Genomic DNA, 72,089 nt, shown 5'->3' on the forward strand with positions numbered 1-72,089 from the left:
GAAAATGTTGGTTTGCTAAAATCAAGAAGCCTTCAGTTTGAATCCAAATACAGCAATCTTGTTTCTGCAAGCACACAAAACAGACTTGTCTTGTCTGCTTTGAACTCATCTGCTTGTCCATAGACATGCTTGGCAAAGATAATTCCTTTGCAAAGTGAACTGGCCATACTGACAACAATAAAAAAACAATTAATTGTTGTGTTCATTGACATAATGCCCTGACCCCTTACACATTCGTCATTTTATCATCCCTCAAGAGTAGGAAGTATCTTTGGTAATAATAAGTGCTTTCACAAGAACAGCACCATGACCCTTCCCCCTTTTTGAAAACAAACCTCACATTTTCATTCTAGCCTCTCCCTTTCTCTGGACATTTGCACAGTTTGGAAGTCCTCAGGGCTGCTTTCTATTGTTGATTTTATTTTCATACTTCAGAGGTTGCCTGGCAGCATTCATAGCCTGCTATATGCTCTTCAAAAGCATGTGTAAAAATATATGTGTTGATGTTTACTTCTCTCTCCCCAAGGTGGAGGACCATTTAGAGAAGCTTCATGGTAACTAATAGTAAATCAGGTCACACACGCTATGCCTGAACTTACATGCCTCATGTCCTCTCTACATTCAAACCATGAAAATAATCAGCCAAATCAGTTCAAATCAGGATTATACTGGACCATACATTGAGCAAACAAAAAACACTGTGGCAACTTGCAAGTCAAAGAATTGTGAGATATACAGCTGAAGTCAGAAGATTACATACATTTAGAGTCATTATAACTCATTTTCAACCATTCCACAAATTCCTTGTTAACAAACTATAGTTTGGCACGTTAGTTAGGACATCTACTTCGTGCATGACACAAGTCTTTTTTCCAACATTTGTTTACGGACAGATTATTTCACTTAATCACAATTCCAGTGGGTCAGAAGTTTACATCCACTAAGTTGACTGTGCCTTTAAACAGCTTGGAAAATCCCAGAAGATTGTGTCATGGCTTTAGAAGTTTCTGGTAGGCTAATTGACATCATTGAGTCAATTGGAGGTGTATCTGTGGATGTATTTCAAGGCCTACCTTCAAACTCAGTGCCTCTTTGCTTGACATCATGGGAAAATCAAAAGATAATCAGGCAAGACCTCAGATAAAAAAATTGTAGACTTCCACAAGTCTGATTCATCCTTGGAGGGGAAAAAATATATATAACTGTTTGGCCATAATGACCATCATTATGTTTGGAGGAAAAAGGGGGAGGCTTGCATGCCGAAAAACACCATCCCAACCGTGAAGCACGGGGGTGGGGCCGGGGGGCACATGCTTTGCTGCAGGAGGGACTGGTGCACTTCACAAAATAGATGGCATCATGAGGAGGTAAAGTATGTGGATATACTGAAGCAACATCTCAAGACATCAGTCAGGAAGTTAAATCTTGGTTGCAAATGGGTCTTCCAAATGGACAATGACCCCAAGCATGCTTCCAAAGTTGTGGCAAAATGGCTTAAGGACAACAAAGTCAAGGTATTGGAGTGGCCATCACAAAGCCCTGACCTCAATCCTATAGAACATTTGTGGGCAGAACTGAAAAAGCGTGTGCAAGAAAAGAGGCCTACAAACCTGACTCAGTTACACCAGCTCTGTCAGGAGGAATGGGCCAAAATTCACCCAACTTATTGTGGGAAGCTTGTGGAAGGCTACCCGAAACATTTGACACAAGTTAAACAATTTAAAAAGGCAATGCTACCAAATACTAATTGAGTGTATGTAAACTTCTGATCCACTGGGAATGTGATGAAAAAAATAAAAGCTTAAATAAATCTCTACTATTATTCTGACATTTCACATTCTTAACATAAGGTGGTGTTCCTAACTGACCTAAAACAGGGAATTTTTACTCTGATTATTAAGTCTGGAATTGTGAAAAACTGAGATTAAATGCATTTGGCTAAGGTGTATGTAAACTTTCGACTTCAACTGTATCTACATGGCTGTAAATCTGTTTGTTGATGTTTCTTTGCAACCACTACACTTTCAGAAGGCATAGTGAGTTCATACTGAAAAGTAGCTCCTTAGTATGCCTACTCAACCTTAGTCTCATTAAATCAGGCTGTAATACACAATTAATTGCTATATACAGCCTGAAACGAATTCCTGCAAAATCATGTAAATGTACACACCAGAAAGTGTGTACAATTTTTTTGGAGACCCAGCCGGTATATGGTTGGTTTGGCACCAGGTAAAGTTAGATTTGCACTGGATATTCCGTTCTCTCGCCAATAGCTATTGAACCAAGCATGCCATGACAATAAAATTGTAGATTCTGAATCAGGGGAGGATGGAGAACAATCAACCCGTTTTTTGTTTGTTTATTTATTTTTTACATTTAAAAAAGTTAAATAAATTTGCTGAAATTTCTAATAACATGTTTTCACTGTTATTATAGGGTATTGTGTGCATATGGGTGAATTTTTTATTTATTTAATCCATTTTGAAATCCAGTTGTAACAACAAAATGTGGAATAAAGCAAGGGTATGAATACTTTCTGAAGGCACTGTACCATTTTTATGACATGCCTGCTTGGTTGCACTAGCTATTGACGAGCGAAAAACAGAAGTTACAAATGTAACTACGGACCTGGAAGACCGTCAGTACGGTTGAAAGTATGGATTATATCCCTGGCGCGCCGAGCAGGTCGAGTAATAATAACAACAATGTCACGCCGGTGACGTGACAGCGTGGGAGGTCTTGCCTCCGCGTTTCATATAAAACAGTACATCAGACCACGCACTGTCTAAGAGAATGTTCTCATCAAAAGATTCAGAGTGACAGGAAAGTACTGACCGTCTTCCAGGTATCCGTAGAACCATAGTTACATTTGTCCGTGTGGTTGAAAGTACGGATGACTCATACCAACAAGGTCACGAGGAATAGCACTACTAACCTCTGAATTGGCAGATGAGGTAGTGGGTCCCTGACAATTTTCCATCGATGTGTAAATGGTTAGCCGATAGGCCTGAGGCATACACCTTCAAGGTAGAGGCAGAGCGACCGGAGTACAATAGTTGTTGTTTTTTTTACCCCTTTTTCTCCCCAATTTCGTGGTATCCAATTGTTTTTAGTAGCTACTATCTATCTCAGTACAGCGCCCTTAACCACTGCGCCACCCGGGAGGCCCTTGAGTACAATAGTTTCTGAAGGAAGCTCTGCCCTGGTAAAGCACCATTCAATAAACAGCTTCCAGCGACCAGCATACATCTTCCTGGTCGATGGGGCTCTGGCATTCTGTAACGTCTCGATAATAGCAGAGTCGCAGCTGATCAGTAGAGGGTCAAGCTCTTCAAAGGCCACACCCATAGCTGTAGTTGGTCTGGTCAGAGATGCCATATCCTGCCGTCTAACTGTGAGAGCAGGACCTGTCTGAGGGAGCTGCCATGGCTCTCCCTCCAGAAGACTGAGGAGGGTTGGAAACCAGGATCTCGCTGGCTATCTGGGGGCTTCAAGCAGCAGACTGTGCTGAGCCTGAGAGACCCTGTGCAGCATTGCTAAGAACAGGGGGGTTGGAAGGAAAGCATACAGTAGGCCCTCTGGCCATGTGGGATGTTAAGGCATCTACAGTGGGGAGAACAAGTATTTGATAACCTGCAAAATCAGCAGTGTTTCCTACTTACAAAGCTACTTACAAAGTATTTTATCATAGGTACACTTCAACTGTACATTGTATGATTTTTAAGTAATGAATTTGCATTTTATTGCACGACATAAGTATTTGATCACCTACCAACCAGTAAGAATTCCAGCTCTCACATACCTGTTAGTTTTTCTTTAAGAAGCCCTCCTGTTCTCCACTCATTACCTGTATTAACTGCACCTGTCCACACAGTCCATCAAACAGACTCCAACCTCTCCACTATGGCCAAGACCAGAGAGCTCTGTAAGGACATCAGGGACAAAATTGTAGACCTGCACACGGCTGGGATGGGCTACAGGACAATAGGCAAGCAGCTTGATGAGAAGGCAACAACTGTTGGCGCAATAATTAGAAAATGGAAGAAGTTCAAGATGACGGTCAATCACCCTCGGTCTGGGGCTCCATGCAAGATCTCACCTCGTGGGGCATCAATGATCATGAGGAAGGTGAGGGATCAGCCCAGAACTACACGGCAGGACCTGGTCAATGACCTGAAGAGAGCTGGGACCACAGTCTCAAAGAAAATCATTAGTAGCACACTAAGCCGTCATGGATTAAAATCCTGCAGCGCACGCAAGGTCCCCCTGCTCAAGCCAGCGCATGTCCAGGCCCATCTGAAGTTTGCCAATGACCATCTGGATGATCCAGAGGAGGAATGGGAGAAGGTCATGTGGTCCGATGAGACAAAAATAGAGCTTTTTGGTCTAAACTCCACTCGCCGTGTTTGGAGGAAGAAAAAGGATGAGTACAACCCCAAGAACACCATCCCAACTGTGAAGCATGGAGGTGGAAACATCATTCTTTGGGGACAGGATGACTGTACCGTATTGAGGGGAGGATGGATGGGGCCAAGTATCGCGAGATCTTGGCCAACAACCTCCTTCCCTCAGTAAGAGCATTGAAGATGGGTCATGGCTGGGTCTTCCAGCATGACAACGACCCGAAACACACAGCCAGGGCAACTAAGGAGTGGCTCCGTAAAAAGCATCTCAAGGTCCTGGAGTGGCCTAGCCAGTCTCCAGACCTGAACCCAATAGAAAATCTTTGGCGGGAGCTGAAAGTCTGTATTGCCCAGCGACAGCCCCGAAACCTGAAGGATCTGGAGAAGGTCTGTATGGAGGAGTGGGCCAAAATCCCTGCTGCAGTGTGTGCAAACCTAGTCAAGAATTACAGGAAACATATGATCTCTGTAATTGCAAACAAAGGTTTCTGTACCAAATATTAAGTTCTGCTTTTCTGATGTATCAAATACTTATGTCATGCAATAAAACGCAAATTAATTACTTAAAAATCATACAATGTGATTTTCTGGATTTTTGTTTTAGATTCCGTCTCTCACTGTTGAAGTGTAGCTATGATAAAAATTACAGACCTCTACATGCTTTGTAAGTAGGAAAACCTGCAAAATCGGCAGTGTATCAAATACTTGCTCTCCCCACTGTATGCCCAGGGGGCTCTTAGACTCTGCCAGAGAGAACAGGAGGGAGCAGTGGGAAGTTTGCTCTGAGGCAAACAGGTTCACATGTGCTGTTCCATACCACTGACATATCATCTTTAATACTTGTGGGCGAAGTCTCCATTCCCCGGGGGCAGTTTCTGTTGCAACAAGAAGTCTGCCACCTCGTTCACCTTGACTGGGAAATGAATGGTTCGTAGGGAGGCCAGATGTGGTAGGGCCCATATCAAGAGTTGTTGGGCCACATGTAGGGACCCTACAGACCTCATATCACCTTGATGGTTGATGTGGAACACTGTCTATGTATTGTATGATTGAATCAGGTCATGTTTGTGCTTGAGAACCGGCAGAAAGTTATTCAGGGCTAGGTAAACTGTCTGAAGTTCCAGCACGTTGATGTGTGCTTTCCTCCAGCAGGGGCACCACTCTCCACATACAGACCTGTTGTCACACTGCTCCCCAGGAATTGATCAGAGTAGTACACCTGTAGTCAGGCAGGCTCTATTCCTCCAAGGCTGCAGAGTAGAGTAGCACACCCTTGACACCCGTATTTTGGTGTTTATGTTCCGGTTGGGGTCCAAGCAGAGGTAGTTGAACCACACTTGTAGTGAGACAGCAGGCCTTACGGTGTCACCATGGAGGCCACCTTGAGCATGCCCATATGTTGTTGGAACGTTCTTACCTTCACCAACTTATTAAACTGTAATTGTTGAGGAAGAAGAAGAATGCTGGCCACGTGTTGAGGTGTTATACATGCCCTCATAGTGCAGGAGTTCAGAGCCATGACAAAGGTGACCAATTGGCTTGGTATGAAGTTCCTCTTTTCATTGTTCACGGTAAGACCAGGTGTGGTGACGTGGTTCAGTGTCAACCCTGTGCCCTTGGCCACACCCTCACGATTGGGGGGGGGGGGGGCGCAGATGAGCCAGTCGTCGAGATAAATAAGAATCTACCCTGTAGGTGGAGAGAGCTCAGGGCTGCGCTTATGCATCTTCTGAAGATGCGAGGAGCCAGGGAGAGACTTGAAGGGTAATATCACAAACTGGTATACCTGGCCCTGGAAGGCGAACATTTAATCATTTTAAATGCAGAACTGGACGGAACCCTCCATCTTTCTTCGGAACCAGGAAATAGGTTGAGTAAAAGCCATCTTGCTGTTCTGAAGCTTTTACTCGTGATCGCGCCCTACAATCTCCTTGTTGAGGGTGCAAGCTTTCAGAGGGTCTGTGACTGAAGTCATTCTAATCCCTGAGAATGGTGGGAGCCTGTACCCTTGTGAGAGCCTGTACCCAACCGGAGCCTGTACCCTTGTGAGAGGGTCATCACCACCCATGTGTCTGAGGAGTGAGATGCCAACGGCTGACCTCCGCCACTCAGTTTCTGTCCCTACGCCTGTTTGTGGGGTTGCTGACCACGGCTGCGTCGCCATCTGGGGCTGGCGAGAACCTGTGTTAGGATTGAAGCGCGGCTAGCCAGAGTAGAGGGCCTTGTTTTCACAGATAATTTACCAGCGTCTGGCATTGTTCGCCAGGACCCATCCAAGGCCACAAAAAGAGGGAAAGCCCATGAAACCGATGCCCCCCTACCCTTCACCTATAAAAAAATAAGAAGTAAGAGCCTCACTCATAAGATCGATTACTTATCTTCTGAGATAGAGAAGCTAAAAACTATTTTGCATTCATTCAAGCCCCCTGAGTCGGGGCTCTCTAGCACACCCTCCAGCATGGGGGATGCAACAAAGGACACAGATAGCAGTGATGATGATGACCGGCTCTCCACTCGGGCATCTGACCGGCACTTTAGTGACCAGGGTGATGACGCACAACATGGTGGAGGTGCTAACCAGTGTTGTTTACCCATACCGTGAACGCTAAAGATGGGTCAGAGGAGTCATTCCAAGCCTCGGATCACGCAGAGTCAGAAGGAAGCTCTGCCTCACTACGCGCTGTCCTGTGTGCAGCCTTAGCTAGGCTAGAGCTTGATGACCCTCAAGCCACAGCCTCTGCAGCTAACCCTTTATTTAACTAGGCAAGTCAGTTAAGAACAAATTCTTATTTACAATGATGGCCTACCGGGGAACAGTGAGTTAACTGCCTTGTTCAGGGAAGAACAACAGATTTGTACCTTGTCAGCTCAGGGAATCGATCCAGCAACCAACTCGACCTGTGCGGAGCACGAGAAGCACGAGGGATATAATCCATACTTTCAACCATACTGATGGTCTGATAGGTATGAAGTAGAACTGAATAGTCAATATAAAACCTACCAGCTCTCTGAAAAGTCAGGTAAACAATATTGTGAATATTTTGTCTCAAATGGTCGAGACATTTAAGAACAACCCACACAGATAACAGGTAGAGTAAGTTAAAATGTAATTGTATAAAACATTGTGGCTTGTAAGGAACATTTACACGATTTGGCAGGCATTAGTTTCAGGCTGTATCCTATTTAACAATTAATTGTTAATTAATTACAGCCTGATTAAATCAAACTAACTCAACCTTCACAGCAAGGTAACAAACTGAGTCAAATTGACCAGACTGCAACACAGACAATTGCAGGTAGCTAGATCAAGTATGGTGTAACCAGTGATGGGATAAGTACCCAATTGTCATTCCCTATATTAAACAAACCAGATGGCACCATTTTCTATTTTTTTTTCATTTACGGTTAGCCAGGGGCACACTCCAACATAATTTACAAACAAAGCATTTGTGTTTAGTCAGTCCACCAGATCAGAGAATGACCATGGAAGTTCTCTTGATATGCTCGTGAATTGGTTAATTTTCCTGTCCTGCTGAGCATTCAAAGTGTAAGTAATTTTGGGTGTCAGGGAAAACGTATGGATTAAAAAGTATATTTTCTTTAGGAGTAGTTAAGTAAATTGTCAAAAATATAAATAGCGAAGTACAGAAAGTATTTTTACTAAAGTACTTTACCCCACTGAGTGTAACAGAGTTTATGGTGTCCATTTATTTCTTCCAGTCATTGCATGTGTGGCTTAAACTAAGCTGCTAAAAATAGCAAGTTATAGTTTGCTAAAACAAGCTGGCTTTCTTTAGCATGTTAGCTACCAGATATTAAATGGAAATGACAGCCAGCAACAGCTTCCAGTTTAGTCAGAGTTCATTCGCTAAAAGGGCCACAGATTCTTCATTTGACCGAACGGTTGGTGCGTTTGACATCGCGAGCTAGCTAGCTAACTGACAATATCAGGTTAAAGAGATTAAACAGGGGTGTTAGCTAGCTCGAATAACATGTTAGTTAGCTAGTCAGGCAATGCAACAAATCTAGTTAAATAGCTAGCTAGATAAAGAGACAAATTGCAAGCATGACAACTGATACAAAATAGATGGTGTAGCCCGATAATGTATAAATTGTGGTTTCTTGTACTTGCTACTTTGTAACGTCAGCTAGTTGACACTTACCGCATATAACATCACATTGGCGACTTGTAGCTATCAGAGGAATGTGGCGTAGCTATCCGGCGTACATTATTACATGAAAAATATTCTTAATTTCAAAATAAATCGTTTTAGGTTCCCTTTTATTCCGATGGGTAGACGATATAAATGCAACACCGTTGAACGTAACGTTAGTCGGGATGGTTTGGGGTTGTTTTCGTGGGTAGGTGGTTTTGACCTATGTGAAGCTAGCTACAATAACGACTAGCCACAATAGTGGACTTTGCGGTTCGCCTTCAAAATAAAAAGTTCCTCATTGAAAGTGATGCAAACGGATACAAATAACGGAATCATGACATAATTGAACTAGATAATGCTGAACAAGTTTGGAATATTAACAAATGACAATAATTAGTTCATTTGACCTCCGAAAAATATCATCTGTATGAAATCGCACTGTGGATGTATTGATTTAAGAATTGCATTGGGGGCATACTTATATTTCACGTACTTATTGATTGTGGATTCATGAAATGGGTTATCAGTCTACTCAGTGACACCCACAGAACACAACTGCGAATAGTTTACACGCATATTAGTGTAACAGTTGTTAAAGTACTATGTGAAGTTACTAAGTACCTAACGCAGAGTTACAGCGGTGCAGTATAGCACAGGTTACATTAGCATTGTAGCTCTTATTGCGGGACTTTAACAGTGGGAATTCACCTCACTATTCAGCCTATTGTACATATTGACATTCATATGTGACTGTACAGCCTTACCCCATTTTATGGATACAGAATCCATAGGTATCAGCCTACTCGGTGACAGAGGTTTGACTGATACCCCAGAGCATCACTGGGGCGAGCTCCCTGCCACCCAGGACCCCTAAAACGGGCAGTATCAGAGGAAGGCCCTACAAATTTGAGCCCGGCCGATATTAGCCTTATATGGATGTATTTTTATTGGCATTTAATCTACCGAAAAGGACCAATATAAAATGTGGAGAAACGCTAGGGGAAAAAGCCGTTCTTCGTAGAATTTGACTTTATTGTTGCATTTTATTATTTGTCCTGAAGAGGGCACTCTTTGCATGGCTATAAGCCTATCTTGCCTTGGCGGTCTACAGCAAAACTGGACACGATAACCACAGATATTTCACAAAATCTGAAGCATGAGAGGAGGCCCATTGGCCGGCAGTGGGAGAAGATGGAACGAGATGGATTTTGACCGGCATTCTGCACATTCCCATTGGAAACGACAGACTGTAGTGTAGTCTATCTTAGTTATAAAGTGCAAAACATGCGCACTAGCAATATACTGTTTATGTGAAGTGACACGACAAAAAAATTGATGTTATGCCCAAATGTAAAGCAAGTGCCATGCTGAACGTTCAGTGTGTTATATTTGGTTTTGGCGAAGGGTATTCCTCAAGCTCTGTCATTTAAATGTTTCCAGAGACACAAAAAAAAAAATACCAGGTTACAAAGTAGCGCTTCGTAGCTACGTTTTGATGTTTGGGTTGTCACTTGTCAGGGACAAGTCCAAATTCACCTTTCGCTTCAATGGGGGGTAGGGACGTCCCAATGACCCTGTATTGCGATTACTTCAGTGGCTACAGTTTTACAATCTATGAAAACATATCTAAATACCAATACATTGAAAAATGTACATTGAAAAATATGTCGTCATTGTTTTCCAGCTGGCTAGCATGGGGCAGCTCAGTCTTCAGAGCCTAAGTAAAAAAAAAAAATCTGGAATCAGTGCAGTTTATCTAACTTTCAGTACAATCAGTTTTCCCCCATACAAAAACCTTGTCTTCCTGGTGCTCCTAAATGTTATGTGGCGCTTACATTAATGTTCTAGAAATATGCTTTCTGTTTACAACTACCTTTATAGGGCTACACCATTTTGTTTTCATTCCAGCTATAATAATTGAAATATTCAGATATATTGCTCTAAAATCGGATCCAAAAATCCCATATGGTCGGTCGGGCGCTATTAAAATTGTCATACTCCATCCACCCAAGTCATAGACTGTTCTCTCTGCTACCACACGGCAAGCGGTACAGATGCAAAGTCTGGAACCAACAGGACCATGAACAGCTTCTACCATAAACTTCTAAGCCATAAACTGCTAAATAGTTAACCAAATAGCTACTTGGTAGTGGTGTTGCGGGTCAGCTCTTTGTTCACCCGCACCCAATTGCTAATAACCCATCCGCAACCACCAGACAGATGTGTTTATATGTGATAAAGTGAAAAGCTGAGGCCTGCACCCAACCCTAACCCTCTAATATAGAACATGCGGTATAGGCTATGATCAGTTTGCGGAAAGATTTTTGGGCAGATTTAGTCATTTCCGCTTATAATTTCCAACATTTTGTAGGCTATTTGTTAGTCAACTTGTCTATAATTAGTAACTTGCAGCTTCTCTTAAGTAATTATATTTTGAAGACTAAATCAACTCTTGCTCACCAGAATAATTTCATAAATTGATAGAATGAAGTTGAAGTTCTCTGTGATCCAGTAGCGGTGCATGGGTAAAATTACTGGGGAAGCCAAGCCAGAATAAAATCCCACATTACAACCGGTGTAGTGATATTTGCATTGTTTTTTGTTCTTGCGACCGTGATATAGGCTAGAGGACTAAGGCCAAGACAATAAGCCACAGTGGCAAAATAAATTCAACCAAACATTTGCTTCATCACAAAACCGGAACGCAACCTCTGTCCGGTGAAGTCCACAAAGCATATTTCATGTAACAAACAGTTAAATGACCTACAGCATGGTCAAGCAAGTTAATGTTTCTGACATTTTTTTGGATCACTAAACAACTAGCCTATTGATTTAGAACCAGAGAGTTACCGCAAGTCGCAAAGAAAACAGGAGCTGCCTCAACTATAGTAAGTTTTAAGTTCCTCGGCGTACACATCACAGACAAACTGAATTGGTCCACCCACACAGACAGCATCGTGAAGAAGGCGCAGCAGCGCCTCTTCAACCTCAGGAGGCTGAAGAAATTTGGCTTGTCACCAAAAGCACTCACAAACTTCTACAGATGCACAATCGAGAGCATCCTGTCGGGCTGTATCACCGCCTGGTACGGCAACTGCTCCGCTCACAACCGTAAGGCTCTCCAGAGGGTAGTGAGGTCTGCACAACGCATCACCGGGGGCAAACTACCTGCCCTCCAGGACACCTACACCACCCGATGTCACAGGAAGGCCATAAAGATCATCAAGGACAACAACCACCTGAGCCACTGCCTGTTCACCCCGCTATCATCCAGAAGGCGAGGTCAGTACAGGTGCATCAAAGCTGGGACCGAGAGACTGAAAAACAGCTTCTATCTCAAGGCCATCAGACTGTTAAACAGCCACCACTAACATTGAGTGGCTGCTGCCAACACACTGACTCAACTCCAGCCACTTTAATAATGGGAATTGATGGGAAATTATGTAAAATATATCACTAGCCACTTTAAACAATGCTACCTAATATAATGTTTACATACCCTACATTATTCATCTCATATGTATACGTATATACTGTACTCTATATCATCTACTGCATCCTTATGTAATACATGTATCACTAGCCACTTTAACTATGCCACTTTGTTTACATACTCATCTCATATGTATATACTGCACTCAATACCATCTACTGTATCTTGCCTATGCCGCTCTGTACCATCACTCATTCATATATCTTTATGTACATATTCTTTATCCCCTTATACTTGTGTCTGTCTATAAGGTAGTAGTTTTGGAATTGTTAGCTAGATTACTTGTTGGTTATTACTGCATTGTCGGAACTAGAAGCACAAGCATTTCGCTACACTCGCACTAACATCTGCTAACCATGTGTATGTGACAAATACAATTTGATTTGATTTGAACTATTCCAGCACCATTTCAACATCATGAAATCACCTACATTTAGTTTAATACAGACCACTAAAAGATATCAAAAACAATTTAGTCCAATCAACTTAAGCTAAATATGATGTGGCTGTCCATGTTTATGATTTCTCTGTGTGTGTGAGAGACTCACCCTACTTGTAGAGAAACGCCAATGTCATCTTCCTCTCTTTCATGTTGAATAAATGGTCTATCACTCTGTCATACATTACACACTAATTTTTTGTCTTAGGCTACCTGGCTAAAAAGCTTGCTCCCTAGGCTAACTTCCTTTCATGGGCAACGTTAGCTAGTTAACATTAGCCTTCTAGATCTAGCTACATATTGAACTTCCATTCTCTCAGAACAGGGGCACAACAATGTATGAATTAATGTTTGGATCAGAATCGCCGTTGGCCAACACGGAGAATAATTGGCCAACACGGAGAATCAAGTAAAACCCCTATCTCCATCCCTGGCTAATTTAGGAAAGGGACAATTTTAGCTAGCTAGCTAGCTAGCCACCAGAGGACAACAACACAATGAGATGCATAACGAGTTTCTGTTAGAATATTTTATTTTAAAAGAAACAGCTATTAATGTTAATTTGAAAGACTCTGATATTATGTTTTATTTTGAAACAAATGATATGGACCCTGATTTAACTTTCATTGTTAATTTGTTTATCTTTAATGGAAGATTCTTTGTCCATAAAATTAAGTGGATAGAAAACAAACCCCTTTTCATATTATTTAAGATAGAATTGAAATATTATTTTGAAATGATCAGTAAATGTAAAAACAAAAAAGCAATATGCACCATAAAAGTTCTTAACAAATTGACAATGAATCTTGATATGTAATACCCCTGTCTGTTAGGTTTATGTACTCTTGTTTGTATATTTCAGTTTTTTTTGTATTTGTGTTCATAATAAAAAATAATTTGAAAACAATAACGAGTTTCTGTCAGTGACATGCTCTCGATGTGATTGGAATGAAGCCATATCCAAACTGTCTTTGGTTCGCCAAGACCATTCACAGTTGAGCTCAACGCTGATTGGCTGTATTTTTTATTTATTTTTATCAACGGATGCCAAATGATCGCTGGCTTCCCTTGCATTCAATTTTTGTTTACATTTTTTTGGGGAAGCCTGGCCTTCCTTGGCATCCATGAACACAAGCCACTGCTGTGATCTCTGCTTCTTTTGTGGAGCAAAGACATTTAGGGACCGAGGGGAAAATGCAATAACTCTAAAGAAATGGGCAAGATTTTCAAAGCAAAATTTCCAAATTACATCAGTTTGACTGGTTGTAAGTAAATAGAAAGCTGTGTAAACGACCTAATGTGTTTTGATAAGATTTATGTTCGGCTTGGATGCATATTTTATGTAGCCGAGTTGAAATACTATCAGCTTTATGATGCCTATATATACTGAACAAAAATATAAATGCAACATGTTAAGTGTTGAAAGATCACAATCTTTCCACACACACAAAAACCTTATATCCTCTCATTTTGTGCACACATTTGTTTATATCCCTATTAGTGAACAATTATCCTTTGCCAAGTTAATCCATCCACCTGACAGGTGTGGCATATCATGAAGCTGATTAAACAGCATGATCATTACACAGGTGCACTTTGTGCTGGGGACAATCGAAGGCCATTAAAAACCAGACAGCTCTTTTGTGAGGAAAAACTCATTCAGATTGGCTGGGCCTGGCTCCCCAGTGGGTGGGCTTGGCTCACAAGTGGGTGGCCACATGCCCACCCATGGCTGCGACCCTGCCCTGTCATGTGAAATCCATAGATTAGGGTCAAATTAATTAATTTTAATTGACTGATTTCCTCATTTGAACCGTAACTCAGTAAAATCCTTGAAATTGCTGCATGTTGCATTTATATTTTTGTTCAGTATAGATATCACCTCTACAGATGGTATCTAACTGCACACTCATTATCTCAAGATGCTGAAAGACAGAAATCCTATTTCTCCACTCCTGTTCCCAAGTCAAAATTTAGCCTACACTTAGTGTATACTTTTACTGCAACAAATGCTTAATTCTGCAGAAGTTAATATTAAGACTATGTGAGAGGTTATAAACCTACGGAGTGTCCAGATTTCAGTTTCCATTTAACCCATCTGAACAGAAGGCTACAGTTCCCTTGACGTGCCATAGGCCTATCTGATGTCCCTGTCTTGTCTGTCAAATTTGTATAGTGCCTCACAATCATCACACATAATATCATCCTCTTTTACCACTTCAACAAATCTTTCCCAAACATTAGGCACACTTTTCTGGCTCTCCCTTCTCAACTCTCCATTTCGCAGCTTTTCTACTATTGAAATAAACTCTGACATAGTCCTTTTTGCCTCTGTGGATCAACTAACTTTTTCTGACCATTCCCAAAACCATTTGGTGATATGTATATAGGGCAGCAGCCTCTAAGGTGCAGAGTTACGTAACCGTGTGGAAGCCGCCTAGTGCTGACTATTTAACAGTCTGATGGCCTTGATATAGAAGCTGTTTTTCAGTCTCTCGGTCCCAGCGTTGATGCACCTGTACTGACCTCGCCTTCTGGATAATAGCGAGGTGAACAGGCCGTGGCTCAGGTGGTTGTTGTCCTTGATAATCTTTTTGGCCTTCCTCTGACATCGGGTGCTGTAGGTGTCCTGGATGGCAGGTAGTTTTCCCAGGGTGATGCGTTGGGCAGATTGCACCACCCTCTGGAGAGCCCAGCGGTTGCAGGCGGTGTAGTTGCCGTACCAGGTGGTGATACAGCCCGACGGGATGCTCTCAATTGTGTATCTGTAAAAGTTTGTGAGGGTTTTAGGTGCCAGCCAAATTTCTTCAGCCTCCTGAGGTTGAAGAGGTGCTGTTGCGGCTTCTTCACCACACTGTCTGTGTGGGTGGACCATTTCAGATCATCAGTGACGTGTATGCCGAGGAACTTGAAGCTTTCCACCTGCTCCACTGCAGTCCCATCGATGTGGATAGGGGCGTGCTCCCTCTGCTGTTTCCTGAAGTCCACGATCAGCTCCTTTGGTTAGTCGACATTGAGTGAGAGGTTATTTTCCTGGCCCCACACTCCCAGGGCATCTCCTCCCTGTAGGCTGTCTCGTCATTGTTGGTAATCAGGCCTACTACTTGTTGTGTCGGCTGCAAACTTGATGATTGAATTGGAGGTTTGCGTGGCCACGCAGTCATGGTTGAACAGGGAGTACATGAGGGGGCTGAGCACTCACCCTTGTGGGGCCCCTGTGTTGAGGATCAGCGAAGTGAAGGTGTTGTTTCCTACCTTTAAAACCTGCGGGCGGCCCATCAGGAAGTCCAGAACCCAGTTGCACAGGGCGGGGTTCAGACCCAGGGCCCAAGCTTAATGATGAGCTTGGGTTCGATTGGGTTCAAGTCCAGGCTCTGGCTGGGCCACTCAAAGACATTCAGAGACTTGTCCCAAAGCAACTCCTGCGTTGTCTTGGCTGTGTGTTTAGGGTTGTTGTCCTGTTGGAAGGTGAACCTTTGTCCCAGTCTGAGGTCCTAAGCACTCTGGAGCTGGTTTTCATCAAGGATCTGTCTGTACTTTGCTCCGTTCAACTTTCTCTTAATCCTGACTAGTCTCCCAGTCCCTGCTGCTGAAAAACATCCCTACAGCATGATGCTGCCACCCCCATGCTTCACTGTAGGAATGGTGTCAGGTTTCCTACAGACGTGGCACATGGTATTCAGGCCAGAGTTCAATCTTGGTTTCAGACCAGTGAATCTTGTTTCTCATTGGACTGAGAGTCCTTTACGTGCCTTTTGCCAAACTCTAAGTGGACTGTCATGTGCCTCTTACTGAGAAGTGGCTTCCGTCTGACCGCTCTACCATAAAGGCCTGATTGGAGGAGTGCTGCAAAGATGGTTGTCCCTCTGGAAGGTTCTCCCATCTCGACAGGAGGAACTCTGGAGCGCCGTCAGAGTGACCATTGGCTTCTTGGTCACCTCCCTGACCAAGCCCCTACTCCCCTGAGTGCTCAGTTTGGTTCCAAACCTCTTCTATTTAAGAATGATGGAGGCCACTGTGTTCTTGGGGACCTTCAATGCTGCAGAAATGTTTTGTTACCCTTCCCCAGATCTGTGCCTCAACACAATCCTGTTCCTGAGCTCTACGGACAATTCCTTCGACCTCATGGCTTGGTTTTTGCTCTGACATGCACTGTCAACTATGGGACCTTATATAGACAGGTGTGTGCCTTTCCAAATCATGGACTCCAATCAAGTTGTAAAAACATCTCAAGGATGATCAATGGAAACAGGATGCACCTGAGCTCAATTTCGAGTCTCATAGCAAAGGGTCTGAATACTTATGTTAATAGGGTATCTGGTTTTTATAGTTAATAAATTTGCAAACATTTCTAAAAACCCTTTTTCTGGTTTGTAATAATGGGGTATTGTGTGTAGAATCTGTAGATTGATGAGGGAAAAAATTTATTTGATACATTTTAGAATAAGGCTGTAACGTAGTGTCACGCCCTAACCTTAGAGAGCCTATTTATTTCTCTTTTTGGTTAGGTCAGGGTGTGATTTGGGTGGGCATTCTAGTTTTCTATTTCTTTGTTGGCGGGTATGGTTCCCAATCAGAGGCAGCTGTCTATCGTTGTCTCTGATTGGGAATCATACTTAGGCAGCCTGTTTTCCACCTGAGTTTGTGGGATCTTGTTTTTGTTCAGTTACTGTGTAGCCTGCAGAACGTTACGTTAATTTATCTTTTGGTGTTTTTTGGTGTTCATCTAAAATAAAGAAAGATGTACATCTTCCACACTGAGGTTTGGTCTCATTCCGACGACGGACGTAGCAAAATGTGAAAAAGGGAAGTGGTCTGAATACTTTCCGGATGCACTATAAATGTAGCCTATAAATATAAATTACAAAATAATTATACATTTATGGATTTAAGGTTTTATTTTCTCTTTATTCAATGCCCTCCGCCACCTACCCGCCCTTCATCCACACAATATCTAATGACCCTAAACCCGCCAGCTATGCGTTCTAATGAAAGATATGGAATGTGTTCCACAACACGCTAGCAGAGTGGAACTGACCTACCACGGAGTTGCATTATTTTCCAGAGAACGCATAGAGCTCCCAGTTTATTATCCCTTTATAATTTAACACGTCACTAGAAATGTGTTCATTTCCAAGTAGAAATGTGTTCAACATCCACTGAACTAGCTAGCAAGTTTACTAGATAGCTACAGTAGTTGCCATGGTAACCAACTAGACTTGCTAGTTTAGCTAACCAAACCATCAGTCCTAGCATGCTATTATCAAAATCGAATTCAACAATACCAATACTGTTTTCAAATTAGACTTTTTCTTTCAAAAGCAGCTAAAAAAAACATGTAAAAATTAACTACACCTTGCGTTATAGGGAAATAATGCATGCTCTAGAATACCCTTCAGGCCACTCAGAAAGAAGAATTCAACAATGCCATGTTATAATTAAGCAATAAGGCCCGAGGAGATGTGGTATATGGTCAATATACCATGGCTATGGGCTGTTCTTATGCACGATGCATTGCATAGTGCCTGGACACAGCCCTTAGTCGTGGTTTATTGGTCATGTATCATAAACCCCCAAGGTGCCTTATTACTATTATAAACTGGTTGCGAATGTAATTAGAGCAGCAAAAATAAATATTTTGTCATACCCGTGGTATACGATCTGATATACCACAGCTGTCAGCCAATCAGCATTCAGGGCTCGAACCACCCAGTTTATAAAGCCTATTATAAACTGGATGGTTCGAGCCCTGAATGCTGATTGACTGAAAGCTATATTTATCAGACCATATACCAAAAGATGACAAAATATGTATTTTTACTGCTCTAATTACATTGGTAACCGGTTTATAATAGTAATAAGGCTTCTCGGGGGTTTGTGATATATGGCCAATATACCACAGCTTAGGGCTGTATCCAGGCACTCCGCGTTGAGTCGTGCTTAAGACCAGCCGTTAGCCGTGGTATATTAGCCATATAACACACCCTCTCTGGAAGTAAACTTGGAGTCACGTGATAATATGTTTTCTGGGCCTCCCACTATGACTCGGCAAACCATGCAGTTTATTAGGCTACAGATTAAATAGAAAAAACTTCACAGGGTGGTGCATGTGATGAGCTGGATGCTCCTTTGCAATAAATATAGAGGGTCTTATTCTGGTGATAAGATTGATGCTTTTATAATAATAATCTCATAATGTATGTAGCCTACCTGCACTGTATCAGCGAGCTGTTGGCTAGAGCACACATGCCAAGACCAGTGAGCACATTTGATATATAATGCAACTGTTTGTGACAAAACCATCAGTAGAGTTGAACATGCGATGGAAACCCATTCAACTTGGATTTTTCATTCAATACATGGGAATTTAACCACAAACGTTGTTTTTATGTGCACTACGTCATCACGCACATACTTTTATCCTCAATAAATCAGTTTGATGGAAACACATTTCTGGTGTGAAAATGCACATGATTTTATGCAGATTATAGAATATTCGCATGAAACCCTGTCGCAAATTGAATGCAAACCTAGCTAATGAGGGACTTTTATTTTGAAGGAGAAACTCAAAATCCACTATTGTGGCTAGCTTCACATAGGTGTGGTTTTGTGACCTGCCTGGGTAAAGGCAAATATGTGCAAATTTGGAAGTCCAACCAGCAATGAACACTGGATTAGTTTTCATGATTAAATGTAAAATTATCCTACATTTTTTGCTCAAGATTGATATGTGGGTTAATTTTGACTAAAAAGTAGCCTGAATCATTTTGTTATCACAATAGTGTACATGTTTTAAAACTATTTATTTAAAAGAAAAGATGAGTATGGCCAATTAATAATAGATGTATTATATATGTTTTTATATATTTTATATATAGTGCTTTTTATTAAAGACAATCTCAAAGATGCTTTAAAAAACTAAAAATAAATGTAGGGTTTTGGCAGTGGCAGGTCTTGACATGGCGATGGTCATGTCAAGACGCCGTGATTGGTTTTTAATGTATATCAGCTGACCACATATTGTTATTGCAATCTGGTGCCCGACGGCACAGTTAATGACATGGCATGCAACCATTGGTTGATGCATGCAACGTCTGAGCAGTAGAACACAACACACGTGTTGATGCAGTTCAGAAAGGCAGTAGCGGAGGGAGTGACGACGGTACAGGGAGGGAGAAGCGCCAGTCGGGTAGACAGGCCCGGAGCTCGTCTGCATGATTTAAGAGGCCACTTATCAACATTAATGCAATTAAGGTTGCCAAAATGACTTAGCTCTGATATCTAACAACCATGGTTAGACTAACAATATGATGCCCAAAATGCACTGGAATGGGCTGTTTTCTGTTACTTGATTGGAATAAAGTGTGTTGTACTCTCAAAACTGTTAACACTCCATACCCAACTGTGTGCCTGTGAGATTGGTGACAGACCATTAGCTGGGTCATCTAAGGGGCATGTGCTATGCGTGTTTGGCTCCAAAGTCTTCCAAGTGCTGCTACTACTACAGTACATGTGTTGCAACATACTGTACGGCTGAATTCCAAATCACCCAATTCCCTCCGGCCCTCATTTGCACGTTCACGCGCGCCTCCATCATATGCACAAGTGTCCCAAAGCTGAGGGAGGGAAAATGATTGAGGGTTTAGGGGCTAATTAGACCCTCCAATAGCCACGTTGACCAAGGCTGCAGGCTCCAGAGCGAAGTGCTATCCCAACACGCACCACAATATATGTTTAGAATTTGCTCAATTTCATACAAATTAATTGAGAGGTTTGTTTAATGATATGACGTGTGTTTGTTTGTGACTGATTTCGAAACTTGACATATAAAACAAATTAAATACTTACCAAATTAAAATGTTTTAAAGTAACATCTTGTAAAACAACTGGGGGATTTGTTTAATTTAATTTAATGTTTTATTATTTAAATGTGAACATGAATTGCATCATTCAAGTCACCAGTGTGTGCTGAAGTTGATAGGTTTATTGATCCCTCGCCACTCTATGGAAGTCTCGTTCGGTTGTCACTGGGGCCTTTTCTCATTTGGGCAAGTCCGTCTTCCGCCCTCTCTCCTCTGTCCTCTCATCGATAAGTGGTCGATAGCCTCCTTTTGGCAAGGAAGCACAAGTGTATCCCACCTGAGTCTTTCGCAGAAGAGTTTTGAAATCTGTTTGTATAAGCAATTGTTTTCTCAAAGGAGAAAAGCTGGCGAACATTTAAAACGATATCCTACTTTCATCTGGAAAATGTCTTGCACAACATGCTACATTTGTTTTTATAAATGTATTTTGGAATTCCACCCTGTAAACGTAATTTGCCTGATGAGGCGCGATTGGAGGAGTCTCATTTCATCTGAGCACATTTTCGTACATTTTCCCTCTCTTCGATTACCTTACCTTTTTCAAAAGTAAGCGTCAGAGAACGGAGAAGAGAGGATTGCAGGAGTTTAACAAATCCAATTGAGAAAAGGCATAGATCGTATACAGCTACGGACAGAAGTGACTTTACGTAGCAGGTTAGAACAGCACATTAAAGCCTGGGACAGTAACCACTCAAAGTTGGCCTTCGTGGGAGTGACCTATTGAGTAAAGTATTTGTCATCATTTCATTTTTGCAAATCATATGAGGCGTGGCTCTGTGCTTGTTGTGTGCATACAGGGATGGTTAGCGGGAAGGTGCTGTGTGAGATGACTGGTTGGTAGCACTCACTTCTGTCATCAAGAAGTGCTTTGAGAGACTAGTCAAGGATCATATCACCTCCACCTTACCGGCCACCCTAGAACCACTTCAGTTTGCATACCACCCCAACAGCTCCACAGACAACGCAATCGCTATCACGCTGCCCTATCCCATCTGGACAAAAGGAATACCTATGTAAGAATGTGGTTCATTGACTACAGCTCAGCATTCAACACCATAGTACCCTCCAATGAGCCATTGGGCCCGCCCTGCAACCTCATTGGATAGTGCTGGACTGGCCTCTTGCAAGCCGTCACTAAAATGCGAGGGGCTTAGGCTCATAGGCTAGAACTCTAATTACTAGGGAGCTGGCCCATGCGGGGCTAAATGACAGCTTCAAGAAAACTGTCGCCTTGAAACTAGAGATTTCATGGTTAATTGAGGTAAAAACAGTAATTCTGCGCATAGATTATGCGAGTATGAACTACACATTTACACAACCAGCCCAAAGTGTGGGGTTTAAAAAATACATTCTTAGTCGCCAAAGTTCAGGAGTATGTATTTAATTGCTGACTACATGTTTTAATAGATTGCCCCTAGGTCTAGCTCCAGGGGTATGACAGAGCTGTGACAATCCAGTTGGATATACAAGTATTTCAATTTATCAAAACCAAATTATCCATCCATAGTTCGAATGACTGAAATCCTAAAGTGTTCTGTACAGTTGGCCATGGACCTGAAAACTCCGGGAAAGATACCAATAGGCCTGCTGATTAATATTTAACAAAACTGGAATGGTAACGCACGCCTGGAGTTGAGGGCAGGAATTGTCTGATACGTTTTTGGCGAAATAAAGTAAATATGCTGCTTACCATTCCGTTGAAAGTTATTAGTGCGCATTTCTTCTTTAGTTACACCTCGTGTTGTTCATTATGGGGAAATGTCCAGACCACTCCAGATATTCCAGCGATTGCTAAATATTTCACCACAAAAGGTAGATATGAAGAAGTGAACCCTTACCTCATTGATGACATACTCGCTGTAAACAAATCTCTTGTAAAGCCCCCATCTGCAGAATGTCGCGAAATTCATCTGACCGCTATCATACGGCACGGTTCAAGGTACCCGACGACGAAAAACGTCAAGAAGATGCGAGCACTTCACAATCTTGTTGTACAGAAGGCCTCTGGAGAGGAGCGCTGGTTGCGTGAAATTACGCAGTGGAAGATGTGGTACACTGATGAGATGGATGGCCGTCTCGTTCAGAAGGGAGTCCTCGACCACAGGCATTTGGCAGTCAGGTTGTCCAAGTTATTTCCATCATTGATATCTAAGGAAAAGCTACAAGATGGTCACATCAAGTTCATGACCAGTTCTAAGCACAGGTGTGTGAACAGCACCCTTTCTTTCCAGGGAGGACTGGCAAAGCTCTGGGACATAGAAGGTAGATATAACCCTACTCGTTGTCTGTATGATAGCATCGTATCAAAGTGCAAGCATATTGCATACAACTCTTTATTTATTATTTGCAAGACATAAGGCATATATATACTAAGTAGGTCAATGTTAGCCTTGTCGAATTTGAGGAAAGCTCAACTACGTTCTTAAATCGAGGCGGGGTTGAGAATCGATAACTGGTCAATTTGCTAGTAAGAGAGTGGCCAAGTCTGTTTCCCTCCAGCAGGTGGCGTTGTTTTTCGTTTCGCCCACCAAGCGAGTTTTTGGATGGAGGTCAGTGAGTCGAATTTGGTCAACAAAAAAACGAATGGGTTATTTGCGGGAATGATCGAATAAAAATTTCGTAATGCTTAAGTTTTTAAGTGTGTACTAACAAGGACACCTGACATCCCGTCAACTTTATACATTTTTTTCGGAGTTGTCTCGAGATTACTATGCATATTAATGGTATGAAATAAACCCTAATCGAATATTTAAAATATTACAATAATGCGATGTATCTACCATTCCAAGAAGGGACAGGTGGGAGCTAGAGAACCCGCCGAGTTGCTTTGTGGCTCCCATTGTTAGGGTAGAGAGAGGTATCTTGTCAGTATATCCATAATCTTTGCTAGCAACAACAGCAGTCGAAACATATGGTGCTTTCAAGACTACTGGTAACACGGGGGGAAAAAGAGGTCAAATTATGACTTCAATTTATTTCGGAATGTCCGAATTTAAGAAAGATGCCCGAGTTGACTGTTCAGTTGGATGACTGTTTTTTCAGAGTTCCCAGTTGTCGTGAACGTGGCATCCATGCTTATCAATTCAAATAAATGCAATGGGCTTTATTGGCATGGGAAACATATGTTAACATTGTCAAAACAAGTGAAGTAGATCATATACAAAAATGAAATAAACAATAACAATGAACAGTAAACATTACACTCACAGAAGTTCCAAAAGAATAAAGACATTACAAATGTCATATTATGTATAAATACAGTGTTGTAACGATATACATAAGGGAAAATAAATAAGTATAAATATGGGTTGTATTTACAATGGTGGTTGTTCTTCACTGGTTGACCTTTTCTTGTGGCAACAGGTCACAAATCATGCTGCTGTAATGGCACACTGTGGAAAAAAAATGTACACTGCTAATCTCAGTGTATGTAGTACCTCAAGGCTGCTACACCTGCAGTTGAGCAACACAAATTAGGAAAAAAATCAGTGGTTGTATTCGATAAAAGTTTTTATTAAAAGTATGAATTTCAGCACCCCACAGAAGGACCAGTTGTACAGGAAAAATGTAGATACAGGTAAGCGTTTTCATAATTGACATTTTTACAAGTATAGACTGATAAGTCACGCAACCAGTTATCAATACTCAACCGCTTAGATATAAGAGAACAGAGTTTAGCGTTCCTCAGCTAGGCTGGTCCCAGATCTGTTTGTGCGTTTGCTTACACTATTTGTCATTGACAAGTTAAACAATTGACCCTTCGCTAAGCTCCGACCCCATTGGTTACTGTTGCTTCCTCGGACAACATGTTCCCTGGAATCCCAATTCCCCAAATTGTTTGGCATGAGTTGGTAGGAGAGCAGAAACAACACCCACGCTAGGTAAATGTAATACCGATATTATATTTTGTCATAAGTGGTCATTTTTCATGATATTGCATTGGCCAGCAGTCTTTTGGAAGTGAAATTTTAAACAATTCAACATGTCTTACTGTGTCATAACATGCAGGGTTATAACACTATCGATAACACTGTAAAAAAACTTTCTGAACTTGTCACTAGCTTTTCATTTGTGCTTTTCATTCACTTTCATTGACCTTAATATTATTATAATTTTCAAAACTTTGAAGATCTCCCTTTGAATGACCAGTGCCTTCTATGTTTGAATCCAAAGATGAAGAGATTGACTACGAGGTGAACGATGCACTGATGAGGTTCTTTGACAAATGCACCAGGTTTGTGGAGACTGTCGACAAGAACCAGTCAGCCATGGCTGAGCTGGACAAGTTCACGTCCAGTGCAGAGATGAGGAGGGTGCAGGAGAAGATAGCAGACCGGCTCCTGGTCCCCTACAGCCACATTACATCAGGTCTCCATCTCTAGCCTATCTGTCTCTATCTCTATTTGTGTGTGAGTTGTCACAGGACGTTGGGAAACAAAAGTGTCTATTCTACAGCGGATAGTAAATATTTTATAGCTATTCTATTATTACTGAGAGGGCTATCCTCATGATGTTGCTCATGTTCTCTATACAATGAACGGATCTCCTTCAGATCTGCTTGATTGCAAACATTTTACAGAATATTTAGACACTAGATGGGGCTGTTTTCTCACTAACAGTACAAAACAGTTAAGCACTCCCATAAACAATTCCCTCAACTGAATGGTTTTGTCAGAATGTCATTTTTACATGGAATAGCGGCAGGTAGCCTAGCGGTTAAGAAAGTTGGGCAAGTAACCGAAAGGTCGCTGTTTCGAATCCCCAGGTCGACAAGGCAATTAAAGTTCCAATGGAGCCGTTTTTTATCTCAATATCAAATCATTTCTGGGTAACAATTAAGTACCTTACTGTGATTGTTTTTAGAGACCGAGCTAAATGTTGTTTGGGGTCCGATATGATTCCTGTATTTTGAGGGGGGAAACGTACCGATACTGATATATCTGCCGATGTACAGTTTTACAGTGGGGGAATTAGTGTCATTTTCCCACACTGAATTCTCATACATTGCCATCCAAAAGAGCAATTGTCCAATAACTGCCTCAAATATTGATTCCATACATTGTGACAATAATGGCACATCATGAAAATGGCCGCAAGTGTTCAGATTAGTGCCCTCAGAAAGTATTCATACCCCTTGACTTATTCCACATTTTGATGTGTTACAGCCTAAATTCAAAATTGATTAAATAAAATTAAAAATCTCACCTATCTACACACTATACTTCACAATCACAAAGCGAAAACATGTTTTTAGACATTTTTGCTAATTTATTGAAAATTAAATACAGAAATATCTCATTTACATAACTATTCACACCCCTGAATCAATACTTCGTAGACACACATTTGGCTGTGATTACAGCTTACAGTCTTTCTGGGTAAGTCTTAAGAGTTTTGCAAACCTGGATTGTACAATATTTGCACATTATAATTTTTTTATTTCTTCAAGTTCTGTCAAATTAGTTGTTGATCAATGTTAGAAACCCATTTTCAGGTCTTGTCATAGATTTAAATCGAAACTGTAACTTGGCCTCTCAGGAACATTCACTGTCTTCTTGATAAGCAATTCCAGGGTAGATTTGTCCTTGTGTTTTAGCTTATTGTCCTGCTGAAAGGTGAATTCATCTCCCAGTGTCTTGTGGAAAGCAGACTGAACCAGGATTTTGCCTGTGCATAGCTCCATTCTGTTTTATTTTTTTATCCTGACAACTCCCCAGTCCTTAACGATTACAAGCATACACATAAAATGATGCAGCCATCACTATGTTTGAAAATATGGAGAGTGGTACTCCGTAATGTGTTTTATTGTATTTGCAACAAACACAACGCATTGTATTCAGGACAAAATGTGAAGTGCTTTTTTCCCACATTTGTAGCAGTATTACTTTAGTGCCATGTTGCAAACAGGATGCTTGTTTTGAAATATTTGTATTCTATACAGGGTTCCTTCTTTTCACTCTGTCAATTAGGTTGGTATTGTGGAGTAACTACAATGTTGTAGATCTATCCTCAGTTTTCTCCTATCACAGCCATTAGACTCTGTAACTGTTTTAAAGTTACCATTGGCCTCATGGTGAAATACCTGAATGCTTTCCTTCCTCTCTGGCAACTGAGTTAGGAAGAACACCTTTATCTTTGTAGTGACTGGGTGTATTGATACACTATCCAAAGTGTAGTTCATAACTTCACCATGCTCAAAGGGATATTCAATGTCTGCTTTCCCCCCCCCCCCCATCTACCAATAGGTGCCCTTCTTTGCGAAACATTGGACAACCTCCATGGTCTTTGTGGTTGAATCTGTGTTCGAAAATCACTGCTCAAGTGATGGACTTTACAGATAATTGTATGTGCGGGGTACTGAGATGAGGTAGTCATTCTAAAGTCATGTTCTACACTATTATTGCACACAGTGAGTCCATGCATCTTATGTGACTTGTTAAGTACATTTTTACTCCTGAACTTATTTAGGCTTGACATTACAAAGGATTTAAATACTTATTGACTCAAGACATTTCAGCTTTTTATTTTTTTTATTCATTTGTAAAAATAATAATAATAATAATTTGAAAACATCATATCCACTTTGACATTATAGGGTATTGTGTGAAGGCCTGTGACATACAAATCTCAATTTAATCTATTTTAAGTTCAGGTTGTAACAACAATGTGGAAAAGGTCAAGGGGTGTAAATACATTCTGATGGCGCTGTAAGCAAGAGATTCCCTTTTTTCATCCTATTTATTGAATATCGGTTATCGGTGGAGTTATTGGCCGATACCAATGTAGCGTTTAAAGGCCAATATTATCCTACAATATCGGTGAACCTATATATCGGTCGGGCTCTAATTGTTTTCAGTTAAAATAGTCAAAAAGGGAAAAAAATAGCTTCTTATCGAAGAGCAATTCCTCAAGCAAGAATTTAGCTAGCACTGTGGTCAGAGTTGGAAGGGGAAAACTAGCTATTATTGCCTGAGATGTTTGGATCTCTCTTTCTTATTGGCCTGTTAACTAATTTACCCCCAGGTAATGTCACCAGGAAGGTCAAAACTCACAGGCTGAAATCTCTGTCGGTCTTTTCAAGTAGCTCTTACACTGAAAGGGCATTATCATAATTTGCACATTTATTTTTCCAACCTCATAGTGTGGAAATATATTAGAGCTGGGCGATATGGACAAAAATACACATTGCGATAAATTGCCTGAATTGATCCGTTAACGATAAATAGAACGATAAGTTTATAACATTAATGTGAACCACAGTTTAAAAACAAATATCCTTTAAACTACTACGACTAGTTTGATGTTTGTGTCATTAACAATCACCCATTTTAGCAAAGTTATTTTGTTTCATACTTCACATTATCGTTATGAACAATATCAGCAAATGCCTGCGATATGTGATCTGTATGGTTGGTGTCAATCATTTTCGGTTTATTGTCCCAGCTATAAAATACACTACTTAACCAAAAGTATGTGGACACCTGCTCATAGAAAATCTCATTTCAAAATTATGAGCATTAATATGGAGTTGGTCCCCCTTTGCTGCTATAACAACCTCCACTCTTCTGGGAAGGCTTTCCACTAGTGTTGGAACATTGCTGCGGGGACTTGCTTTCATTCAGCCACGAGTATTATTGAGGTCGGTCACTGATGTTGGGCGATTCACATTCTGTAAGCTTGTGTGGCCAATGGGTGTGGCTGAAATAGCCAAATCCACTCATTTGAACGGGGTGTCCACATACTTTTGTATATATATATATATAACACAGGAAAATCCCATTTTTGACTGCACTGGGCCTTTAAACCTAATTGTTCGATAAGTCTATCTGGATAAGTGTCTGCTAAATGACTAAAATGTAATGGCTCCTGTGAACACTTTGCCATTACTTTCCCCCTGTAGACATGGCTGAGGCTGCATTTTACCTGTGTGCTTACGAGTTGGCCATCAAAACCATCAACTCCCCCTGGTGTCAACTCTTTGATGAGGCAGATGCACTGGTACGTCAACTGTATTCCCTGCAGTAGTAATCATTTTACGTCATTGCAGAGTATTGATCAGTTCATGTGAAAATGGAACCATTTATTATTTATGGGGAACTCTATTTTTTTAAGCAGTGATCAAAAACATTGAAGTTCATCAATATTGGAGAGATGAATTAGATGCATCTAGCCTAACTAGTAATCCATTTACCTTTTTATGTGAAGTGCTTTTGCTAATAGGACATTAATCTAAAACATAATGAATGTATTATTTACAATATCCTCACCTAATCTAGAGTATGAATAGATGTCTTGCATTGTCAATAAGAAGCTAGGCTATGTGGGTGTGTCCTGTGTTATAAGGTAAGTTGGCCCAGCTCTCAGGTGGCCTAGGGGAAATCCTACCACGACTCTACACAATGAGAGAATGTCTATCTGAGGGCATCACTCACCGAAGTATTCATGCAAAGCCTACCCTACATATCATGGTATACAGTGCATTCGGAAAGTATTGAGGCCCCTTAACTTTTTCCACATTTTGTTACGTTACAGCCTTATTCTAAAATGTATTCATGTTTTTTTCCCTCACCAATCTAAACACAATACACCATAATGACAAAGCAAAAAATGTTTTTCAGACATTTGCAAATTTATATAATTTTTTTTTTTAAATGAAATATCACATTTACACTAGCATTCAGACCCTTTGCTATGAGACTCGAAATTGAGCTCAGGTGCATCCTGTTTCCATTTATCATCCTTGAGATGTATCTACAACTTGATTGGAGTCCACCTGTAGTAAATTCAATTCATTGGACATGATTTGGAAAGGCACACACCTGTCTATATAAGGTCCCACAGTTGACAGTGCATGTCAAAGCCATGAGGCCAAAGGAATTGTCCGTAGAGCTCCAAGACAGGATTGTGTCGTGGCACAGATCTGGGGAATGGTACCAAAAAATGTCTACAGCATTGAAGGTCCCCAAGAACATTGTGGCCTCCATCATTCTTAAATGGAAGAAGTTTGAAACCATGAAGTCTCTTCCTAGACTGAGCAATTGGGGGAGATGTGCCTTGGTCAGGGAGGTCACCAAGAACCCGATGGTCACTCTGACAGAGCTCTGGAGTTCCTCTGTGGAGATGGGAGAACCTTCCAGAAGGACAACCATCTCTGCAGCACTCCACCAATCAGGCCTTTATAGTAGAGTGGGCAGACAGAAGCCACTCCTCAGTAAAAGGCACATGACAGCCCGTGTGGAGTTTGCCAAAAGGCACCCAAAGACTCTCAGACCATGAGAAACAAGATTCTCTGGTCTGATGAAACCAAGAATGAACTCTTTGGCCTGAATGCCAAGTGTCACATCTGGAGGAAACCTGGTACCATCCCTACAGTGAAGCATTGGGGTGGCAGCACCGTGCTGTGGGGATGTTTTTCTGCGGCAGGGACTGGGAGACTAGTCTGGATCAAGGGAAAGATGAACGGAGTAAAGTACAGAGTGATCCTTGATGAAAACCTGCTGCTGAGCGCTCAGGACCTCAGACTGAGCTAAGATTCACCTTCCAACTTGTTAGCACAGGCCTGCTAACCGCCTGAATCGCCGCGTCCCAAACGCCCACCGGACCCATATTTACTTTCTATCTCTTTTGACTTTTAATTTGTTTATACCTTCCGGAAACCTGCCTCACCCAATGTGATACGGAATCGCTATTATTTTTTATTTATTTTTAGAACACACTCAAGAACCTCCAGAAGCTAACCAGCTAACTAGCTACAAGCTATTTAGTCATTGTTCGTTTTTTTAACCTGGATAACACTCGCCAGTCCAGCTTCCCTTCCCCATCCACCGCTGCCCCCTGGACACTGATCTCTTGGCTACATAGCTGATGCACGCTGGACTGTCCATAAATCACGGTACTCCATTCTGCTTGTTTGTTTTATCTGTTGGCCCCGTTGCCTAGTCTACGCCATTTTACCTGCTGTTGTTGTGCTAGCTGATTAGCTGTTGTCTCACCTACTGTTTTAGCTAGCTTTCCCAATTCAACACCTGTGATTACTGTATGCCTCGCTGTATGTCTCTCTCAAATGTCAATATGCCTTGTATACTGTTGTTCAGGTTAGTTATCATTGTTTTAGTTCACAATGGAGCCCCTAGTTCCACTCTTCATACCCCTGATAACTCCTTTGTCCCACCTCCCACACATGCGGTGACCTCACCCATTACTACCAGCATGTCCAGAGATACAACCTCTCTCATCATCACCCAGTGCCTGGGCTTACCTCCGCTGTACCCGCACCCCACCATACCCCTGTCTGCGCATTATGCCCTGAATATATTCTACCATGCCCAGAAACCTGCTCCTCTTATTCTCTGTCCCCAACGCTCTAGGCGACCAGTTTTGATAGCCTTTAGCCGCACCCTCATACTACTCCTTCTCTGTTCCGCGGGTGATGTGGAGGTAAACCCAGGCCCTGCATGTCCCCAGGCACCCTCATTTGTTGACTTCTGTGTTCGAAAAAGCCTTGGTTTCATGCATGTCAACATCAGAAGCCTCCTCCCTAAGTTTGTCTTACTCACTGCTTTAGCACACTCTGCTAACCCTGATGTCCTTGCTGTGTCTGAATCCTGGCTCAGGAAGGCCACCAAAAATTCAGAGATTTCCATACCCAACTATAACATCTTCCGTCAAGATAGAACTGCCAAAGGGGGAGGAGTTGCAGTTTACTGCAGAGATGGCCTGCAAAGTAATGTCATACTTTCCAGGTCCATACCCAAACAGTTCGAACTACTAATTTTGAAAATTACTCTCTCCAGAAATAAGTCTCTCACGGTTGCCGCCTGCTACCGACCCCCCTCAGCTCCCAGCTGTGCCCTGGACACCATTTGTGAATTGATCGCCCCCCATCTAGCTTCAGAGTTTGTTCTGTTAGGTGACCTAAACTGGGATATGCTTAACACCCCGCCAGTCCTACAATCTAAGCTAGATGCCCTCAATCTCACACAAATCATCAAGGAACCCACCAGGTACAACCCTAACTCTGTAAACAAGGGCACCCTCATAGACGTCATCCTGACCAACTGGCCCTCCAAATACACCTCCGCTGTCTTCAACCAGGATCTCAGCGATCACTGCCTCATTGCCTGTATCCGCTACGGAGCCGCAGTCAAACGACCACCCCTCATCACTGTCAAACGCTCCCTAAAACACTTCTGTGAGCAGGCCTTTCTAATCGACCTGGCCCGGGTATCCTGGAAGGACATTGACCTCATCCCGTCAGTTGAGGATGCCTGGTCATTCTTTAAAAGTAACTTCCTCACCATTTTAGATAAGCATGCTCCGTTCAAAAAATGCAGAACTAAGAACAGATACAGCCCTTGGTTCACCCCAGACCTGACTGCCCTCGACCAGCACAAAAACATCCTGTGGCGGACTGCAATAGCATTGAATAGTCCCCGTGATATGCAACTGTTCAGGGAAGTCCGGAACCAATACACGCAGTCAGTCAGGAAAGCTAAGGCCAGCTTCTTCAGGCAGAAGTTTGCATCCTGTAGCTCCAACTCCAAAAAGTTCTGGGACACTGTGAAGTCCATGGAGAACAAGAGCACCTCCTCCCAGCTGCCCACTGCACTGAGGCTAGGTAACACGGTCACCACTGATAAATCCATGATTATCGAAAACTTCAATAAGCATTTCTCAACGGCTGGCCATGCCTTCCGCCTGGCTACTTCAACCTCGGCCAACAGCTCCGCCCCCCCCGCAGCTCCTCGCCCAAGCCTCTCCAGGTTCTCCTTTACCCAAATCCAGATAGCAGATGTTCTGAAAGAGCTGCAAAACCTGGACCCGTACAAATCAGCTGGGCTTGACAATCTGGACCCTCTATTTCTGAAACTATCTGCCACCATTGTCGCAACCCCTATTACCAGCCTGTTCAACCTCTCTTTCATCTCGTCTGAGATCCCCAAGGATTGGAAAGCTGCCGCAGTCATCCCCCTCTTCAAAGGGGGAGACACCCTGGACCCAAACTGTTACAGACCTATATCCATCCTGCCCTGCCTATCTAAGGTCTTCGAAAGCCAAGTCAACAAACAGGTCACTGACCATCTCGAATCCCACCGTACCTTCTCCGCTGTGCAATCTGGTTTCCGAGCCGGTCATGGGTGCACCTCAGCCACACTCAAGGTACTAAACGACATCATAACCGCCATCGATAAAAGACAGTACTGTGCAGCCGTCTTCATCGACCTTGCCAAGGCTTTCGACTCTGTCAATCACCATATTCTTATCGGCAGACTCAGTAGCCTCGGTTTTTCGGATGACTGCCTTGCCTGGTTCACCAATTACTTTGCAGACAGAGTTCAGTGTGTCAAATCGGAGGGCATGCTGTCCGGTCCTCTGGCAGTCTCTATGGGGGTGCCACAGGGTTCAATTCTCGGGCCGACTCTTTTCTCTGTGTATATCAATGATGTTGCTCTTGCTGCGGGCGATTCCCTGATCCACCTCTACGCAGACGACACCATTCTATATACTTTCGGCCCGTCTTTGGACACTGTGCTATCTAACCTCCAAACAAGCTTCAATGCCATACAACACTCCTTCCGTGGCCTCCAACTGCTCTTAAACGCTAGTAAAACCAAATGCATGCTTTTCAACCGGTCGCTGCCTGCACCTGCATGCCCGACTAGCATCACCACCCTGGATGGTTCCGACCTAGAATATGTGGACGTCTATAAGTACCTAGGTGTCTGGCTAGACTGCAAACTCTCCTTCCAGACTCATATCAAACATCTCCAATCAAAAATCAAATCAAGAGTCGGCTTTCTATTCCGCAACAAAGCCTCCTTCACTCAAGCCGCCAAGCTTACCCTAGTAAAACTGACTATCCTACCGATCCTCGACTTCGGCGATGTCATCTACAAAATGGCTTCCAACACTCTACTCAGCAAACTGGATGCAGTCTATCACAGTGCCATCCGTTTTGTCACTAAAGCACCTTATACTACCCACCACTGCGACTTGTATGCTCTAGTCGGCTGGCCCTCGCTACATATTCGTCGCCAGACCCACTGGCTCCAGGTCATCTACAAGTCTATGCTAGGTAAAGCTCCGCCTTATCTCAGCTCACTGGTCACGATGGCAACACCCATCCGTAGCACGCGCTCCAGCAGGTGTATCTCACTGATCATCCCTAAAGCCAACACCTCATTTGGCCGCCTTTCGTTCCAGTACTCTGCTGCCTGTGACTGGAACGAATTGCAAAAATCGCTGAAGTTGGAGACTTTCATCTCCCTCACCAACTTCAAACATCAGCTATCTGAGCAGCTAACCGATCGCTGCAGCTGTACATAGTCTATTGGTAAATAGCCCACCCTTTTCACCTACCTCATCCCCGTACTGTTTTTATTTATTTACTTTTCTGCTCTTCTGCACACCAATATCTCTACCTGTACATGACCATCTGATCTTTTATCACTCCAGTGTTAATCTGCAAAATTGTAATTATTTGCCTACCTCCTCATGCCTTTTGCACACATTGTATATAGACCCCCCCTTCGTTTTCTACTGTGTTATTGACTTGTTAATTGTTTACTCCATGTGTAACTCTTTGTTGTATGCTCACACTGCTATGCTTTATCTTGGCCAGGTCGCAGTTGCAAATGAGAACTTGTTCTCAACTAGCCTACCTGGTTAAATAAAGGTGAAATAAAAAAAAAATAAAAAAAAAAACAGGACAACGACCCTAAGGACACAGACAAGACAACGCACGAGTTGCTTCGGGACAAGTCTCTGAATGTCCTTGAGTGGCCCAGCCAGAATCCAGGCTTGAACCCTATCGAACATCTTGCGAGTGGCGCAGCGGTCTAAGGCACTGCATCTCAGTGCTAGAGGCGTCACTATAGACCCTGGTTCGATTCCAGGCTGTATCACAACCGGACGTGATTGGGATGCACACAATTGGCCCAGCGTTGTCTGGGTTAGGTTTTGGCCGGGGTAGGTCGTCATTGTAAATAAGAATTTGTTCTTAACTGACTTGCCTAGTTCAATAAAAAAGAGACATAAAAATATCTGTGCAGCAACACTCCCCATCCAACCTGACAGAGCTTGAGAGGATCTGCAGAGAAGAATGGGAGAAACTCCCTAAATACAGGTCTGCCAAGCTTGTAGTGTCATACCCAAGAAGACTTCAGGCTTTAATCGCTGCCAAAGGTGCTTCAACAAAGTACTGAGTAAAGGATCTGAATGCTTTTGTAAATGTGATATTTCAGGTTCTTTTTTGTAATAAATTTGCAAACATTTCTAAAAACCCTTTTTTGTTTTGTCATTATGGGGTATTGTGTTTAGATTGATGAAAAAAAACGATTGAATCCATTTTAGAATAAGGTTGTAACATAACAAAATGTGGAAAAAGTCCAGGTCTTTCCGAATGCACTGTACTTATACAGCAATTACCCCACTAACAGGTTAATGTATATGGAAACTATCTAACGTGATATCCACACAAAGCCTACACCATCTAATCCCATGGTATACTTACACAGCATTTACCTCACAAACAGGTTTTGGAGTATGCAAATGACCTGAAGCAGTTCTGGAAAAGGAGTTATGGTCATGACATCAACAGCAAGTCAAGCTGCATCCTCTTTCATGATGTATTCAGCCGTCTGGATAGAGCGGCCAATGAGATCAGGTGAGGGACTGGTTAGCCTCACGTGTCAGGCTTCATGTCATCCACCATTATAGCAAAGTGATTAAAAGTGGATGGCCTTTGGGTAAAAATGTAACTAACATTAAAAAAAAACTATTTTTAGGCTATATGTGTTTAAAAGGACAGGACACTCCAAAATCAAAGTTTGTCAGACGTTTACAAACCCGAAATGTAGTGTAATGTAAACATTAATTGTTGTCCCACGCCATTGGTTGTGTTGGTCCGCGTCTTTATATCCCACATGAATGGAAAAAAATAGGCACAGAATAAAATCTGGAAATTATAGCGCTTATCTTTTCCATTGATTCCATTCTACTCAACAGATGTCTGGGAAGTGGACGTATCTCAATGCAAGACCACTTTGCCTGGGGCTGTGGTAGCCTTGAGGTTACCTTTGTGTTGTTGTACCCTTGAGCAAAGATCTTATCCCCTAACCTGCTCAATGGATGCTGCTCTGTGGCTGACCCTGTGCTCCTTCCAGCCTCTTGTGAGTGTGGGTTGTGTCTGAGTTGTTGGGAAAAAACAAGACTGGGAAAAGACAAATGTATGTTTCGCAATGGATACTTCCTAAACCGACCAAAAAATTCAAGTGGTATTGTACTTGAGGTCAGAAAGATCTGACAAACTTTGATTTTGGTGTGAACTGTCGTTTTTAAGGGATACTTCCTAAACCGATTAGGACCAAACTGTAATATTATACAAACAACTGCCCGGTACAGTATCTATTGCAAGTGTCAGAAATACTGTTAGAAAATAACCTTTCAACGTGTCAATCGAATATGACACATGACCTTCTCGTTTGCACCCTGTGTCCTGTTATACATCCTAGTTTAGCCAAGTCCTCAAACTGTGAGTGTCGTCTACATGATACTGAGAGAAGTTTAACCAAAGCGCATACATATAGGGGTAGGATTATGGGCAATCCACATCCTACATTATTCAATACTCATTATAGGGTTCAAATGAGTAATACAATTACCCATCAATAGCAGCTCATCATAGAAGTTTGCAGACCCTTTTGTCTGGTCAGGATCCTGTTGTGTGGGTGTGTGTGTGCCTTTTCCCTGGACTGTGACGAAATTGTATTTTGTGGTTCACGCACCACACCCACACGTCAATACACGTTTCTGTTACAGAATAAATGTGTCTGTCATGCTGTGTTGCACGCACAGTGCATGTAGCAGCACACCTGATCATAGAACTCATAAGAATATGAATCTGTGAGTTGTGGCACTCCTCTGTTGTAAAGGTAAGAGGAGATTTGATTAGATTTTTCAAATAAAGTGAATTCATGTACCTGCCACATAATCTCAAGGTTTCTTGTCAGTCAATGGAACACTGTAGGGGAGAGTGGGGTAAATGGAGCCCTTTTTTACATTCCGCCTTACTATGTGAAGGGAAATATAGTACTCTTTCTAACCGATATCTACACATATTTCAGGATGTTGTGTATCCTTGGAAATAATTTAAAAAATATATATAAACATAACAGTTTGTAAAACATAGTTTGTCCAAAAAAAAGTGTTCTCTTGGAACAACGGGGTAAATTGAGCATAGGCCAGGGTAGATTGAGCCGCCTTGGGGTAAGTGGATGCTTCTGTCCTGTGACAGTGGGCGATGGTGCTCGTAGGTCATAGAATGGGGCTGTGGTATATTGTATATCTTAAATGTATGTCTACATTTCGATGTAGATCACTGTTCAATATTGCTTACCCTTCCATTTCCATACCAGTTGTCTGGGACAGGGATTTTGTTTCGATGTGCCAATTCGTAGGCAAGATCTCTGCATTTGAGGTTACTAAGCCCATGAAACTGGTCCGTGAAATTCTTGAAATTTTTAGCAAGCTCAGACTCCATGTCATCAGATAAAACCTTGTGTCTCTGCTAATCTATCATAGCGTGTCGCACAGGTACATGTCTGTTTGTTTCTTCTTTTTTTACCTCTTCAGTGTCACTCAGTAAAACAAAATATTCCATTGCTGCTGCTCGAATGGACTTCCCTTCTTTCACTTCCTTGGCTGCTCTATCAAGAACCTCAAGGGGGGTTAGACTCCTGCTTGTTTTACGTTTGTATACACAGGGCACAATGTCTGCTCTGTTCTCTCAGATTTTGTTCATATGCATGACACATTGTAAAAATACTAATGCATACTAATGTTTGAATGCATAAAACTGAGAATGCAATCATCATTTGAATAGGGTATGGTGGCCATTGCCTCAACTTACCCTAGGCATTGCCTCAACTTACTCCAAGGCAAACATTTGGACTATATTAGACCACACAGCTACAAGGATGCACTTTCATGTTAGGTTTAATCAATGAATTTGACTTTCTGAAAAACAGTTTTTTGGACCTAACTTGCTCACCACTTTTTCCATGTGGTTTCTTCCTTCAGACTCCATGAAATGATGACCACATCGACAAAGGGAAAAAGCTTGCATTTAGTACAGGGCAACATGCAGGGACAACATGTTTTCTAAAACCATGTGGTCAATTCCTGCATTCCATACATAAATACAAATCGTTCAAAACTGTTCTCAACTGACACCCCCTTGAGTATATGTAGACTAGTGTATGACAACTAGTGTTTTGCAATTCACTGCCTCTGGTCAAGTAAGTTCTTGTTCACTTACATACCACATTGTTCTGCCGCAAATAAATAATTACCCTCCTGAAGTATACATGTCCCATTCTGTCCCTCAGATCTGGCAGTAATGTCACAGAAGCAGCGACCATCCAGGTGGGTCACGCTGACACTCTCCTGCCTCTGCTGACCCTGCTGGGCTTCTTCAAGGACAGCGTGCCCCTGACCTCCAACAACTATGTCACCCAGGGCCAGCGTGCCTTCCGCACCAGCCGCATGATGCCCTACGCTGCCAACCTGGTCCTTGTGCTGTATGACTGCAGCGGAAACCTCCGTCTGCAGGCACTGCTCAACGAGAGGCCCCTGGCCTTCCCAGGCCTGGCCGACAACCAGGGAGAGGAGGGAGCCCCGCTCTACCAGGATGTCAGAGACCACTACGGGGAACTTCTCCAGGGCTGCGACTTTGAGAAGGAGTGCCAACTGTTCCCATCCAAATGAGGGAGTCAACGCTATAAACGGGTGTCATTCATCAGTAAAGTGTGTCTCTGATGTGTATTCAAATCAAAGTTTATTGGTTGCATACACAGATTTGAAAGTGTTATGAAACACTGCAGTGAAATGCTTATGTTACTCGCTCCAACAGTGCATTAGAATGCTTCAAATACACAAATAATAAAACAATATTTGCTGTAATATTATAGATATGGTTAGACCAATGTGGTGAGCTGCTGTGGTAGAGCACCACTTTACTTCTATGGCTAGATAATTTGATTGAGAGTGAAATTTCAGTGTATATGTGCAATGTTGGAATGGAATTATGATTCACTCTGTTCAAGGCCACAACATCTGTTTATTCAAATGTATGGTAGTATTAGAGACACAAAACAGATTAATCGGACCAAATTTACCAATTGAGATCCATTGGAGGCTCCTAAGGGGAGGACGGCTCATAATAATGGCTGGAATGGAGCGCATGGAATGGCATTAAACACATGGAAACTATGTATTTGATACTATTCCACTCCAGCCATTACCACGAGCCCGTCCTCCAAAATGAAGGTGCCACCAACCTCCTGTGTTGAGATCCATCCATCAAAAGTGCTGACTTTAATGTAAGCTTGCCACTGCTACCAATACAGAAGTATTACTAATATTACTAGAATCTGTCAAATCAAACGGGATACAGCTTATGACCAAAAATGACAGTTACTGTACATAGTAGGTGATACACTGCTCCTCTCCAGAAACAACACCTATCCTCCATGTACTTGTGTAGACCTGAGAAGAACGCATAGGTGTAGTCATTATGAATTTTTTTATTTTTTATTTTATGAAGTGGAGATACTACCATATTTCATACACCTATTGTGGAGGTATAGGCCAGAATTGTGTTTTCTGGACAAGGACTATGTAATTTATATAATGTCCTGCTGCTAGATATTACAGAAGTTAGGCCTATAATTGTTCTAATACTGTATAACGTGATTATTATTAAAGTATAATTTGAACTACACAAGCTAGTTTATTTTGTTAAAACTTTTGAATTGGAAGTGTGAACAGTGAATTGTGACTAGTTGTCCTTTTCTTTGCAATGTAGGAAAATAAATGCCAAATTCTTTACATTTCAATTTATTAAAATGTATTTCATTTTCAGTCAGACATCAGGGGCAAAGTTTTACCGTTGTGTCATTGTTCTTTAGTTGGTTTGCACTCAATCTTTATAAAAACCCTACATAAGAATAGTCTGGTTGATTTATACTTTTGCAAATAAATCTATGTAAATTCACCGGTTCCGAAGCTCAGCCCCGCACTGTCGTAATCTCGATACATTGGTTTGCCAACAGGAATATGCAGATTTCTGAACCCTGGAGGAGGATTGGAGGCTGGGCCAGTGGAATGCTACGTGTCTTGAGGTCTTTCAACAGTTCTTAGATGACTATCGTCAAAGTTGTCAAGTAACTCGAGCGAGGCGACACATTCCTACCGGTTATTGGACCTTATACTCTCCGGGTCAACAGTCCATTGGGGTTAACCTTAGCCTAGTGCATGATGTTGGGTGTCAAAAAGCAGCAGACGGTAAGATATACATACACGTATTTGAAACATCATATTCAAATATAAAATAGATTTAGAAAGTTGTCTAATAGAATAAGCATGTATAGAAATGCTGTAGCCCACGAAGCCCAGAGTGCTCGAGTTGCCTAGGCTAGAAATGGTGTAGCCTCAATGTATTTATAAAATAATTATTGTATAGTGCGCTTTGGGTGACCTTTATACGTGTATTTTGTTAACTAACGTTATAACCTCATTCTAATTAAAACCTTTAACAGATAAGTTACATAATAGCAGTGCTAGACATGTTTGTTGACCAAATCTACTTCATCAAACAACGGTTAGAAGTCTGATCCGATCAGCGCTGTCACTGTTGACCGTGAAGTAGGCTATTTTCAAGTTTTCACACTGGTAGGAAATTAAACTGATTTGATTTGACATAGGTATTGGTGGAAAAAATGCCCAACTGTCATACTTGAGTAAAAGTATAGATACCTTAACAGAAAATGGCTCAAGTAAAAGAGAAAGTCACCCAGTAAAGTAGTACTTGAGTAAAAGTATTTGGTTTTAAATATACTTAAGTATCAAAAGTAAATGTAATTGCTAAAACGTATGTAAGTATTAAAAGTACATTCCTTATATTAAGCGAACCAGACGGTACCATTTAAAAAAAAATATATATATATATATATATATTTACGGATAACCAGGGGCACACTAACACTGACATAATTTACAAACAAAGCATTTGTGTTTAGTGAGTTACCAGATCAGAGGCAGTAGGGATGACCAGGGATGTTCTCTTGATAAGTGTGTGAATTGGACCATTTTCTGTCCTGTTAAGCATTCAAAATGTAACGAGTACTTTTGGGTGTCATGAAAAATGTATGGGTGTCAGAAAAAAGTACATATATTTTGGGGGGGAATGTAGTAAAGTAAAAGTTGTCAAAAATATAAATAGTAAAATACAGATACCCAAGAAAACTACTAAGTAGTACTTTAAAGTACATAGGTACTTTACACCACTGCATATAGGTTAAATTGTATATCATTTTGGTTGTTGTTGAGAAGTAGCCTAATCGTCATTAATGACTCGTCATTTAGTTAATTGTATGTCCCACTTAGAATGAACCATAACTGAAGCCTTCACAAATCCTTTATAATACCTAGTGTATTTAAGCAATATGGCCGTAATTAGAGCAGTACAAATAAGTGTTTTGTCATACCCGTGGTATACAGTCTGATATACCACCGCTGTCAGCCAATCAGCATTCAGGGCTCGAAAATGCTGATTGGCTGACAGCCGTGGTAAATCAGACTGAAAACCACGGGTATGACGAAACGTTTATTTTTACTGCTCTAATTACATTGGTAACCAGTTTATATTAGCAATAAGGCTCCTCCGGGTGTTTGTGGTATTTGGCCAATATACCACGGCTAAGGGCTGTAACCAGGCCCTCCGTGATGCATCATGCCTAAGAACAGCCCTTGGCCGTGGTATATTGGCCATATACCACACCCCTTCGTGCCTTATTGCTTAATAGGCGGGTCTAATCCTGAATGCTGATTGGTTAAAACCGCATTCCAGCCGGTGTCTATTCCACAAGTTACCATCGACTAAATCTATGACGTTAAAATGCCTATTTACTCTCATCGGCCCAGCCAGGCACTTTATAAACTTGCTCTCCACTATTAAAAGCAGCTAGACATTAATTCACATTTCTTTTAGACTAACATTTAGTTTTCAACAGCAGATATTTGTATAAACCTTGCTGCCTGTCTCTCCAACATCTGCAACATTGTTTCAATATTAATATTTGATCTCCAGATGTCCCATAGTAATGAACATGTCGGGAGTTGGGATGAGACAGACAGGCAGGCAGCTTTTCTGAGCCAGTCGAAAATCATGAATCAGCATTATTTGTATGGATATATACAAAGTACTATCAATAGTTAACAGGTAAAACTTAACAAAGTACAGCTAGTTTGCTGTCTTAAATGTAGCTACTTTGCTGTTATTCTGGCTTCACTGTTTGACTGTAAGTTAGCTGTAGTTGGCTAGCTAGCAAGCAAGGGATAAGAACGCTGCCAGCCAGTATGGCAATGAAATATTTAGAACGAACGACTGAGTCGCGTCCATAGATACAGAACAAAAAGACTGAACAACTGGGTCGCGTGTCTCTGGCAACCGAACCAATAGAACAAACGACCAGCCGGCTTGGGTAGCAACCCTAGATTTAGATTTGTGTCTGGACTATATCTTGTGGAAGGATGAAATAGTATGACTAAATGAATCAAAATAACGTTTTTAATAAAAATATGTAAATCATTATTTGAATATGTTGGTAACCTGTTGTATAAAAGTGATAATGCCCTGAACACCCGTGCCAATATATCCTCCAAACTTCTCTGGCACTATTACTTAAATGTAACAACCTTAAACCAATACCTAGTGACCTCGATCATCAAGCGTTTTGGGCCTCTTGGCATAACGTTTAAGGTGTTAGCTTGACTGTCGCTTGACAAGGGTTTGAGTACCGGTTGGGGCTACCCCCCTGAATTCGCTACGTTGGTGTCAAAATGGGATTGACGCCATGGGGGAGGCGTTTACACGTGCGGGACTTGGTAAAGAAAAGCATGGGGACACACTCTCCCGAAGGAAGGGGGTAATGTAGTGAACTTAACCCAACACCTACAAGAGCAACCTCATGAAGAGGTTCAGACTGTGATTCGAGACCCTGTTGGGGCCCCTACCCCCCGAAATCGCTAAAATATGCTTCAAATCAAGGTTTATTTGTCACCTGTGCCAAAAACAACAGGTGAGCCTGTACGTAGATGCTTACGTACAGGCTCTAACCAATAGTGCAAAAAGCGAATAATTTACTAATCACTAATCATTTATAAGCAAATGTTACACCATAGCCTTATAAAGGGTGGAACAGGTTTATGCCACATTTGACAAAGCCACTGTTCATGTAATGGCTTTGATTCATTTGATTTGTGAAGTATCTAAATTGTGCCTTAAGCATTTATGAAGCCTTTATAAGTAGGAAGTTAGTATTTAATCTTGTGTAGCTGATACAGGCTACTTCTGTGCTGCTAAGGAACTGACAAGGTTTGTGTGGCAGAAAACAATTGGCGTAGGCAGTAAACCAGCTAATGCCACAAATGCTTTGTAACAGTGAAATGTAGCTCACTTTAGTCTGCATAGTTTCTACAGGTTTACTTACAATGAGTTAGCCCAGTACTATACGTGGACAATATGTAAGCACAGTATAAGTTGGAAGAGTGTGGAAAGCAGCAAGTTGATAAGGTGCTGGTTCCAATACTTAGCATGTGGTTTTGCACAGGTATCTTATATTATCATGTACCGCTCACACAATCACAGTCTAAACTTGACCTGTGTGGGGAAACATTTGTACCAAACACATGTAAGGAACTGATGTGTATCAACAAATAGACCAATACCCTACATGTTTTTTCATAACCAACCTGTAGACAAAACATAAAGAATGTCACTCAAGTTGTTGTTTTCTCAATATTTTGATACACCTTGTACTGTAGGCTTACTTTGTCAGATTTCCACTCCGCTCTGTATGGAGACTGTATAACTATGCAGTTAGGGTGTGGGAATAGGAAATGTTTCCAATAGTAAGCACAACTGTTTATTTTGTTCTACAGATTAAGTATGATGACAAGGGCAGTAGGGAACATTTTGTTTATCACCTCCTATAGGTTCTGTTAGAATAGCCTATGTCACATGTTTTACTGCACAGTATCCATATAGAAAATTGAATTTAAACTAGGATGTTCTTGGAGTTGGCCTTACAAGAGCCACTCATCCATCGTATGCTGGAAGGGGCAATGGTAACACAGAGGGAATGAGAGAGGGAGAGTTAGAAACGCAGACGGAATACGAGGGGAAGGAAATGAGAAGGAAGCAGAGTGAAAAAGATGAATGTATTATACTACGGAGAATGAAAGAGAGTGAGAAACAGACAGACAGATTGAGCTGTGTGTGTTTGTGATAGTGACAGAGAGGGAGGGAGGAAGAGGCCAATAAAGGTAGAAGAAGTTGAGTAAGAATTACAGCAAAGGGACAGAAACAATGAATCAATGGATAGATTGATGGAGAGAACAGAGTGATAAAAGTAGATTGAATTGCACAGCATGAGATGTGATTGGATCAGTGAGGTTGGGGCTGCTGAAGTGACAGAAGAAGAGGGTGTAGAGGCAGGGCTGAAAGTAAGGCTAAGTGGTCGTGGGTGTCTGCCGGGGTTTGATGAACAGTACTGTTTGTTTTTTCACCCACTATATGTGTGTTTGTGCATGAGAGGGTGGATGATGATGGGGAAATGCATCTAATTAATACCTTTAAAAAATGGAGTGTTTCACAAGTTGAATTTGCATAATGCAGTCAGTGATGTGTCATTATTGTAATAATTACACTGTAAGACGTTTGTTTGCCATTGATAGGTTCGCCAAAATGACATGACAGAGGCATAAGCAGAAGGAATTTTTAAACATGGACAACTGTGTAGCATTTTTCTGCATGTAAATGAAAAATCGACTACTGTGCGTGCCTTCAGAAAGTTTTCACACCCCTTGACCTTTTCCACTATTTGTGTTATAGCCTGAATGTAAAATGGATTACATTTATATTTTTTTGTCACTTATCTACATATACAATACTCCATAATGTCAAAGTGGATTAATGTTTTTTGAAATGTTTACAAATTAATAAAAAATGTGAAGCTGAAATGTCTAAATATTCAACCCTTTGTTATGGCAAGCCTAAATAAATTCAAGAGTAAAAATGTTCTTAACAAGTCACATAATAAGTTACATGGACTCACTCGGTGTGCATTTCTAGTGTCAAGAATAATTTTTGAATGACTACCTCATCTCTGTACCCCACACATACAATTATCTGTACGGTCCCTCAGTCAAGCAGTGAATTTCAAACACATATTCAACCACAAAGACCAAGGATGTTTTCCAATGTCTCACGAAGAAGGGCACCTATTGGTAGATAGGTAAAAAAAAAAAAAAAGCAGACATTGAATATCCCTTTGAGCATGGTGAAGTTATTAATTACACTTTGAATGGTGTATGAATACACCCAGTCACGTCAAAGATACAGACGTCTTTCCTAACTCAATTGCCGGAGAGGAAGGAAACCGCTCAGGGATTTCACCATGAGGCCAATGGTGACTTTAAAACAGTTATAGTTTAATGGCTGTGATAGGAGAAAACTGGGGATGGATCTACAACATTGTAGTTACTCCACAATACTAACACAGGGGAAAAAAGCCTGTACAGAATCAAAAATATTCCAAAACATACCTCCTGTCTGCAACAAGGCACTAAAGTAATACTGCAAAAGATGTGGCAAAGCAATTCACTTTTTGTCTGGAATACAAAGTGTTATGTTGGTGTCAAATCCAATACAACACATTACTGAGTTCCAGTCTCCATATTTTCAAGCATAGTGGTGGCTGCATCATGTTAGGGGTATACTTGTAATCGTTAAGGACTGGGGAGTTTTTCAGGATAAAAAATGAACACCAACACCATTAAGTTTTCCGATGATTACAACAGTGGTAGGCCTGATCACCGACAACGACTAGACGGCCTATAGGGAGGAGGTCAGAGAACTGGCCGTGTGGTGCCAGGACAACAACCTCTCCTTCAACGTGATCAAGACAAAGGAGATGATTGTGGACTACAGGAAGAAGAGGACCGAGCACGCCCCCATTCTCATCGACGGGGCTGCAGTGGAGTAGGTTGAGAGCTTCAAGAGCCTTGGAAGGCACTACAGAGGTTAGTGCCAACGGCCCAGTACATCACTGGGCCAAGCTTCCTGCCATCCAGGACCTCTATACCAGGCGGTGTTAGAGGAAGGCCCTAAAAATTGTCAGACTCCAGCCACCGAAGTCATAGACTGTTCTCTCTGCTACTGCACAGCAAGTGGTACCGGAGCGCCAAGTCTAGGTCCAAGAGGCTACTAAACAGCTTCTACCCCCAAGCCATAAGACTTCTGAACGTCTAATCACATGGCTACCCAGACTATTTGCATTCCCCCCCCCCCCCTCTCTTTTACACCACTGCTACTCTGTTGTTATCATCTATGCATAGTCACATTAATAACTCTACCTACATGTACATATTACCTCAACTAACCGGTGCCCCCGCACATTGACTCTGTACCGGTACCCCCCCTGTATATAGTCTCGCTATTGTTATTTTACTTCCGCTCTTTAATTACTTGTTACTTTTATTTCTTATTCTTATCCATATTTTTTTTCACTGCATTGTTAGTTTGGGGCTCGTAACCTGTTGTATTCGGCGCATGTGACTAATAACATTTGATTTCATTTTAAATTCGATATTTCTGTATTTAATTTTCAATAAATTTGATAACATTTCTAAAAACAGTTGTTCACTTTGTCATTATGGGGTATTGTGTGTAGATATTTAATATATGTATTCCATTTGGAATTCAGCCTGTAACAACAAAACGTTATATAAGTCAAGGGGAATAAATACTTTCTGAAGGCACTGTATAGGTTACTAGTGATGTAGGTACTAGTGTCATGGAAAATCTGCAAAAATGTTGCCCTCGCCTCTATCCACCTGAAAGACTGTACTGTATGTACCTGGAGTTCCCTCCACCACCCTGATAGAAACATACCTCTGTGTGTGGAGGCTGTCGGCCGGCCGGTGTGGTGTGGTATTTGGTAGGAGATGGTGGGTGAGAGTGCAGAAAGAGTGCCCTCTGTTTATACAAGGCTCTCTGTCTGTGGTGGGGGCGTGGGGGCCCTGCTACGGTTAATAACAGGAGGTTGTGTGCGTAACCTACACTGGGTGGGGTAGTGGAAGGGCTGGGAAAGTTTTATGGGGAGTAGGCACTGGCAGGAAAGATGGGGGGGCACAAGAGGGGAGGGGGGCATAGAGAGGGAGTGAGAGGGAAGGATGCCACATCATCGCTGGGCTGCAGGCAGCACACTGGCCACATTGTCTGGTCCTGTTCCCTTCATTCCCTGGAGCCAGCCAGCATCCCAACACCACTGCCGTGTCTACCCAGCCAGAGACTGTCTCAGTCAGACTCACTCTGAAGGGGCCTATTCACCAAGTCACATTTGCAACGGTTCACGTAGAAATGTGTTTTTTTATAAACCATACCTGACTTTCTGTCAGGTTGAATGAAGAATCATGTCTTTTCTACAAAATATATCCCTCTCTGTAACACTCTGAATGATGTGAATATTTGAATAAGCCCCTGGAGTATTTAAACTCCCCCTAGAAAGTATTTAGTCGGGTCTGTTGGGTTGATATAGCCCACTCGAATGGCAAAGCCTTCTACATATCTGGTCTGTATATCCTGTTTATCTTCTGTCTGTATGTTCAGTTTATTGTGGCAGCACCATTTCACCAAGTAAAATTCCTGTCCATGCAAATTCATTTGGTGAGTAAAGGTAATTCTAATTCATTCAAGCAAAGACAGACTTACTAGGCCTTAAGCAAAACCAAGTAATTTATTGCAAGGCAACCATAACAAAAATGTTAAATTAATCTAGTCTGCCATTGGAATGTCTAGTTCTGCAGGAAAAAGTAGATGTAGTTCAAACCTGAACTAAATGAAATGGATTACGGTATGTTTGGCATGAGAAAGCATATGTGGACCAATGGGAGAAAAGAAGTGAGATTCATATGGACAAGATAATATCACACAGGAACTGAGCAAAGCAAATGGCTAAACACAAGGACTCATTCCTTACTGTGTTACTGTATTTAATCTCCAACTGCCTCAGAATATTCCACATTCTTTCAGCATTTGTATGTAGCCTACTGTAGTTAGACACATGTAAATGAGAATGTTTGTGAAAGACGGGAGATACGGTGAAATTCTGCATCTTCTTACCCTAAAAAGTTGAAGTTGTTCTAAATATGCTTTTGAGAGCAGAATGTGGGTGTGCATCATCTTTGAGCCAGAGACCACATTGATGTCATAACCTGTGGGATATGGGACTGGGGTGGTGCCCAAAGGGTGATGTCATTATATATTCTTTAAAATCCTGAGAGCGACATCAGAAGCTGATGAGCTTTGCTCACATGGGTATTTTATAATTCAGTGCAAATTAAAGATAAACAACGTAGACTAGAGCATTACTCGTCAGCACAAGTCACTCATTTCCTATCATGTCTTCTTCTGCTTTAATTTCAGGATCTGAACAGATCCACCAATGTAGTGTTTCAGGCCCACCATGTGACCCGGAGCAAGAGAGGTCAGGTGGTGGGCACTAGAGCAGGCTTCAGGGGTTGCACCGTCTGGCTCACAGGTAAACCGCTCACCATAGCCAATACTCAATGGATTGTCACTATTACATGTTGCTATTACAGTAGTGCTACTAGGGACATTAGTGATAATGATACTATTGAGCATTGGCTAATCTCACCTGTACATTCTCCATGTGTCCACCGCCAGGTTTGTCTGGTGCTGGGAAGACCACCATAGCCTTTGCCCTGGAGGAGTATCTGGTGTCCCACGGCATCCCCTGCTACTCACTGGATGGGGACAACATCCGCCATGGCCTCAACAAGAACCTGGGCTTCACAGCCACTGACCGTGAGGAGAACATCAGACGTATTGCTGAGGTGGCCAAGTTGTTCGCAGACGCTGGCCTCGTCTGCATCACCAGCTTCATCTCTCCTTACACCAAGGTCAGGGGTCATTCTTGGGAGTGTTTGTCTACCCAATTCTGTTGGTATTGGTGGTATTGACTTGTGTAGAGTGTTCTGGTGCAAATGGATGCCGTATATCAAGTATAGTGTGTGTTACGATTGACAAGACAGCATTCTGACAATCCTGTTCCCTCTCCTCTTTTGTCTAAAGGATCGCGATGATGCGAGGAAGATCCTTGAGAGTGCTGGGTTACCCTTCTTTGAGGTGTTCATCAACGCTCCTCTAGAGGTGTGTGAGAGTCGCGATGTGAAGGGCCTCTACAAGAAAGCCCGTGCTGGAGAGATCAAAGGTACACACTTTTGGTCCTTTGTTTACATTTTGTTATCCATACATCGAAATGTAACTTCCTTATTATAAGGGAAAGACCATAACTATTCCCTCTATGTGTTCCATTTCTATCTGAAAGAGTCAATCAAACATCCTTTTTGAAAATTAATTCTAATGGATTTTTTTATGTTTTAATTGAACCTTTATTTAACTAGGCAAGTCAGTTAAGAACAAATTCTTATTTACAATGAAGGCCTACCGGGGAACAGGGGGTTAACTGCCTTGTTAAGGGGCAGAACGACAGATTTTTTACTTGTCAGCTCGGGAATTCGATCGAGCAACCTTTCGGTTACTGGCCGAAACGCTCTAACCAGTAGGCTACCTGCTGCCCCAACGTTGTACTAATAACTGATCTACCTGTGTTCTCAGGCTTCACTGGGATCGATGCAGACTACGAGCGGCCCGAGGCTCCGGAGTTGGTGCTGAAAACAGGAGAGGTCACCGTTAACGAGTGCATTCGGCAGGTTGTAGACCTGCTTAGAGAGCAGGTGAACATGACAGACAGCTCACCTTTTATACCTGCTCATCTAGCGCTAAACTTTTTTTAAAGTTAAGCGTATGTGTCACGTTCTGACCATAGTTCTGTTATTTTATTCTTTGTTTTAGTATGGTCAGGGCGTGAGTTGGGGTGGGCAGTCTATGTTTGTTTTTCTATGTTGGTTTTTGTGTTCGGCCTAGTATGGTTCTCAATCAGAGGCAGGTGTCGTTAGTTGTCTCTGATTGAGAATCATACTTAGGTAGCCTAGGTTTCACTTTTGGTTTGTGGGTGTTCGTTTCCGTGTGAGTGTTTGTTGCCACACGGTACTGTTTCGGTTTCGTTCATGTTCACGTCTATTGTTTTGTATTTCATAGTGTTCAGTTTATGTCTTAAAATAAACATTATGGACACTTACCACGCTGCGCATTGGTCCTCCTATCTTTCTCGCTACTCCTCCTCAGAAGAGGAGGAAGAATGGCATTACAGAAACACCCACCACCAGAGGACCAAGCAGCGTGGTAACATGCAGCAGCAGCAGCGGCAAAGTACACAGGACTCCTGGACATGGGAGGAGATTCTGGACGGCAAAGGACCCTGGACTCAGCCAGGGGAATATCGCCGTCCCAAAGCAGAGCTGGAGGCAGCGAAAGCAGAGAGGCGCCGGTATGAGGAGGCAACACGGCAGTGCGGCTGGAAGCCCGAGAGGCAGCCCCAAAAATGGTTAGGAGGAGACCTGTGCCAACTTCCCGTGCTTACCGGAGAGCGAGAGGGACCGGGCAGGCACTGTGTTATGCGGTGGAGTGCACGGTGTCCCCGGTGCGTGTGCATAGCCCGGTGCGGTAACTTCCAGCTCCTCGTATCGGCCGGGCTAGAGTGGGCATCGAGCCAGATTCCATGAAGCCGGCTCTACGTATCTGGTCTCCAGTGCATCTCCTCGGGCCGGCGTACATGGCACCAGCCTTACGCATGGTGTCCCCGGTTCGCCAGCACAGGCCAGTGTGGGCTATTCCACCTCGCCGCACTGGCCTGGCTACGGGGAGCATTCAACCAGGTAAGGTTGGGAAAGCTCAGTGCTCAAGAGCTCCAGTGCGCCTGCACGGTCCGGTCTATCTGGTGCCACCTCCACGCACCAGCCCTCCGGTGGCAGCCCCCGCACCAGTCTGTCTCTCCGTCTTCTCCCTACAGGTGTTACCACCTGTCCAGCGCTGCCAGAGCCTTCCTCCTGCCCAGCGCTGTCAGAGTCTCCCGTCTGTCCTGAGCCGCCAGTCTGTCCTGAGCCGCCAGTCTGTCCTGAGCCGCCAGTCAGTCAGGAGCCACCAGTCAGCCAGGAGCCGCCAGAGCTGCCAGGAGCCGCCAGTGCCGTCAGCCAGCCAGGAGCCGCCAGCCAGCCAGGAGCCACCAGCCAGCCAGGAGCCGCCAGTCAACCAAGAGCCGCCAGAGCCGTCAGTCAGCCAGGAGCCGCCAGAGCCGTCAGTCAGCCAGGAGCCGGCAGAGCCGTCAACCAGCCAGGAGCTTCCAGAGCCGTCAGCCAGCCAGGAGCTGCCAGAGCCGCCTGTCCTGAGCCGCCAAAGCCACCAGTCTGTCCTGAGCCGCCAGAGCCGCCAGTCTGTCCTGAGCAGTCAGAGCCGCCAGTCAGCCAGGAGCCACCAGTCAGCCAGGAGCCGCCAGTGCCGTCAGCCAGCCAGGAGCCGCCAGCCAACCAGTCAGCCAGGAGCCGCCAGTCAGCCAGGAGCCGCCAGAGCCGTCAGTCAGCCAGGAGCCGCCAGAGCCGTCAGTCAGCCAGGAGCCGCCAGAGCCGTCAGTCAGCCAGGAGCCGGCAGAGCCGTCAACCAGCCAGGAGCCGGCAGAGCCGTCAACCAGCCAGGAGCTTCCAGAGCCGTCAGCCAGCCAGGAGCTGCCAGAGCCGCCTGCGATGCCGGAATAGCCCTTCACTCCGGAGCTGCCGGAGTGTCCGGCACTGCCGGAGTCGTCCTTCACTCCGGCGCTGCCGGAATCTCCCGTCCTTTCGGGACCCATGGTTAGGGTCCCCGGTCGGAGGTCGGCGGCGAGGGTTGCCGCTCATAAGAGGCCACGGGGGCGGTTGAGGAGGCGGACAAAAACTATGGTGAAGTGGGGTCCACGTCCCACCGCGGACAGACACCCACCCAGACCCTCCCCTATAGGTTCAGGTTTTGCGGCCGGAGTCCGCACCTTTTGGGGGGGGGGGGGGGGTACTATCACGTTCTGACCATAGTTCTGTTATTTTATTATTTTTTATAGTATGGTCAGGGCGTGAGTTGGGGTTGGCTGTCTATGTTTGTTTTTCTATGTTGGTTTTTGTGTTCGGCCTAGTATGGTTCTCGATCAGAGGCAGGTGTCGTTAGTTGTCTCTGATTGAGAATCATTCTTAAGTAGCCTGGGTTTCACTTTTGGTTTGTGGGTGTTTGTTTCCGTGTGAGTGTTTGTTGCCACACGGTACTGTTTCGATTTCGTTCATGTTTTGACACCAAACCTAGCTTATAACAAACATATAAAGATAAAACCAAACAAAACGTATCATAAGGGCTTGAAAAAAACTACTAAAGTGATAACTGCTTATGCATATAAAACAGCTGTCATGTTATCTTTACATGACATTGTCCTCTCTCTGTAATTGTTCAGAGTATTGTTCCAAGTGGAATCACAGAGGAGGTGAATGAACTTTTTGTTCCTGAGAACAAGCTGAAGCTAGTTCAGGTCGACGCTATCACACTTCCCACAATCAGCATCACCAAGGTAACAACACACCTCTCCACTACTAATCCATATATTTTTTATGACGACCCAAATGACCATATGTAAATATTTGACTGGATGGCAGGCTGTGCTCACAATTGCCTCTAGATCTCTCTCTTTTGGATTGTACTATATGTTCTAATCGATTGGGCTGATTGCCAAGGTTTGAAAATCAATTCAAATCAAACATAGTAAATATGCAGCTACAGTATTTGCATTGTATTTGATATGACTTATGGTTGAATTACTGTGATAGGTAAAACCTAGTATCCTGATAAGTGGAGTTGTTAGTACAACGCTACTTACTGTATTGTAGTAAAACTGTAATAATATGTGCACTTGGAAACTAAAACTTTATCATACCACCATGAAGCATGGAGGTACAGTATATCACATGAAATTGGTGTGATGAAAAGTCTTACTTTACTATCTCTGTTTCCTCATGAGCTGTTTTTCATTCAGCATGGTTTTGTGTGGACTCTGCCACCCCTGATAGCATCCAATATCTCTAACATATCAGCTGTTAAGGGATATTGTTAACAGTCAGTAAGTTAAATCCCTACCAGTTTGATGTATATTACCCCCGGTCTGTGCTGTTTAGTTGGACCTCCAGTGGGTGCAGGTGCTGGCTGAAGGCTGGGCCACCCCACTGAAAGGCTTCATGAGGGAGAGGGAGTTCCTCCAGGTGCAACATTTCGGCAACCTCCTCGACGGTAAGAACCACACACACACACCCTTATAATACATCGTAACATTACTCAGCCAATTCTTATTCTCCCCTCTTCATAATGGAGCGAGTGACAGTGGATGGATATTATATAAGGTTGTTTCTAATTGTTATCCTGACCATGTGACTATAGCGAATAACCACGGCCCGAAGTTTCCCTTGGTAGGTTCACATGTTTAGCACAAACTCCAGGCCCTATCATAACACATATTTATCGTTCCCTGGTTCAGATGGAACCATCAACCAGTCTATTCCCATCGTCCTGCCTGTTACCACGGAAACCAAGCAGAGGCTGGACGGCTGTGCGGCGGTAGCTCTGGAGTTCCAGGGAACCCTTGTGGCCATTCTAAGACAGCCAGAGTTCTACGAACACCGCAAAGAGGAGCGCTGTGCCCGTCAGTGGGGTACCACCTGCCCCCAGCACCCCTACATTAAGGTTATCACTAACCACACACGTTCATTCATAGTTGTTTAGCAAACATAGATGTCCTTTGTTGTGTTAAAACAACACTCTGTGCACACTCTTGTGCATCCAATTCCTAGCTATAATGGAGTTGAATGAAGTTGCACTTGAACATATCCATCACGTGAAATATCTTGATATTATGTCATTCATATCTTTACAACATCCACAACTTTTTACAGATGGTGATGGAGGGAGGTGATTGGCTGGTGGGTGGCGACCTGGAGGTGCTAGACCGAATCAGATGGAACGATGGGCTGGACCAGTACCGCTTTACTCCACGGGAGCTCAAGCAGAAGTTTAAAGAAATGAAAGCAGGTTAAAAGAGTTTCTCTAAAGGCAGTACCAATATACAGTACATGGCATATTAAACAAAATATACATTTGAGTTGGCCTTCACACTCGTACCCGTATGTATACAGGTTGAAAATGGCAGATTTAGCACTGATAAACGTCTAAATTGGAACCCAGTGGCTGTACAGTAATATGCTATACGTGACGTCAGAGCTCAGGCTCTGCGCTTCACTGCGCTGTATGGGCTTTGACTGACAGCTGTTCTGAACTTGAGCACTTCATGCAACAAGTAGTTGCCCCTATACTTCCCGCTAATTGGGCAACTTTTGAACACTTTCGGAAAAAGCTGTAAATAAGAGGACTCTATGTATTTTCAAAGATGTGAGGATTATAATAAATACCGCTTTGATGTCATACAAGCAAGCCAATCACCCATGCCCTTCAAATTTCCATATCATAAAACTCATGTCACATACAGTGTCAACGTTTATGATCACTGTGTTTGATGTACAGTTACAAGATGACATGGTGTCACACCCATGGTTGTTGTTTATTGTGAAGAAAATTCCTCCTTTCTATGTGCACCAAAATGATGATCTGTTTCCCTGAATTGCATTGTGAAAGCCTAACACTGTAATATCGTATTTTGTAACTTAACTAGTCTTGCTGGCAATAGAACAGGCTTTCAAATGATGCCCACTTGTCCCAGATTGCAATTTATAATGTACTGTTTTTCGATTGCTTAAACAACAAAAGAAAACAACTACAAGTGTGCTTGCTCTAGTCCCTCAATGGCAGAGCTTGGCGAGTTGAAAAAAAACTTTATAGTTAAAGTCTGTTCTTTGAGTTATAAAAGTGAATTGGAATGTATTAGGAACTGTGCACACTTTGGAGAGTTGTGTGGCCACTTGAAGACACTAGTTAGTCCTCTCACTCAAAGCCTTTTAATTGTTTTGTCTTATGTTGCACCTACCCCACAATATTCATGAATATATCCAGAGTATTTTTAGTTTTCATTATCAACAAATGCTACGAAACTTACAGTAAATGTAAAATGAACAGTGTAATGTTTGGATTCAGTCTTGTGTCAGGTGAACAGTTGTGTCCTCACCTTTGGTCTAATAACGTCCCATAATCTCCAAACTGTTATTTTTCAATTGCTATTGTCGTTATGCATATGCTTTTCATATTTCTTCTGTAAAAAAAACATTGAATTTAGCCCTATCCATTTAGTCCAATTCCCACGATTGTAAAGGGTTAAATATTAAGTCAAATAAATTAAGGTTTATGTCTAGCTACAGAAACATATTTTTTTCAGAAGCATTTGACAAAGGGACCAGGTGCAAAAAGTAGCATGGTAAAAATGACCAAGCGCATCTGGTCCTTTGTCAAGTGCTTCTGAAGAAAAAACAATGTTCATATGTGCATGGTAGAATTTCTTGTTTGCACTAGATGGAGACATATTCCTCTGTGTGAGACATTGAGGACTGTTTCGTCATGAGTCAACTGTTGTGCGTATGTTTTCACCCCCTATGATATCTGCACTGACAATGGTGTTGACTGTTTTTGACCAGTGTTCATTAATTTATCCACAAGTTATGTGGATACCAAAAGGCATGCAAAGTACATACAAAAGAAAAATGTATGGGCTCCAACATGACGTTATGTTCACTTGTACAGTTACACAATGAGACCACAGGATGCAAATGATGAACTGAATGCAAATTATGTTTGATATGTCCTCTTGTTACCAACCACTTGTAAGAAAGTCCTCACTGAAGTTAATTCCATATCTCTCTCCTATTCTCTATGACCACCAGATGCCATCTTCGCCTTCCAACTGCGGAATCCAGTCCACAATGGCCACGCCCTGTTGATGCAGGACACCAAGCGCCGCCTTCTGGAGCGGGGCTACAAGCGACCCGTCCTCTTGCTGCACCCGCTGGGGGGCTGGACCAAAGACGACGACGTGCCCCTGGACTGGCGCATGAAACAGCACACTGCAGTACTGGAGGAGGGGGTACTGGACCCCACCAGCACCATAGTGGCTATTTTCCCATCCCCCATGATGTACGCTGGACCCACTGAGGTAAGGGTCAACAACACAGCCATCAACACATTCATAGTTTTTGTGTGTTTAGCAGGAGATATGATGCAAAATTTTGTCAGTTACAGTAAATAAACCCCCATTTGGCGAGGCAGATGATGTCACTGTAGGGCTGTGAATACCCTATTGTGTTAGTCCAGCACTAAGGTTAACATATTTAAGACCACAATGTGTGTGCTTATGTGTGAGCATACATTTGTTTTTCCTTCAGGTCCAGTGGCACTGCAGAGCGCGGATGATCGCCGGAGCTAACTTCTACATTGTGGGTCGTGACCCAGCGGGCATGCCCCATCCCGAGACCAAGCAGGACATTTATGAGCCCACCCATGGGGGAAAGGTCCTCACCATGGCCCCCGGCCTCACCTCTGTAGAGATCATCCCCTTCAGAGTGGCCGCCTACAACAAGACCAAGAGGGCCATGGATTTCTACGACAAGGACCGGTGAGTGGAATGTTAAAGATTGATAATGGCTTTTGTAATGCATATTTACAGAAGATTTTATACAGGGCCTGTGGTGGGAAATGTTTGTCAAAGAATCTTCAAAAGCGGACACTGCTGATCATTTTCCTTCTGTCTCTCTCTTTATCTCTCATCTCCATCTATCTCGCTTCCCCTCCTCTGCCTTTCCCAGACACGCTGAGTTTGAGTTCATCTCTGGCACCAGGATGAGGAAGCTGGCGCGGTGCGGGGAGAACCCCCCAGACGGCTTCATGGCCCCCAAGGCCTGGAAGGTCCTGACTGAGTACTACAGCTCTATACAGAAGGACCAGTAACTCAAAGACCAGAGCTCTTAGAAGAGCAACAACTCTAGTCCTCAAGGAATGTTCTAGTTTGATGTTGTTATGTGTTTCATTTCATTATCCCAGTAGATGATTCAGTGAGTAAGGAATCCATTAATGACTGAAATCAAGTGAGACCAAGCAGTCCTGGAGGATTGGAGTTGTGTGCCTATCTTCATTGAAGGAAAACCAATGTGATGTCAGAGGAGCTAGTGGTTGGGTTTAAGCAGTGAAAACATTCCTATGTTTGTCTATGTATCTGTAAATCATTATATTTAAAGAAAAGGTATACATATATGAGATATATTTAATCTCTAGAGACTAACATGTATCCCATGATTTTAAAATGTCTCCCACTCTTCTTATTTTGTGAGATAATTATACAGGAAGTTACTGATAGTTTTACCTCCCAAAAGCATTTTTGGATATTTAAAGACGTGCCATTTATGATGATGCAGTAAATAAGTTGCTGGTGATATTTAATTCAATTTTAACATTTCCCACCTACCTATTTCTATTCCAGATGATTGATTTATCATTGTTATCCAATTTATTTTAATTTTATTTTCAAACAAAGCTTTTCATCTTCCAAAAGTGCCTTTTCTTCAGAATGTAAACACTGTTTAACTACTGTACTGTATAAAATGTCCCTTCGGGTTTCTAAGAAGTTTGATATGAAGAACCATAAATAGCGTTATGATCATCAATAACTCTTGTATGAAAGATGTAAGCCAACTGGAAAGTCTATGCGAAGTTTCAAAATGTCAGTGGATAAATTGTGTGAAGAATGACATTTTATAGAAGAATGACATTTTATAGAAAAAATCATTAAAACTGTATTGCATCAAACCAGAAAACTGTCTCAAATTGAATACTGTATAAACAATGTATATGTCTATACATGAATGTATCAGACAAGATTTTAAATAAATATGTTCTTCTCAACAAAATCACTTAATCTGTATTTCCTCATTTCAGATACAATTTGATTTGATTTACAAGGTGTTAGTCAATCAGATAAAGATGAAAGGTTGGTACTGACGTTTGGATTAATAGAGCCTGCATCTCTGCTGAGTACAAGACTGAAACTGCAACACTGCCCTCTGCTGGCAGGAGATTGTACTGCAAATAGTTCAACATTTTACATGATGGATTTGATCAAGTTTTGTGATTTGAATTGCACATTGACTCTTGGAGGTGCATTAAAAATAATTGGTGGGACCAAATGTAACATTGACAATGCTTATGGGGTTGTAAAATGTCATATTGGCTTATGCTGATAGGAGTACCTGTCTATCACATGTAGAGACCACATGCAGTGAGCTATAAAAGTATTGGGACAGTGACACGTTTTTGTTTTGGCTATGTACTCCAGCACTTTGGATTTAAAGTGATACAATGACTAGAACGTTAAAGTGCAGACTGTCAGCTTTAATTTCAGGGTATTTTCATCCATATCGGGTGAACTGTTTAGAAATTACAGCACTTTTTGTTTGTATTTCCCCATTTTAGGGGACCAGAAGTATTGGGACATGTTCACTTATTTCTATTAAATTAGTTAAAAGTTAAGTATGTGGTCCCATATTCATAGTACGCAATGACTGCATCACACTTGTGACTACAAATTTGTTGGATGCATTTGCTGTTTGTTTTGGTTGTGTTTCAGAGTATTTTGTGCCCAATAGAAATTAATGGTAAATAATGTATTGTGTCATTTTGGAGTAACTTTTATCATAAATAAGAACAGAATATGTTTCTAAACACTTCTACATTAATGTGGATGCTATCATGATAACGGATAATCCTGAATGAATCGTGAATAATGAGTGAGAAAGTTGCAAATATTATACCCCTCCCCCAAAAATGCTAACCTCCCCTGTTATTGTAATGGTGAGAGGTTAGCATTGTATGATATTTGTGCGTTTGTAACTTTCTCAGTCATCATACTATGGGCCCGTGCACCCAGGTAATCCGTTTCTTGCTTATATTTATGTGTTATGAATCACATTTTCTTCAGTGAGGCGGTTCACATTTGATGTAACATCATGTCCACATTTATGATCCATAACAGCAAATGAGAACATGACTCACTGGGCACAGATGTCAATTCAACGTCTATACCACGTTGGTTCAACGTATTTTCACTGAAACAACATTGATTCAACCAGTGTGTGCCCAGTGGGGATGAAGTGGGCTAAAGAACTGGGGAAAAAACATATTAGTATCATAAACTGATTCATCAATTCCAATGACAAGCAATGGTTTTATGGACCCTCTTTTAGATCCTAAATCCATTATGAATTCTTATTATATACAGCAAAGTCAATAAACTGAATCAACTGATTTAATACTGAGTGAATGAGTTAACTAAATTAACCTAATAGATTAATTGGAAGCATTTAAAATCACCAGAGACTCATGGAGATGCTCCAATGTTCCTGAGGCAGTGATTAATTATGCTTGGCGTTAAACTGCTGTAAGGGCTTGTGTTGCTATGAGATAAGTGTTCTCCCATGTAGGGGTAATATTGGATTTTGGCGAATGCCACATCCTCCCGCCCAGCTGTCAGCTATGTCTAGAGCAGGGGTGGGCAACCCTGTTCCTGGAGTGCTGCAGGTACTGCAGGATTTTGTTCCAACTAGGCACCACACCTGACCAACTGAGGTAATAGATCATTTCAGTGATTGCCTAAATTCAACACACCTGGTCTTCCAGGTTGGTTAAATCAAAATTATGAAGTGCCTGAGTAATTCCAGGGCCAGTGTTGCCTAACCATGAACTAGAGGTTTGGCGTTTAAAATCCTATATACCAGGGATATTGTCACGACTTCTGGTGGACATGTCCATTCGGTTGGATAACCTGCTGGTCACCCGCGGACATCCAGAGAGGGCTCTGTCGATTCCCGTTCCCAACACCACCGCTCTGGGTGCCTATGGAGCTGGGAGGTGCAGCGCTCAGGGAGAACGGAGGAGGGACTTTCACGTGTACCATCTGTGGCCGCAGTCAGTTGGTCGGTGCCGTATTGGTTCCTCTAGGGTTCGAGGCAGCAGGCAGGGCACTCTGGCATCACCCCAGGTGAGAAGGCACCATTCTCACCCAGAGCCCTCTGTTGCACACATTTTTGTTTGTTACTTTTCCTGAGCTTTTCCTGCATTCCCAGCATAAGGCGCTCGTCGATTCAGGCGCGGCTGGGAATTTTATTGACAGACCATTTGCCCATAGTTTAGGGATCCCCATCGTTCCCCTGGATGTGCCCTTCCAGTTCACGCCTTAGATAGTCAACCATTAGGGTCAGAGTTGATTAGGGAGGTCACCGCTCCTTTGGACGCAGGGGGGTCATACGGAGAGAATTAGTCACTTCCTTATTGACTCTCCTGCGTTTCCTGTGGTGCTGGGCCTACCCTGGTTAACTTGTCATAACCCCACTGTTTCTTGGCCACAGAGGGCTATCACGGGGTGGTCGCGAGAGTGCTCAGGTAGGTGTTTTGGGGTTTCAGTTGGTGCCACTACGGTGGAGAGTCCAGACAGGTTTCCACCATGCACATTCCCCCTGAATATGCCGATTTGGCTCTCGCCTTCTCCAAAAAGAAGGCGACTCAATTACCACCTCATCGACGGGGCGATTGTGCGATAGATCTCCTGGTAGACGCTTCACTTCCCAGGAGTCACGAGTATCCCCTCTCACAGACGGAGACGGGAGCTATGGAAACATGTGTCTCCGAATCCCTGTGTCAGGGATACATTCGGTCCTCCATTTCACCCGCCTCCTCGAGTTTCTTTTTTGTGAAGAAGAAGGAGGGAGGTCTGCGCCCGTGTATTGACTATAGGGGTCTGAATCAGATCAATGTGAGGTATAGTTACCTGCTACCGCTCATAGCCACAGGATAGAGTCAATGCACGGTTCTTCACCAAACTAGATCTCAGGAGCGCTTATAACCTGGTGTGTATCCTGGAGGGAGATGAGTGGAAGGCGGCTTTCAGTACCACCTCTGGGCACTATGAGTACCTCATCATGCCGTACAGGTTGATGAATGCTCCATCAGTCTTCCAAGCCTTTGTAGACGAGATTTTCAGTGCAGGCACGGGCAGGGTGTAGTGGTGTATATTGATGACATTATGATCTACTCCGCTACACGCGCAGAGCATGTGTCCCTGGTGCGTAAGGTGCTTGGTGGACTGTTGGAGCATGACTTGTACGTCAATGCTGAGAAATGCCTGTTCTTTCAACAGTCTGTCTCCTTCCTAGGGTACTGCATTTCCACCTCAGGGGTGGAGATGGAGAGTGACCGCATTGCAGCCTTGTGTGTAGCAGCTCCCATTACCTCACTGCTGAAGGGGGGGCTGGTACGCTTGCAGTGGACAGCTGAGACGGACAGGGCTTTTAGTCACCTGAGGGCTCTGTTTACCTCGGCACCCGTGCTGGCTCATCCGGATCCCTCTTTGGCATTCATGGTGGAAGAGGCTGGGATAGGATCTGTGCTCTCTCAGCGCTCGGGTATGCCACCGAAGCTCCGCCCTTGTGCCTTCTTCTCGAGGAAGCTCAGCCTGGCATGATGTGGGGGACCGGGAGTTGTTAGCTGTCGTCAAGGCTTTGAAGGCATGGAGACATTGGCTTGAGGGGGCTAAACATCCTTTTCTCATCTGGACTGACCACCGCAATCTGGAGTACATCCGGGCAGCGGGGAGACTGAACCCTCGCAAGGCAAGTTGGGCCATGTTTTTCACCAGTTTTGTTTTCACCCTTCCTTACAGACCAGGTTCCCAGAACGTGAAGGCAGACGCACTGTCCCGGCTGTATGACACAGAGGATCGGTCCATGGATCCCACTCCCATAATCCCGGCCTCCTGCCTGGTGGCGCCTGTAGTGTGGGAGCTGGACGCTTGCAGTGCTCCTCTCCAGTGTCCCGCCTGGCGTCTGTACGTTATGTCTGCTGTCTGTGACCGGCTGATCTATTAGGCCCACATGTCACCCTCCTCTGGTCATCCAGGCATCGGTCAGACGGTGCGCTGTCTGAGCGGGAAGTACTGGTGGCCCACTTTGGCTAAGGACGTGAGGGTTTATGTTTCCTCTTGCTCGGTGTGCGCCCAGTGTGAGGCTCCTAGGCACCTGCCCAGAGGTAAGTTACACCCCTTACCCGTTCCACAGTGGCCATGGTCACACCTGTCAATCAATTTCCTTACCGATCTTCTCCCATCACAGGGAAACACCATGATCCTGGTCGTTGTGGATCGTTTCTCTACGTCCTGCCGTCTCCTCCCTCTGCCCGGGCTCCCTACGGCCCTACAGACTGCGGAGGCCTTGTTTACGCACATCTTCCAGCACTACGGGGTACCTGAAGATATAGTTTCTGATCAAGTTCACCAGTTCACTTGGAGAGTCTGGAAGGTGTTCATGGAACGTCTGGGGGTCAGGGTTTCATCCCGGGAGTAATGGGCAGGTGGAGAGAGTTAACCAGGATGTGGGTTTCTGAGGTTCTATTGCCAGGACCGGCCGGGGGAGCGGGCAGCGTTCGTGCCCTAGGCAGAGATGGCCCAGAACTCACTTCGTCACTCCTCCACTAACCTCTCCGCCTTCCAGTGTGTATTGGGGTATCAGCCGGTTCTGGCTCCTTGGCATCAGAGTCAGACCGAGGCTCCTGCAGTGGACGACTGGTTCCGGCGCGCGGAGAAAACATGGGACGCTGCCCAGAAAGTTGGCGCAGACCGTCACCGTAGTGAGACCCCGGACCGGGTCTGGCTCTCGACCCGAAACCTGCCCCTCTGCCTGCCCTGCCTGAAGCTGGGTCCACGGTTTGTGGGGCCATTTAAAATCCTGAGGAGAGTGAACGAGGTATGTTACAGGTTACAGCTTCCCCCCGATTACCCCATTAATGCCTCGTTCCATGTGTCTCTCCTCAGGCTGGTGGTGGCTGGCCCGCTCCAAGAGTCTGAGGTGCGGGAGGTTCCTCCGCCCCCTCTGGACATCGAGGTGCTGGATCTCTGCTGCGAGAGTTCCACCGTCTCCATCCGATCGCCCTGCGCCTCGCCCTCCGGGTCGTCCCCGAGGCGCGTAGGGAGGGGGGGGTGTACTGTTACGACTTCTACCGAAGTCGATGCCTCTCCTTGTTTGGGCGGTGTTTGGCGGTCGACGTCGCCGGTCTTTTAGCCATTGCCGATCCATTTTTAATTTTCCATTTATTTTGTCTCGTTGTCCCACACACCTGATTCTCATTTCCCTCATTATGTGTAGGGTGTATTTAACCTTTCTAGCGCGGAACCCCTCGACAACATTCGGCTGAAAAGGCAGCGTGCGAAATTCAAAAATATTTCTTTGAAATATGTAACTTTCACACATTAACAAGTCCAATACAGCAAACAAAAGATAAACATCTTGTTAATCTACCCATCGTGTCCGATTTCAAAAATGCTTTGCAGCTAAAGCACAACATATGATTATGTTAGCCAAGTAAAAAAAACACAGTCTTTTTCCAGCCAAAGATAGGAGTCACAAAAAGCAGAAATATAGATCAAATTAATCACTAACCTTTGATGATCTTCATCAGATGACACTCATAGGACATCATGTTACACAATACATGTATGTTTTGTTTGATAATGTGCATATTTATATCCAAAAATCTCAGTTTACATTGGCGCCTTACGTGCAGTAATGTTTTGATTCCAAAACATCCGGTGATTTTGCAGAAATACTCATAATAAACATTGATAAAAGATAAGTGGTACTCCTTAATGCAACCGCTGTGTCAAAAAAACTTTACGGAAAAAGCATAATCTGTATATCTAAATATTCACTTACCTTTGATGATCTTCATCAGAAGGCACTCCCAGGTATCCCAGTTCGACAATAAATGACTGATTATTTCCATAAAGTTCCAAAATGTATGTCCAAATAGCCACTTGTTGTTAGCGTGTTCAGCCTAGTAATCCATCTTCATGAGGCGCAGGCACTTCATCCAGACAAAAACTTGAAAAGTTCTGCTACAGTCCTGTAGGCTACATGCCGTGTTATAGGGTTTTGTTCACAAGCCAGATGGGTTTGGAATGTTCCTCTATTTTTGAAATATTCTATTTGATTACTTGGATGGTTGATCAACCATTGTTTCAGTTATAACGGTGTAATACCAACATTAATCATCTAACACAGAAGCAGAGAAACTAACTAGCCTTCTATAAACTGGCCCTTTTATCCTAATCAGATAACACTGCTGTTTTATCAACAAATGGTTCTAGAAACTAGGAGGAAATTCAAATAAGGTAGTGACCTTCGTCAACTGCTACAAAGTTAAAAACATCAGCTGTTACAGAGTTAGAAAATGGTAATAAAGGAATGACAGACGTCAAAGGATCATCAGTTCTCAACAACATGAAACAGTAGTAATAACATCTAACAGTAGTCCTAAACTTATCAACTAACAATGGTGCTAACATGTTTCCCCATTTCCATGTGAAAGCATGTGTCAGTGTCTCCCTGCTCCTACTCACACCGGGATCACAATTTGATTTGTTTTGTATTTGTCACATACGCAGAATACAACCTAGATCCACAATAATAAGGCTATATACTGTACAGGGTGTACCGGTACCAAGTCAAAGAGCAGGGGTACAGGTTATTCAAGGTAATTTCTACATGTAGGTATGGATAAAGTGACCATGCATAGATCAAACAGATTAATAACATGGGGCACCACGGAGAAGTTTATTTAAGGAGTTCCGTCTTCCGAATTAACTCTTAGAGATCTCTTACATTTCAGTCATCAATCAGTCTTGAATTATTCTTTACCTTCTATCAGTCTCATCTGAACGTCGTAAAATTCTTGGTTATCTGCACGAACCCTAGTTTCCATAATGAATCAGCAATATACAAATTGGCTTAATAATTTATTTACGAACAGAAATACATTACAAACAAACAGCAGATATTGGTTACTATCAATGCTAGAAAAGTCCCTAGAGGGCTAAGCGGATATGACGGTTTGGTCGACAAAGGAAAGGGGTAGGTACTGAGAAAGAGAGCGGGAAAAACAAAATGGATACACTACACAGTCTATAATTATATTAATTGCAATGTTAATCCTTTGCACATGAATGGCCGCTCATTCGAGAATAATTGCAATGTATATATATTTACACCCGTATGTCTTTGTTGTCTTCTCTGTTGGAATCCTCTATCATCCTGTAGGGTTCATCAGAGTCTCTGGTTAACTTTCCCAGAAGTCACAATGCCTTTCGTGGTTGTAGGTGTTTAGAATAGATACTTCAGAGTATCATTCGGAAATGTTCTCATAGAATAGTATTCTCATTGTAGACTTACGTCATTTCTAGCTGCTGACTAGTAATTTTACGTCTAAGATTTGCTCTTATTCTGTAGTGATCCATAGTGTCACGTTCTGACCATAGTTCTTTTGTGTTTTCTTTGTTTTAGTGTTGGTCAGGACGTGAGCTGAGTGGTCATTCTATGTTGTGTGTCTAGTTTTCCCATTTCTATGTTTGGCCTGATATGGTTCTCAATCAGAGGCAGGTGTTAGTCATTGTCTCTGATTGGGAACCATGTTTAGGTAGCCTGTTTTGTGTTGGGTTTTGTGGGTGGTTGTCTTCTGTCTTTGTGTGTCTGCACCAGACAGAACTGTTTTGGTTTTTTCACATTTGTTATTTTGTAGTGTTCACGTTTATTGTCTTTATTAAACATGATGAACACCAACCACGCTGCGCTTTGGTCCTCTCCTTCGTCCACAGAAGAAATCCGTTACAGAATCACCCACCAACCAAGGACCAAGAGGCGTGGTAAGCAGCAGCAGCAGCGATGTCAAGACTCCTGGACGTGGGAGGAAATCCTAGACGGGAGAGGACCCTGGGAATATCGCCACCCCAAAGCAGCGCTGGAGGCAGCGACGGCGGGAGAGGCGCGGGTATGAGGAGGCAGCATGGCGGCGCGGATGGAAGCCTGAGAGTCTGCCCCAAAAATGTATTGGTTGGGGGCACACAGGGAGTATGGCGAAACCAAGGAGACCTGCGCCAACTTCCTGTGCTTACCGGAGAGCGAGAGGGACCGGGCAGGCACCGTGTTAGGCACTGTGTCCCCGGTGCGGTACATTCCAGCTCCTGGTATCGGCCGGGCTAGAGTGGGCATCGAGCCAGGTGCCATGAAGCCAGCTTTACGTATCTGGTCTCCAGTGCGTCTCCTCGGGCCGGCATACATGGCACCAGCCTTACGCATGGTGTCCCCGGTTCGCCTGCACAGCCCAGTGCGGGATATTCCACCTTGCTGCACTGGCATGGCGACCGGGAGCATTCAACCAGTTAAGGTTGGGCAGGCTCGGTGCTCAAGAGCTCCAGTGCGCCTGCACGGTCCGGTCTATCCAGTGCACCTCCACGCACCAGCCCTCCGGTGGCAGCCCCCCGCACCAGGCTGTCTCTCCATCTCATCCCTACAGGTGCTCCCGCCTGTCCAGAGTCTCCCGTCTGTCCAGCGCCGCCAGAGTCTCCCGTCTGTCCAGCGCCGCCAGAGTCTCCCGTCTGTCCAGCGCCGCCAGAGTCTCCCGTCTGTCCAGCTTTGCCAGTTCTGGCAGCCAGGAGCTGCCCCTCAGTCCCGAGCTGCCCCTCAGTCCAGTGGGGCCCTTTAGTAGGGTTGCCAGTCCAAGGTCGGTGGCGAGGGTCGCCGTTCCTAGGAGGACACTAAAGCGGACAAAGACTATGGTGGGGTCCACGTCCTGCGCCAGACTCGCCACCGCGGACAGATGCCCACCCAGACCCTCCCCTATAGGTTAAGGTTTTGCGGCCAGAGTCCACACCTTGGGGGGGGGAATCTGTCCGCGGTGGCGGCTCTGGCGCAGGACGTGGACCCCACCATAGTTCTTTTCTGCTTTCTTTGTTTTAGTGTTGGTCAGGACGTGAGCTGAGTGGGCATTCTATGTTGTGTGTGTGTAGTTTTCCTGTTTCTACATTTGGCCTGATATGGTTCTCAATCAGAGACCGGTGTTAGTCATTGTCTCTGATTGGGAACCATATTTAGGTAGCCTGTTTAGTGGGTGTTTGTCTTCTGTCTTCGTGTGTCTGCACCAGACAGAACTGTTTTGTTTTTTTTCACATTTGTTGTTTTGTATTTTGTAGTGTTCACGTTTATTGTCTTTATTAAACATGATGAACACTAACAACGCTGCGCTTTGGTCCTCTCCTTCGTCCACAGAAGAAAGCCGTTACAGATAGTCTCAGAGTTGAACCATTTCCAGCCATGTAGCCAATGCTCCACGTGGTATGGTCTTGTCCTTTGGTAGAGTTTTAGTGCCAACTATTTCAACATGTCGCATCAGCTGCATGTTTTCTAGTCTTAGAAATTAAACCATTTGCAACCTTAGCATACACAGGGGTTTGCGTGGTCTGGTGTGAATTTCATCAGGAGTGGGTTTTATACATTTCAGTAGAAAAGGGTGGTTCCATGACGGCTACGTAATGTCTATGCTCACGTGGGCGTGGCCATTGATTTGGATAACTTTATATGAAAAACCCATACTCTCATTTAGAAGGTTAACATCACATTAAACATGAAACTATTTGTGAAAAGATGTAATCACAAATGTTTCACAATACTTAAATGTAAACCTGACAGCTGGGAAATGTACACTTTAAGAGATACAGTTGTTTCCTGTCATGAGATCACCAAATGAAACACACTCGTCATAACTGTCCCCTAAGTGTCCACGGACCATTCTCGAAAGTAGAAATATTGTTTAATTCTTCCATTTTGGGGATTAGTAGTTGGCCAAGAGAGGTTCTTTTTTCTCCTAGACTCTCTCAATAGTGCATGGCTGTTTCTACAAGGTATTTATGACCTGTCGTAAAGTTATAAAACTGGAGAGAGAGAGGACTATGATCCTTCCCCCAGGGCACATCATGACAGTCCCCTTCTGCTTGGTTGAATCTTGTGATTATCCTCCAAGTTGCAAACCCACATAAAAATAATAACCACGTGATGTCCTGGTTGTGGATCATTGTTGCGGTCCTCCCTCTGGTGTTTGACCTTGGTAGGCTCTCTGAGAATGGGCAGTGGATGTCCGGTTGGTGATCGCATAAACAAAGCATAAACAAAAGATATACAAAAAATTGTTATCATACCAAAATCATCTAATTGGACTGTATTCTATATATGCCCAAGGTCCTAGCAAAATGACCCTATCATGGCATTGTCTAATGTAATCTCTAGAGCATTCCTAATTTGCAGTGTGTTGCTTAGGGCACTATCCTAAGTTGATAACTACATGATAAGTCTACATCTGTAAGGCACCAGCTTTGGGCAGTCTACAGGGATGACCTAAGAACCTTTGTGGAGAAACTGGTGAGTACTGTAGCTGTAGAGTCAAAGGCCTCAGAGTAATTTTCAACTTTACTAAGGCTGGTATTTTGTTCGGACCCTTAAGTGATCTGAGCATAAATCCTCATTAAACGTTCAGTTGTACGTGTGCGTTTATGCTTACATTGGCGCACATGCCAAGGGAAAGAACCAAGTATCCTAGTAGGTTGCAACCTGATGTCATCAGATAATTTCCAGGTCAATGCCTGGAGGTCAGTAATATATGATGTTGACCTCAAGACATGTGTTAAGGTGATCTGTAGTAGTATTACTACACATCACTGTGTCTTACACCATTGTAGCGGTGATAGGTATGAAGGAGTTTATTTCATAGCTATGTTATCCACAGAGAAGCTAACCTCATGCCGGAAGTACTCTCTAAGCACTGAAACAGTCGTATTCGGTGTGATCATGGTTCATGATTTCTAATAACTTTCCTCCTGAATGAAGGGTTCTCTTTATTATTTTTTATTTAATTTAACCTTTATTTAACTAGGCTAGTCAGTTTTAAGAACAAATTCTTATTTACAATGACGGCCTACCAAAAGGCAAATTAGTGGCATGTGTGATTCCCTTACACGTGTTGCAATCTGAGTGAATACTAACTGTTACGGCTCTCGTTTGTAGAATGACCGGACCAAGGTGTAGCGTGGTAGGTGTACATTGTATTTTTATTGACGACACCAAACAAAATAACAAAGACAAAAAAAACAAAAGTGCACAGTTCTGTCAGGCTCAGATACTAAACAGAAAACAAGATCCCACAAAACCCAAAAAGAAAATGACAACTTATATATGATCCCCAATCAGAGACAACGATAGACAGCTGCCTCTGATTGGGAACCACACTCGGCCAAAAACAAAGAAATAGAAAACATAGACTTTCCCACCCGAGTCACACCCTGACCTAACCAAACATAGAGAATAATAAGGATCTCTAAGGTCAGGGCATGACACTAACTCCTCTGTCGCTATTATCAATAGCAATTTGACTTGTGAGGTCTCTAATCCTCTTACTGATTGTTGCTGGACTGACTGTGGTATTGGTACTGGTACTCAAGGGGACCAGTTGTCCTACCAATTTATTCTGAAATGTTATCCTACAGGAACACATGATTAGAGCGTTTTACTAGTTGTATTGTAGTTGAACCTACAGATGGCAAGGCATGACTATTTTTGCGATTTGTTTTGGAGGTGGAAGACCACTGGACTTCTTTTACGACCAGTGTGGTACACCTCAGTAATATCTTAAATGTGTTCTAAGATAATCCCCGTCTAGGGGCCTATCTGCTCCTCACTGTTATCATAGGGGAGTTTGCAAATAGATGTTTTCCTGCTCTGCCGGCCTCATACGGTGTTGCACTTGTTCTCGGTGGGGCTTTGTGTCTCGGGACCCCCCCCCCCCCCCCGTATCTGAGGCACAAACGAAAAGGTTGTACGTATGAGCGGCGACAGCGACAACATTCTGAGAATGACTGTAACCTTTCAACCGGATCTCCTGGTGTCTGTGCTTCAAAATGCTCAGTGGCTGTCGAGTCCTGTCAGTCACCACAGCGTTCGCGTGTGGCAACCTCTTCAGTACCTGCGAACTGAGGTGAGGATATCTGTCTGTGATGTCGCAAAGTGTTTCACCAGTGGGAGTCATTGGGTCAGTTGCTGGACTTACTACATTAGTATCATTGAAAGGGGTGACAGTCCCCCACAAAGTGGAAGATGTATCATCGGAAGCAGAGTACACTCTGCACGTCGATGTTTTACTTGCTGAGATGGCCGCAGTGCTTGCGGGAGTGTCCAAAGGGCAAGAGAACTTAATCTCAACACCAGTATTGCGCGACTATAAGGAGGAGGGAAGTTGCTCATTCACAGAGACTGATGGCTCTAAATCATGAAAAGAATGGTCAATCAGGTTTGCTGATGGAATGTGTCGAGATATCGTAATATCTCCTTGAATCGGATTCTACACCGAGGTTTCGAAACATCTTTTTCCCAAGGGGAGCTTACGACAGATACCCCTCGTTGATGACTGCGTTGCAGCTAGCGTTAAGGGAAGCCAGTGTGGTCAGTGGAGTAGGCACTGTGACCTGTGACCATACATGGTTGGTTTTCCAATCCATCAGTGGGAGTAACCGATCCATCAAGTCTGCTCCAAGTAGCAGGGGTTCAGATTTGAGGCTGGTAATATACACAGGGTGAACGAGTGATACGTCCTGGAAGTGTAGTTTCAGCATGACTCTCAATGTGAGAGGCAAAGTAGTCTGAGTGAAACCTTGAAGTGTAGTGTCGCATCGTTCCACTTTTAACCAACATTTTGTTGGCTTCAAAGCCCTTTTGAGATCATTGAACAATGTTTGAGAGATGAGCGATATTGTCGTGCCAGAATCAATTAGTGCATGACAAGTTAAGCATTCCTCCAGGACTGTTTCCAGGTATGGCCGTTTAGAGTCGCGTTTAGTGGACATATTCTCCACAAAGTGGAGTGGTCATCCGCAATGGCGTGATGTGCCATTTCTGTTCAAGGTGAAGGCAGATCAACTTTTTTGATTTTGAGTGGGCTTGGCTTTAGCGAAGCTTTTGACCTTTTTCTTCACAACCAGTGTATCAGAGTCTATAGACAAAGCCTGTTGGCTTGTTTAATGATCGAGCTGGCCCTGGATAGGGTCTCGAGTGAGAGCGGGAGATATTCTATTTTTTACATCCTCGCTAAGGGTTTTAATTCCTGCTGACCTGGTGTCCGGCAATTCCCCGTCTAGTCCTTGTGACTTATCATTTACCCTTTTCTCAAATGTTTCTCACTTTAGTTCTTCACATAGCGGAACTTCTAGGGAACATTGGTCTACATTTTGATCATCCTTCAACCCTTTGTTACCCTTGTTTTGTGACACTTTGTGTGGGTTGGGTGCAGGAACGTAGTGAACAGGTCGATTGTAGCGGTAGTCGTTTCGATGGCGACGTATTTTACAGTTATTTCAACCTCGGTGGTTATTGGATTCGTGGTTTCGTGGTACAAACTGTTGTTGTGTGTCATCTCTCAACGCTCTAATACCTGATAACGCACCCTCTAACTGGAGTGAGTGCTCCTGGTCAAACTTCAACACCGAGTGGTCAGGGCTCTTAGTGTGGTGAGCTTTTGATGCCTCAAAAGCTGTGCTTACTAGCTCTCTGAGTTGTAAGATAGACAAGCCAACATGGGCTGTAGGGCCCTAGTAGGTAATGAAGGTGGGATACTTGTTCGACAGAAACATTTGTTTGATTGGTAACAGCTCTTCCATTCCAGTTTCACTGAGTAGGCCAAAGTAAGCTAAATGAAGCCTATGATAGTAAGCTTGTGGGCGTTCATTCCGAGCTTGTTTGACAGTGTAAGCCAGTGATCTATCGTGTTTGCGAGTAGCAGAACCACTGAATTTTCATTTCAGTCTCAGTATTGTTTGGCTGACCTGGAACGGGGTCAAAGGTGGGGAAATTCTTGACGAGTTTGTCAAGGCGTTCTACACCAAGCGGACGGAGAGGGTTGGCTTCATCCTGTGGGAACATTGGGTCCGAAAGGCCAAGAGGAGAAGCCAAGCTTTGCCTTTGCTGACGAAGAGGTGCCATATTACTCAGTGCCGAATGGCCAAGAGGAGAAGACTGAGGGACACATGAGGGAGGCAAAGTCTGAAACCTTCTATCATCTTCACTCTTTTGAGTACCGGGCTCCAGTTGCTTGGTTGGGTAGTCACGCTGTAGTGTGTGACCGTTCTGGAATTCTACCAGATTGTAACTAAGAGTGGTATTCTGTCGTTGTTGTCTTCTTTGTTGGAATACTTGATCGTCCTGTAGTGTTCATCAGAGTCTCTGGTTAACTTTCCCAGAAGTCACAATGTCTTTTGTGGTTGTAGGTGGTTAGATTGGATACTTCAGAGTACCATTCGGAAATGTTCTCATAGAATAGATGCTTCTGCGGTTGTCTGTATTCTCGTTCTAGACTTATGTCATTTATAGCTGCAGACTATGTAAGGGTTGCGGAACTGGTGGCAGTAAAGTCAGACGCAGGAGAGCAGAAATAGGTAATAGCCGGAGCAGTCTAATATCAAATCCAACGGCAAATAAAAAATAACCTAACCTGTTCCTTACCCACATCTCTGGGGGCCAAATATATATCCAAAAATACACACTGCCATCTAATTATGTCAATTAATTTCACATCAGGTTCCAAATCTTAGAGGCGTAGTTTACTATTATACAACTTGATGTTAATGTTTCCTCACCCTTAAAGTAGTCTTATGGGCCAGGAGAAACTGTAATCCATGGTTAAGTTTTCTTTAAACAGCCACCAAAACCTAACAATCAAATCAAGCCTAATTGTATTTGTCACATGGTTCGTAAGCAACAGGAAAGAAAATAAAGATATAATAGAAA

The 72,089-nt window shown here is 43.2% G+C and overlaps 3 protein-coding genes across 4 annotated transcripts in view; 2 read left to right on the forward strand and 1 right to left on the reverse strand.

The window, feature by feature from the left end:
- The window catches only part of LOC109889944 (phosphatidylcholine:ceramide cholinephosphotransferase 1), a 52,895-nt gene extending 44,082 nt beyond the window's left edge, over positions 1–8,813 (reverse strand). Inside the window, exon 1 of the mRNA XM_020481798.2 lies at positions 8,567–8,813. The gene's annotated coding sequence lies outside the window, so the exon portion shown is untranslated. The remainder of the gene's footprint in view (positions 1–8,566) is intronic.
- A 13,112-nt stretch (positions 8,814–21,925) lies between these two features.
- Positions 21,926–39,247, forward strand: LOC109889945 (multiple inositol polyphosphate phosphatase 1). Of its 2 annotated transcripts, XM_020481799.2 has the most exons (5): positions 21,926–22,616; positions 24,528–24,722; positions 28,255–28,352; positions 34,889–35,019; positions 37,742–39,247. In XM_020481799.2, exons 1-5 carry the CDS (start codon positions 22,034–22,036, stop codon positions 38,118–38,120), a joined length of 1,386 nt encoding a protein of 461 aa, XP_020337388.1. In that variant the 5' UTR covers positions 21,926–22,033; the 3' UTR covers positions 38,121–39,247. The 2 variants fall into 2 exon arrangements, with proteins under 2 accessions (XP_020337388.1, XP_031679433.1); XM_031823573.1 differs by lacking the exon at positions 24,528–24,722 and having other exon boundaries at positions 21,963–22,616.
- A 294-nt stretch (positions 39,248–39,541) lies between these two features.
- LOC109889948 (bifunctional 3'-phosphoadenosine 5'-phosphosulfate synthase 2-like) lies at positions 39,542–57,302 on the forward strand. The gene is made up of 12 exons (XM_020481800.2): positions 39,542–39,698; positions 47,902–48,016; positions 48,163–48,398; positions 48,571–48,709; positions 49,117–49,235; positions 51,866–51,979; positions 52,581–52,692; positions 52,937–53,142; positions 53,352–53,487; positions 55,284–55,552; positions 55,782–56,011; positions 56,202–57,302. The coding sequence occupies exons 1-12, from the start codon at positions 39,669–39,671 to the stop codon at positions 56,341–56,343; spliced, it is 1,848 nt and encodes a 615-aa protein (XP_020337389.1). The 5' UTR covers positions 39,542–39,668; the 3' UTR covers positions 56,344–57,302.
- Positions 57,303–72,089: the final 14,787 nt, after the last annotated feature.

This window comes from Oncorhynchus kisutch, linkage group LG4 (assembly GCF_002021735.2).
Source record: "Oncorhynchus kisutch isolate 150728-3 linkage group LG4, Okis_V2, whole genome shotgun sequence".
NCBI classification, from domain to species: Eukaryota; Metazoa; Chordata; class Actinopteri; order Salmoniformes; family Salmonidae; genus Oncorhynchus; species Oncorhynchus kisutch.

Bases quoted from the DNA above. Each gene is read 5' to 3' on its own strand.
- LOC109889945 (XM_020481799.2), top strand. From the start codon at position 22,034: ATGCTGCTTACCATTCCGTTGAAAGTTATTAGTGCGCATTTCTTCTTT. The intron at 22,617-24,527 runs GTAGATATAACC...TTGAATCCAAAG, and splicing joins AAAGCTCTGGGACATAGAAG to ATGAAGAGATTGACTACGAG. The intron at 24,723-28,254 runs GTCTCCATCTCT...TTCCCCCTGTAG, and splicing joins CTACAGCCACATTACATCAG to ACATGGCTGAGGCTGCATTT.
- LOC109889948 (XM_020481800.2), top strand. From the start codon at position 39,669: ATGATGTTGGGTGTCAAAAAGCAGCAGACG. The intron at 53,143-53,351 runs GTTATCACTAAC...AACTTTTTACAG, and splicing joins CCCAGCACCCCTACATTAAG to ATGGTGATGGAGGGAGGTGA. The intron at 56,012-56,201 runs GTGAGTGGAATG...TGCCTTTCCCAG, and splicing joins GATTTCTACGACAAGGACCG to ACACGCTGAGTTTGAGTTCA.